Here is a 57369-nt window from a genome sequence, read left to right on the forward strand (position 1 = left end):
TGCTCTTCATAGGCCTGCAGATAGAGGAGTAGCAGAGAGGATCAGCTGAGGGGAGATGGAGACACATGGTGCACCTCCCTGTTCTCCTCCCTGTGCTCTTCATAGGCCTGCAGATAGAGGAGTAGCAGAGAGGAGACACAGACACACGGTGCACCTCCCTGTTCTCCTCCCTGTGCTCTTCATAGGCCTGCAGATAGAGGAGTAGCAGAGAGGATCAGCTGAGGGGAGATGGAGACACATGGTGCACCTCCCTGTTCTCCTCCCTGTGCTCCTCTTCAGCTGCAGGCTAACATGCGGAGCGGTAAATACCGCTGACGCGTCTGCCGCCTCTCCGCCTTCAGTGAGCGGAGCGGCAGAGACACGTGGAGCAGAGAGGACAAAGACAGAGAGAGACAGGTGGGAGACAGACAGACAGACAGACAGACAGGTGAGGGATGTCTCTGTATCTTACCTCCTGGATGCTGTCCGTCCGTCCGTCTGTCTGCTGCTCCACCCTGCTGCCGCTCTCTGAGGGCGGCGCTCGGCTGCTGTTGCATGCCGGGAGCGGAGGCTGCTGTTGCCATGGTAACCTGCTGCACCACTGCCCCGTGACACGGATGATGATGATGGAAATCATTCAGTGAAGAACCAGAGACATTTTTATTAAACTTTATTTACTGATTAAAAATCTGATCAGAGTTTTTTTTTTTTTTTTTTTTTTTTTTATAATAAACTGTATTTATAAAACACAGGTAAAAAGTACATAAAAAAAGTACTTTTTCATTAACGGTACAGAACACTGCTAGGGGGTACACAGTATAAAGAGAGCTACAAAAATATATTTAACATAGTGCAAGCAGTCACAGTTCTAATTGCTTTTAGTTTTTGAGAGTACTGGATTGAATGAATGTATTGTTTGATCTCTTTATGCAAAGTAACAAAGTAAGGTTTTCTGTTTGTGAACTTACATCAATGAATATGAAATTTGGCCTTTATAATAATATAATTAATCATGTATGTGTGTGTTTTTTTCTGTGCATTCTCATTTTTAAGAGACCAAACACTACATTCCTCCAAAGCAAAACAAATTCAGCATCAATATTATCACAAACAAAATCACATAAGCTCTGCCAGAATCTTTTAACAACAGGGCAATACCAAAATAAATGAACAAGAGTCTCGGGATATTCATCACAGAAACTACAACTCACACCAATTTCCTTTTTAAATCTTTTTTTGATATAGATTTTAGCTGGATCGAATTTGTGAATGAGTTTAAAAGAGATTTCCTTAACTTTAGTTGTAACTAAGTATTGATTAGGTAAAAGCCAGGCCTTCCTCCATGTAATATCATCCACAAATTGATTCCAATATGAAATCACATGTGGTAATGCAGTAATATCTTTTTGGAACAGAGCTCTTATGGAACTGTTGTTGTTACGAGAATAACCAGAAAAACAAAGTTTGCCTACGAGTGTCTGCTGGAGATAACAAGGGCATCTGTTGAGCATTAATCCTTGGTTGAGATTTAAACAGCATACAGATTCCAGAGGGAATTGCACCAAAGATTTTGGCATAATCTGCAGGTGTTACAGGGATATTATATTCTGACATAAACTCTTCATAAGTAAAAAGAAGACCATCCCTATTGAATAACTGATTTACCAATACAATATTATAGTGAAACCAATATTCCAAAAAAAGAGATTTGTGTTTGAATAAGATGTCCTTGTTATTTCATATAAAGTAGTTATGAGGTGAAAAATAATGTTTGTAGATGAGACACTATGATAAGAAAGCCTGGCGATGAAAGGCAGAGATTTTAACAGGGATTTTATCAATATTATAGTTACAAACAAGGAAAAAGTTTAAGCCACCCAGCTTAGTCAATATATGGAGCGGTACAGTATACCAAATGGACGTAGGATTTCTGAAAAAAATGTTTCAGCCAATTTATTTTAAATGTATTATTTAATGCAGAGAAATCCAAAATATTAAGTCCACCATTTTCATATGAATTCATAAGAACTGTTTTCCTCAAATGATGTGTCCTATTTTTCCATACGAAATCGAAAAGCATTTTGTCAATCTCTTTTAATAATTTTTTGTCAAGATGAAGAGCCAAAGCTGCATGTGTCAATCGGGAGATTCCCTCTGCTTTAGTAATTAATATTCTGCCTCTTAGCGAGAGGTCCCGCAAGAGCCATTGGTTTAGTTTTCTTTGAGTTTTTTTGTATAATAGAGTTAAAATTCAAAGCACTTCTCCTCTGTTGATCCTTAGTAATTAATATTCCTACCTGATCAGAGTTTGATCAGATCAATAATAATAATTACACACCGTCTGTATCTACTTCCGGTTCTCTGCTCAACCACGCCCATCAATCACTGCCGTCATTCTGGTGTCATCAACACACCTGTAGAGTTCAGAGACTGAAGCTCACTGCTGAGAGCTGTCACATCAGTACAGGCTGCTCATAGGAACCATGTTCATTATTATCAATATTAATAATTATGAATGAACCACCAGCTGATCACAGTAATCACGACAATGTTTATTATTGTTGTTGTTTTTATACCAGCAAACATGACACAGAGTCAGAGGAACAGAGATGACGTCATCTCCAGTCAGAAAAGTAAAGTGTTTATTGGTTCAATCAGAAGAAACAGAAAGTCAGCACTGCTGAACCATCATTAATTAATAACTCATTAATCACATATTGATGATGTTTTAATAATGTAAACAACGCACATCAACACATTATCGAGGAGGAAGAGTTCTGAATCAGATGATATCATTCGGACATGTTCTCTGCTGTGTCTTTACTCTGAGGAATTTCAGTGTGCACCTGCCACCCTCTCATTCATTCATTCATCCAAACCCCTTTGACTCCCGTGAAAACCTGTAAGATCCTGTTAGAACCTGTTAGATCCTGTAAGATCCTGTAAGATCCTGTTAGAACCCGTTAAAACCTGTATGATCCTGTTAAAACCTGTTAGATCCTGTTAGAACCTATTAAAACCTGTTAGAACCTGTAAGATCCTGTGAGAACCTGTTAGAACCTGCGAGAACTTGTTAGAACCTGTTAGAACCTGTAAGATCCTGTGAGAACCTGTGAGAACCTGTTAGATCCTGTAAAATCCTGTTAGAACCCGTTAAAACCTGTTAGAACCGGTAAGATCCTGTGAGAACCTGTTAGAACCTGCGAGAACCTGTTAGAACCTGTTAGACCCTGTTAGAACCCTTTAGAACCTGTTAGAACCTGTAAGATCCTGTGAGAACCTGTTAGAACCTGCGAGAACCTGTAAGATCCTATTAGAACCCTTTAGAACCTGTTAGAACTTGTTAGCACCTGTTAGAACCTGTTAAAACCTGTAAGATCCCGTGAGAACCTGTTAGAACCTGTTAAACCCTGTTAGATCCTGTTAGAACCTGTTAAACCCTGTTAGATCCTGTTAGACCCTGTTAGATCCTGCTAGAACCTGTTAGAACCTGTTAGATCCTGTTAGAACCCTTTAGAACCTGTTAGAACTTGTTAGCACCTGCTAGAACCTGTTAGACCCTGTTAGAACCCTTTAGAACCTGTTAGAACCTGTAAGATCCTGTGAGAACCTGTTAGAACCTGCGAGAACCTGTAAGATCCTATTAGAACCCTTTAGAACCTGTTAGAACTTGTTAGCACCTGTTAGAACCTGTTAAAACCTGTAAGATCCCGTGAGAACCTGTTAGAACCTGCAAGAACTTGTTAGATCCTGTTAGAACCTGTTAAACCCTGTTAGATCCTGCTAGAACCTGTTAGAACCTGTTAGATCCTGTAAAATCCTGTTAGAACCCGTTAAAACCTGTTAGAACCGGTAAGATCCTGTGAGAACCTGTTAGACCCTGTTAGAACCTGTAAGATCCTGTGAGAACCAGTTAGAATCTGTGAGAACCTGTTAGATCCTGTTAGAACCTGCAAGAACCTGTTAGATCCTGTTAGAACCTGTTAAACCCTGTTAGATCCTGTTAGACCTTGTTAGAACCTGTTAGATCCTGCTAGAACCTGTTAGAACGTGTTAGATCCTGTTAGAACCTGTTAGATCCTGTTAGAACCTGTGAGAACCTGTAAGATCCTGTTAGAACCTGTTAGACCCCGTCAGATCCTGTTAGAACCTGTTAGATCCTGCTAGATCATGTTAGATCCTGTTAGAACCTGTGACAACATGTTAGACCCTGCAAGATCCTGTTAGAACCTGTAAGAACCCATTAGATCCTGTTAGAACCTGCTAAAACCTGTAAGATCATGTTAGAACCCATTAGATCCTGTTGGATCCTCTTAGAACCTGTTAGATTATGTTAGAACCTATTAGATCCTCTTAGACCTTGTTAGATCCTGTTAGAACCTGTTGGATCATGTTAGAACCTGTTGGATCATGTTAGAACCTATTAGAACTCATTAGATCCTGTTACATCCTCTTGGATCCTCTTAGAACCTGTTAGATCATGTTAGAATCTATTAGAACCTATTAGATCCTCTTAGAACCTGTCAGATCCTGTTAGAACCTGTCAGATCCTCTTAGACCCTGTCAGAGCCTGTCAGATCCTGTTAGAACCTGTTAGAACTCATCACAGTTCTGTAAAGTAAAAATGTAGTTAATTGATGACAACACACTGATGACATCACATGACCACATCATCAGGTAACATGTTTGTTTTTAAATCCATGACATCATTAATGACATCACTTCTCTCACCTGTGACTGTTGGTTCATGAAGATCGTCCGTCTCTGTCCTGTTGTCTCTGTGTCCTCTGTCTCATGTTGTCCACAGTGGACGTGTGTGTGTGGACCGTTGTGTCAGACATGGACTCACTGCTTCATCTTTAATATTCTTGAAGTGACAACATGATTTAAAGAGCCTGTGATATGACAGAGTGACAAAAATTCCCATGATCCTCAGCTGCAGCAGAGGACGCCTTAGGGGGCGATCACACAGAAATGAGACGCTAGAGACGCTGGAAGTGCTTATTCAATGTGCGCTAGCTACTGGCGTCTGAAGTTCAAAAACTTGAAAATATTTTAACTTTTCAGCATCTACACGCGTCTAAAAAGAAGCATCTACAAAAATGGGCGTCTAAAAAGCCGCCGGAAAAACGTCTGTCTAAAAAGACCCTTGAACGCCGGTCAGACGCGCCGTATCATAGGAAAACAATAGTTTTACTGCCATTGCGATTCTAGTGTGTCTCTTGGTGTGATCGCCCCCTAAAAGGGACAGTTCAGAGGTGAGATGAGGTTGTGTGAGGTCCTGATCCACAGTTTGGTGTCTGACACTGAAACTAAACAATGTCCTGCTGTGGGTGGAGTCAGGGACACCTCAAGAAAGTGCTCATTATGTTGACAGTGTTTTTCTATTTCTGTCAGACAGCGACAGTAAAGTTCTCGTCACAGCCAGACTCAGTGATTTAACATGAGTGAACACAGGAGCTGCTGGTTGACTGCTGCCTCCATCAGTTAGTGTGCTTGTGCTACTGTGTGACTTTGGTGAATCTGAATTAACCCTTTAAACACCACAGCCACGCAGTAACACACTGATGTTAAACCACTGGTTTTATCAATGGAGTCTGGCTGTGATGAGAGCAGAGATATAACAGCTTCATTAACATTCAAGTGAAGCAGTGAAAATATTCTAAATACAGTGTTCAAATAAACTGATGCTGATTCATTTCAAGTGTTTCTGACTCCGCCCACAGCAGGACATCACTGAGCTTCATGTCAGAATCTGATGTGTACAGGTAACACACTGACTGTGGATCAGGACCTCACACAGCTGCAGAACACCTGTACTATCATCATGTCTTTAAAGGTCTAGACATTCCACACTGACAGTCTGCCATCAGTTAGGGTTGATGAAGCCTCTTGGATAAGAGGAGAAACGTCTTCTAAGACAAAACCAAGTCCAGTTGCGTTCGATTTAATTGCCTTGAGATAGTTTCTCTAGATGGCATTGCTCTGGCCTCTAGCACTACCGTAAGAAACCTCGGAGTAACATTTGATCAAGATTTGTCTTTTAATTCTCATTTAAAACAAACCTCACGGACTGCATTTTTTCATCTGCGTAATATTGTGAAAATTAGGCCTATCCTGACCCGAAAAGATGCAGAAAAATTGGTCCACGCTTTTGTTACCTCAAGGCTGGATTACTGTAACTCTCTATTATCAGGTAGCTCTAGTAAGTCCTTTAAAACTCTCCAGCTAATTCAGAATGCAGCAGCACGTGTACTAACAGGAACTAAGAAACGAGATCATATCTCTCCTGTTTTAGCTTCTCTGCACTGGCTCCCTGTAAAATCCAGAATTGAATTTAAAATCCTACTGTTAACTTATAAAGCTCTAAATGGTCAAGCTCCATCATATCTTAGAGAGCTCATAGTGCCATATTATCCCACCAGAACACTTCTGAGAGCACTTGGGGTTGCACAAGTAGTCCCTAAAGTCTCAAAAGTAGATCAGGAGCCAGAGCCTTCAGCTATCAGGCTCCTCTCCTGTGGAATCATCTTCCTGTTACGGTCCGGAGGCAGACACCGTCTCCACATTTAAGACTAGACTTAAGACTTTCCTCTTTGATAAAGCTTATAGTTAGGGCTGGCTCAGGCTTGCCCTGTACCAGCCCCTAGTTAGGCTGACTTAGGCCTAGTCTGCCGGAGGACCCCTCTATAATACACCGGGCACCTTCTCTCTCTCTCTCTCGTATTCTATTACTGCATCTTGCTAACTCGGCCATTCTGGATGTCAGTAACTCGGCTTCTTCTCCGGAGCCTTTGTGCTCCACTGTCTCTCAGATTAACTCATATCACAGCGGTGCCTGGACAGCGTGACGTGTGTGGTTGTGCTGCTGCCGTGGTCCTGCCAGATGCCTCCTGCTGCTGCTGCCATCATTAGTCATTAGTCATACTTCTACTGTTATTATACACATATGACTATTGTCACACATGTATACTGCCAGATATTTATATATACTTTCAACATATTGTACCACAGTAGCCAGAACTATAACTATAATGTTATTACTTTCATTAATGTTGTTGTAAGCTACTGTCATTACCTGCATCTCTCTCTCTCTCTCTCTCTCTGTCTCATTGTGTCATGTGGATTACTGTTAATTTATCATGCTGATCTGTTCTGTACGACATCTATTGCACGTCTGTCCGTCCTGGAAGAGGGATCCCTCCTCAGTTGCTCTTCCTGAGGTTTCTACCGTTTTTTCCCCGTTAAAGGGTTTTTTGGGGAGTTTTTCCTGATCAGCTGTGAGGGTCATAAGGACAGAGGGATGTCGTATGCTGTAAAGCCCTGTGAGGCAAATTGTGATTTGTGATATTGGGCTTTATAAATAAAATTGAATTGAATTGAAAATTGAATTTGTTGCCCTCATCGTCTGGTTCTCAGCCGATTCAGCATGTTGAATCAACATCAGAGCCCGTCAGTGAATGACCTCCCTCTGACTGTCGGCTGAGCTCAGGTGAGGAGCAGAGGAGCGTCAGTGAGTAAAGGAGGAGCTAAAGTCCAAAACCAACTTGTTCTATGAGGTCAGATTATTTTTCTCTTCAGCAGAAACGTTTCCTGATGGTTTGTGTTCTTGTTCACTGGCGCACGGTAAATATGCTCTGATTGTGTTGTTCATGTGCTAACTGGCTAACTAGCATCAAGATGCTCTTCCTGTTGATGAAGACAGACGACCGCTGACCGGAGACTTATTTCCTCTCAGCAGGAGCAGAACGGACGAGCTGATTGGATGACGTCTCTGTGGTGTGTTCAGTTTGGCGGAGACATGGTGATGTGAGGTGACGCAGCAGTTGACCTTCATCACTCTTGTTTCTCTGAGATCAGTTTGACATGTCTGAACCTTAAAGACTTGACTGGACCTGAAATCAAACACCTGAACTCGACCTGAAGCTCAGCTCATCTCAGAGAGTAATGATGTGAAGCTGTGATTGGCTGTCTGTGACCTGTGGTGTAAAGACGACAGTATTCATCCTGTGGACGAGTTTATTAGATACCAGCAGATACAGACGGCAGCCGCCCATCAAATATTTACAAAAACTAAAATCATCAAGATTTCTCCAGCTGGTATTATTAATGCCTTTAATTAATATTCACACACACACACACACACACACACACACACACACACACACAGGCATAACAATAAAGATAAGTTCAGGTAAGAGGAGGAAGAGGAGCAGTGTGTGTTTCATCCTGAGTGTTTTCATCTACAGACCTACACTTCCTACCTATACTATGGTTATTGTGGTAACTATGGTAACTATCGTTACTGTGGTTGCTATGGTTACAGTTAGTTCTACTGTGGGGCCATAAACTGGCCTGTTTACCTCAGGACAGGTGAGGAGTTTACCTGTGCAGAAAATCTACAGCTGTTTGTTCAGTTTGTCTCATCAAAGTGCAAATATTCATATTAAATATACAAAAACACATCGTCAGCATATTAAAGACAACTTCCTGGGTTTCATCATGACGCTCGCAGATCTCCGTCTGAGTTCAGTGATTCACAAAACATTCTGTCAGAATTTAACATGTGTTTAATAATTAGTTGTTACGTGTTGTTGCAGTGCCCCCTGGTGTCATCCTGCTGTTTGTGCTTCAGGGTTTCTGTTGAAATCTCGGTCTGCTTCTTCTTCTTCTGTTGGCTCATCAGTGACGACAGTAACAGGACGTCAGCGGCGACAGTAACAGGACGTAAGTGATGACAGTAACAGAAAGTTAGTGACGACAGTAACAGGACGTCAGCGGCGACAGTAACAGGACGTAAGTGACGACAGTAACAGAAAGTTAGTGACGACAGTAACAGGACGTCAGCGATGACAGTAACAGGACGTAAGTGACGACAGTAACAGAAAGTTAGTGACGACAGGACCAGGACGTCAGCGATGACAGTAACAGGACGTAAGTGACGACAGTAACAGAAAGTTAGTGACGACAGTAACAGGACGTCAGCGATGACAGTAACAGGACGTAAGTGACGACAGTAACAGAAAGTTAGTGACGACAGTAACAGGACGTCAGCGATGACAGTAACAGGACGTTAGTGACGACAATAACAGGACGTCAGTGACGACGGACTGACTTCCTGTTTGGTGACATTTAAAGTTTTATTTTTCATCCTGTTGCTGAGTCGTAGTTTTGACGGCTCAGATGAAACATTCAGACCACAGACTGTAAATAAAAACAATCACATGACAGCAAAAACATCTGGACGGCCCCCTGCTGGCTGACTGTCATACGCCCCGGCCCTCCATGCCAGCTGAGGGTCGGTTCAGGTCGTTCTCATCACGCTGATGTTCAAATGGTTTTAATTTGTTATCTGATGTTAAAAGTTGGAGTGATGTCACGACTGGCAGCTGTGCGAGCCAATCGGTGTGCTCGTCATCAGTGGTGCTGCCCGTTATTGGTTGAATGTGTATGTGGGCATGAACTCGACATGGACTGTATCTAGATATTTTAGCTGAAGGAGGAGACGGAGACACGTCGTCTATCTTTATTTACAGTCTGTGGGTCAGATGGTTACCAAGCAACCAGCAAGCGAACGTTTGTGTGTGTGTTTGTTGTTAGCTCTGTTAAACAGGAGGAAGCTGGTGATCATATTAACAGACAGTTACAGTTCACTGATCAATAAATAAAAAATAAATAAATAAATAAATATTATTAATTATAGACAGGGGCCTGAAACCAGTCCGTCATCCAGTGGAAGTAGCTGATTGGTCAACACATGAAGAGAGGCGGGGCCAGAGTCAAGACTGTCTGATTGACTCCACAAACTGTCCTGCACTGTGATTGGCTGTTGTGACCTGATCGTGGAGTGACATCACAGGTTGAGTGAGTTCAGCGCTGTCAGAGGTTTGAGGACTGTTTGATGCTGTGGAAGGATACTCTGCTTGGTGAGGTGGGCAGTGACGTGGCGCGCACTGTCCGGCTCCGGAAGGAGTGACGGTCCTGCCAACGAATCCAACGCTTCCTGACCGCAGAGCGCACCTGTACACAGACAGACAGATGGACAGACAGGCAGAGACAGACAGAGACACAGACAGACAGGTCATTGGTCTGTGTGTGTAAATATGTTTCATTATCAACAAAAGGTGTCTGAGTTTTGAACCGTGTGAACGACAGGTGACAGAAGATCATTTTACCTCACTGTTGAGAAAACAGTAGAAAACAGAGACAAAGAAACCCTGTGGAGACAAACACAAGGACAGAGTCAGCTGCTAACAGTGCTAACAGTGCTAACAGGACACTGTTAGGATCCTGGTAACACTGTTAGCATATTATTTACTCTATTAGCAGCCCATTAACTCTAATACCAACCTGTTAACATTGGTAGCATCCTGTTAGCATCTTGTTAAGTCTGTTAGCATGCTGTTAGCATCTTATTAACTCTGTTAGCATCTTGTTAACACTGATGACATCTTATTAGCTCTGTTAGCAGCCCATTAGCTCAAATAGCAACCTGTTACAGGATGCTAACAGTGCTATGAGGATGCAAACAGAGTTGAAATGGTGCTAACAGGATGCTAACAGAGTTAATAAGATGATAATAGTGCTAACAGGATGCTAACAGTGCTAACGGGATGCAGAGTTGAAATGATGCTAACAGTGCTAACAGGATGCTAACAGAGATAATAAGATGATAATAGTGCTAACAGGATGCTAACAGTGCAAACAGGATACTAACAAACTTAATAAGACGCTAACAGCGCTAATATGACGTGTGGAGTTAATCGGGCCATTATGAAGTGAGCTGGACTCTGAAGTCAGTTGTCAAAGTGGTCACACAGCGGTACTGCAGTTCAGAGGTCCGTCATGTGACTTCACGGGGCCCAAAAATACTTTTCCCATAAACTTCCATTGTGAGAGAGATGTCTGTAAATCAGTGGAGACATTTTTTGAGTGTGGGGTGTGAGGATTTGATCCATTCAGTCTGAGAACAACTACAAGAGCCACATGATTAAATTATTTTACACCCGTTCATGTTAGCAGAGCGCTAAACAGGAAGTCAGCTGCTCGGTGGGACCGATGATGTGGAGGCATCGTCGATCATCCAGGTAACTTTATACGACAGAAACAGCTTTATCAGCTCCATGCTCACTGAGTGACTTTAATAAAAATGAACAAAGCTCTACTTTCAACGCTGTACGGACGTCTCTGTGGACGTCCAGGGTTACATTTGGCTGGATCAATGTACAACACTGGGACTTCATTATTGTCTCCTGTGAGGACGCTGGGACTTTATGATTGTCTCCTGTGAGGACACTGGGACTTTATTATCGTCTCGTGTGAGGACGCTGGGACTTTATGATTGTCTCCTGTGAGGACACTGGGACTTTATTATTGTCTCGTGTGAGGACGCTGGGACTTTATGATTGTCTCTTGTGAGGACGCTGGGACTTTATTATCGTCTCGTGTGAGGACGCTGGGACTTTATGATTGTCTCTTGTGAGGACGCTGGGACTTTATTATCGTCTCCTGTGAGGACGCTGGGACTTTATGATTGTCTCTTGTGAGGACGCTGGGACTTTATTATCGTCTCGTGTGAGGACGCTGGGACTTTATGATTGTCTCGTGTGAGGACGCTGGGACTTTATTATCGTCTCGTGTGAGGACGCTGGGACTTTATGATTGTCTCCTGTGAGGACACTGGGACTTTATGATTGTCTCGTGTGAGGATGCCGGGACTCTGTCAGACATTGACATAAACTGTTTTATACCTTATTACAAACTTATTGCTATAAAAATGAACCCATTGTCCCCATTTGAGGACATCATATTTGTCCATACTGCTTCCTGTTCAGAGACAAGGTTTAGTCTCTTACAGTCTTCAAGTCTCAGTGATCCCAGATATTTGCGAGACATTAAATCTGCAGACCAAAGACGAGCCACAGTCTCAGGAGGACATGAAGACGATGCAGTGAAACGTGTCTGAGAATCCTTCAGAGGACACTGCAGAGTTTAAACTGTTAGTAAAGTTTACAGTAACAGAGACATTTGTCCTGGTGGAGGACAGACTGGTGTCTCTATTACTGTCCTGGTGGAGGACAGACTGGTGTCTCTTATCACTGTTCTGTTGAAGACAGCAGCCATCGATCAGAATTTAAGACGACCATGTTCCTCCGTGTCACTTCCTCTTTTATCCTCTTGGACGGCGGCCATGATGACAGTCCAAATATATCTGCTAATATCATGTCGCCTGCAGCCCAGAGCCTCTCCGCTGACATCACATCCCATACGCTGGGAAAACAAGTCCACCACAGAACAATACTCATCACTGCTCCACTACACCCACTGTCAGAGTTCCTCCACCTGCAGCTCCACCTGCAGCTCCACCTAGTTGTAGCTCTAACAACACATTTATCTTTCACCACATCTCTTCTTACTTCACCACGTTCACAGCTCGGATCTCTGTGAGACGCAGTGATGGACAAAGACAAAATAACTATGACGTGCTCGTCCATCAGGACGCGGCGCTGGATGTCGTCTACTGTGACACAGAACATGTGGCACAATGATCAGCTGTTGTTCCTGATATGAGCGAACACTCTGTGATGACGGGTCAGACTGTGATGTGTCCGATATCATGTGGTCTGATGGTGGTGGTGTGTGTGTGTGTGTGTGTGTGTGTGTGGGTGTGTGTGGGTGTGTGTCGGGGGGCAATGGGGGGTCAGGGTTACTACAGAGATGAGGTGGACCTGGAAGGACTCCAGGATGGAATTGAAGTAGATGAAGACGATCTGAGCGACCTCATCTTCTCCTCCAGGATTCACAAAGAACAGCATGTAGGTGATACCTAACAGAGGCAGCAGCACTAGAGTCGCCTTCACCGCCTTCCTGCAGAAACAGCACCACAACAGGAGTCATGAATTGGTGATGATGAACACATGATGACACAACACAATGTCATACAATCAATTAGGGCTGGACGATTATGGCAAAAATAATAATCACGATTATTTTGATTGATATTGAAATCACGATTAATAAACACGCTTATTCATTGATTTCAAAACTCCACCAAAACTCAACTTTAATTATAACTTAAAAGAACAGCCAGAAATAAGTTAGTAACAAATAAACAAGTAAAAAAATAAAAATAATAATAGTAAATTAAAATAATAATAGCAATAAAAACAATAAATAAAAATAAATACTAGGGCTGACCCAAATTCGACAGCACGGGATTCGATTGTGAAAAAAAAATCGAACATTTGGCCTTTTTTTTTCTCCCGTTTTTTTGGGGGGACCTTGAACACAACACCATCTCCGACAAGGAAATAGAAAGCCCGACGTGCAATGAATGGAGACCTATTATCCTGCTTGAACACAGACGACTAAATTCTTTCAACAATGTGACTCAAAATAATAATAAAATAGATTTTACTGATGTAAAATAATATGCTGATGGTGACATTTTCCACCAGTCTGGTGTCAGTGACACATGCTGCTCTGAGTCGTGCATCTGTCTGCTTGCGCTGCAGTGCGCCGAGGGTTTTCATTTTTAGTGGTAAATCAAAAGTTAAACACTACTTATCAGCAACCAGAAGTGTTTTTTTGTTTCTGAATATTTTTATCTTAATTCTAGGGTTGCAAGAAACTACGCTTTCGCCAGAATTTGTAAGTTATGAACTTTTTATAAACTAACTTAACTAAATTAACTTTTTTGGACTTTTTTTCCCGCTCGTGTTGCCTTGGAGGGCAGACACGACAGTGCGACAATGACAGATGACTGAAGTTGTCCTACCTTTCTTCTCAACCAAAGGCTGCCTTTCGGCCATGTTCTCAATCGCTCACTCCACATATTATTGATCCACACACGTCACACGCTTGCTGCTGCTGCACATAACACAGGTGCATTCACCTACATACACGCCAATTGTTTTTCTTCGATTATAATGTTTTTATGATCGTGAGAAGCCAAAATCGAAATCATAATTAAAATTCGATTAATCGTCCAGCCCTACAATCAATCCTGTAACTCTAAGGACACAAGTCAGGTTCTCCAGGAAGTCTCCTGATCTGTCTTTGATACTGACACTGACAGTACAAAGTCTTTAGGGTCAGGTAACCTGAGTAACCTGGTTCACCTGAGCGTCTCCACAGAGATTGTGATGTGTCTGACCTTGTACCTGTTCTGGATGGTCTGTGAGGTGTCTGACCTCGTACCTGTTCTGGATGGTCTCTGATGTGTCTGACCTCATACCTGTTCTGGTCTCTGATGTGTCTTGACCTCGTACCTGTTCTGGATGGTCTGTGACGTGTCTGACCTCGTACCTGTTCTGGATGGTCTGTGACGTGTCTGACCTCGTACCTGTTCTGGTTTCTGAGCTGTCTGACCTCGTACCTGTTCTGGTCTCTGATGTGTCTGACCTCGTACCTGTTCTGGATGGTCTGTGATGTGTCTGACCTTGTACCTGTTCTGGTCTCTGATGTGTCTGACCTCGTACCTGTTCTGGATGGTCTGTGATGTGTCTGACCTCGTACCTGTTCTGGATGGTCTGTGACGTGTCTGACCTCGTACCTGTTCTGGATGGTCTGTGATGTGTCTGACCTCGTACCTGTTCTGGATGGTCTGTGATGTGTCTGACCTCGTACCTGTTCTGGTCTCTGATGTGTCTGACCTCATACCTCTTCTGGATGGTCTGTGATGTGTCTGACCTCGTACCTGTTCTGGATGGTCTGTGATGTGTCTGACCTCGTACCTGTTCTGGATGGTGTGTGACGTGTCTGACCTCGTACCTGTACTGGATGGTCTCTGAGGTGGTCGATGCCCTCAGTTTGGTCATGAGGATCCGGACAATGTTGAACAGGAAAACAAAGTTGATCTGAGGAGAAGCAGAGACAGATCAGAGGAACTCAGCAGGTTCACCATCTGAAGATCCTTCACAGGAAGTTACTGAGAACTGGATTCTGACTGACGCTGTTCTCCCACAATGCAACACACAGAACAAGTCACTCTATATCTCTACAGCTCTATATCTCTCCAGCTCTGTATCTCTACAACTATATATCTGTACAGCTCTATATCTATAAAGCTCTGTATCTCTACAACTATAAATCTCTCCAGCTCTGTATCTCTCCAGCTCTGTATCTCTACAACTATATATCTGTACAGCTCTATATCTATAAAGCTCTGTATCTCTACAACTATAAATCTCTCCAGCTCTGTATCTCTACAACTATATATCTCCACAGCTCTGTATCTCTACAACTATATATCTCTACAGCTCTGTATCTCTACAACTATAAATCTCTACAGCTCTCTGTCTCTACAACTATATATCTCCACAGCTCTGTATCTCGACAATTATATATCTGTACAGCTCTATATCTATAAAGCTCTGTATCTCTACAACTATAAATCTCTCCAGCTCTGTATCTCTACAACTATATATCTCCACAGCTCTGTATCTCTACAACTATAAATCTCTCCAGCTCTGTATCTCTACAACTATATATCTCCACAGCTCTGTATCTCTACAACTATATATCTCTACAGCTCTGTATCTCTACAACTATAAATCTCTACAGCTCTCTGTCTCTACAACTATATATCTCCACAGCTCTGTATCTCGACAACTATATATCTGTACAGCTCTATATCTATAAAGCTCTGTATCTCTACAACTATAAATCTCTACAGCTCTGTATCTCTACAACTATATATCTCCACAGCTCTGTATCTCTACAACTATAAATCTCTCCAGCTCTGTATCTCTACAACTATATATCTCCACAGCTCTGTATCTCTACAACTATATATCTCTACAGCTCTGTATCTCTACAACTATAAATCTCTCCAGCTCTCTGTCTCTACAACTATATATCTCCACAGCTCTGTATCAACTATATATCTGTACAGCTCTATATCTATAAAGCTCTGTATCTCTACAACTATAAATCTCTACAGCTCTCTATCTCTACAACTATATATCTCCACAGCTCTGTATCTCTACAACCATATATCTGTACAGCTCTATATCTCTACAACTATAAATCTCTCCAGCTCTGTATCTCTACAACTATATATCTCCACAGCTCTGTATCTCTACAACTATATATCTCTACAGCTCTGTATCTCTACAACTATAAATCTCTCCAGCTCTGTATCTCTACAGCTATATATCTCCACAGCTCTGTATCTCTACAACTATATATCTCTACAGCTCTGTATCTCTACAGCTATATATCTCCACAGCTCTGTATCTCTACAACTATATATCTCTACAGCTCTGTATCTCTACAACTATAAATCTCTACAGCTCTCTATCTCTACAACTATATATCTCCACAGCTCTGTATCTCGACAACTATATATCTGTACAGCTCTATATCTCTACAGCTCTGTATCTCTACAACTATATATCTGTACAGCTCTATATCTCTACAGCTCTGTATCTCGACAACTATATATCTCTACAGCTCTGTATCTCTACAACTATATATCTGTACAGCTCTATATCTCTACAACTATATATCTGTACAGCTCTGTATCTCCACAACTATATATCTCTACAGTTCTGTATCTCTACAACTATATATCTGTACAGCTCTATATCTATAAAGCTCTGTATCTCTACAACTATATATCTCCACAGCTCTATATCTCTACAACTATATATTGCTACATCTCTGTATCTCTACAACTATATATCTCTACAGCTCTGTATCTTGACAAGTCTGTATCTCTACAACTATATATCTCTAATGCTCTGTACTCTACAGCTCTATATCTCAACAAGTCTGTATCTCTAAAGCTCTATATCTCTACACCTCTCTTAAGGGTGGACTGGGTTATATCAAAGTTGGAGTGGGTGTATTTAAGATGGAGTGGATGTGTTTAAGGTGGACTGGTTATATATAGAGGTGGACTAGTTGTATTTAAGGTGGACTTGATGTATTAAAGGTGGAGTGGATGTGTTTAAGGTGGACTAGTTGTATTTAAGGTGGGGTGAATGTATTTAAGGTGGAGTGGATGTGTTTAGGGTGGACTGGTTGTGTTTAAGGTGGACTGGATGTATTAAAGGTTGAGTGGATGTATTTAAGGTGAACTGAGTGTATTTAAGGTGGACTGGATGTATTTAGGGCGGCACGGTGGTGTGGTGGTTAGCACTCTCGCCTCACAGCAAGAGGGTTGCTGGTTCGATCCTGGGCGTGTTCTCCCCGTGTCAGCGTGGGTTTCCTCCAGGTGCTCTGACATGTTCTCCCTGTGTCAGCGTGGGTTTCCTCCAGGTGCTCCAGCTTCCTCCCACAGTCCAAAGACATGCAGGTTAATTGGTGACTCTAAATTGTCCGTAGGTGTGAATGTGAGTGTGAATGGTTGTCTGTCTCTATGTGTCAGCCCTGTGATAGTCTGGTGACCTGTCCAGGGTGAACCCTGCCTCTCACCCAGTGTCCGCTGGGATAGGCTCCAGCCCCCCCGCGACCCTCAAGAGGATGAAGCGGTTAGAAGATGAATGAATGAATGAATGGATGTATTTAAGGTGGAGTGGGTGTATTTAAGGTGGACTGGATGTGTTGGTACCAGTAGGACGAGGATCATGGGACCTTGGTAGATGTAGTCTGTATAAACACCCGCCTTCTTTCCAAACCAGCACCTGTCAATCAAAACACAAACACTAATCACGCCAGCTCTGCTCCTCCATCACCTCCTCCTGTTTCACCTCCTCTCTCCTTGTGTCCTTTCCTTTCCTTTCCTTTCCTTTCCTCCTCTGCTCCACTTCAGGTGTGAGGGACTAGGACACAAGGACAGGAGGGGAGGAAAGGAACATGTTCATGACTCTGATCATGTGACTTACTTCTCGTTGTCGTAGTAAAGTTTCCCGAAAGCCCATGCCACGATGATGGGAAATGGAATACCTGTGAACAGACAAACAAGTGGACAGGTAAAGTGCCAGGAGGACAGACAGGTGGACAGGTAAAGTACCAGGAGGACAGGAGGACAGATAGGTGGACAGGTAAAGTGCCAGGAGGACAGGAGGACAGATAGGTGGACAGGTAAAGTACCAGGAGGACAGGAGGACAGATAGGTGGACAGGTAAAGTGCCAGGAGGACAGGAGGACAGATAGGTGGACAGGTAAAGTGCCAGGAGGACAGGAGGACAGGAGGACAGATAGGTGGACAGGTAAAGTGCCAGGAGGACAGGAGGACAGATAGGTGGACAGGTAAAGTACCAGGAGGACAGGAGGACAGATAGGTGGACAGGTAAAGTGCCAGGAGGACAGGAGGACAGACAGGTGGACAGGTAAAGTACCAGGAGGACAGGAGGACAGATAGGTGGACAGGTGAAGTACCAGGAGGACAGGAGGACAGACAGGTGGACAGGTAAAGTACCAGGAGGACAGGTAGACAGACAGGTGGACAGGTAAAGTACCAGGAGGACAGGAGGACAGACAGGTGGACAGGTAAAGTACCAGGAGGACAGGTAGACAGACAGGTATACAGGTAGACAGACTGAACTGACCCCAGCCGATGCAGATGAACATCCACTTCCTGAGCTTGTCGGTGGAGTAGGTGAGGACGACGGCGGTGTGCAGGTAACACCCTTCACCAAACATCCAGAAGAAGTTCGTCACATGGAAATAATTATAACCTGCTGTCACCAACCTGCACCACACCTGAGGGAGGGGGGAGGGGATCAGACCGGGCTCCTACACACGGTGACGTCACCGTAACATCACTGTGAGCAGCTGGTCTCCATGGCGACAGTGTACCTGGTTGCTCTCGGTGACAGCGGGGTTCATGGTCAGCTGGACGATGAACCAGGTGGCGTTCCTCAGGATGAACGCAGAGATCAGGTTCCAGTGGATGATGTTCCTCAGGCAGCGGATACTCCTGTAACACACACACATACAGGAAGTACACACACTGTAATACACACACTGTGGACACGTCAGTCTGACTTCCTGTCGCGACTCTCTTCTCTTCTGAGAAATGTCTCTGGACAGAATCGACGTCTTCTGGACAGAAGTGTCATGTGTCTCAGTCCTGTCTCACACCTGGAGACCTTGTGATGTCACAGACGTCATCATATGTGATTGGTGGTGTCACTATGGTCACCATGGAGACAGTAAGTTTAAATCCACACCCACTCTGACCTGCAACCAGGAGGACAGAGGACAGAGGACAGGGGACAAGGGACAGAGGACAGAGGACAGGGGACAGTGGACATTGGACAGGGGACAAGGGACAGGAGGACAGAGGACAGGGGACAGGGGACAGTGGACAGTGGACAGGGGACAGAGGACAGGGGACAGGAGGACAGAGGACAGAGGACAGGGGACAGTGGACAGGGGACAGAGGACAGGGGACAGGGGACAAGGGACAGGAGGACAGAGGACAGAGGACAGGGGACATTGGACAGGGGACAGTGGACATTGGACATGGGACAGAGGACAGGAGACAGGGGACAGTGGACATTGGACAGGGGACAGAGGACAGGGGGCAAGGGACAGGAGGACAGAGGAGGAGGACAGGAGGACAGAGGACAGGGGACAGGGGACAGGGGACAGAGGACAGGGGACAGTGGACAGGGGACAGTGGACAAAGGACATTGGACAGGGGACAGTGGACAGGGGACAGTGGACAGTGGAGAGAGGACAGGGGACAGAGGACAGTGGACAGTGGACAGAGGACAGGGGACAGGAGGACAGGGGACAGAGGACAGGGGACAGGGGACAGAGGACAAGGGACAGGAGGACAGGGGACAGGGGACAGTGGACGGGGGACAGTGGACAGAGGACAGGGGACAGAGGACAGTGGACAGGGGACAGTGGACAGAGGACAGGGGACAGTGGACAGGGGACAGTGGACAAAGGACATTGGACAGGGGACAGTGGACAGGGGACAGTGGACAGTGGAGAGAGGACAGGGGACAGAGGACAGTGGACAGAGAACAGGGGACAGGAGGACAGGGGACAGGGGACGGGGGACAGTGGACAGAGGACAGGGGACAGAGGACAAGGGACAGGAGGACAGAGGACAGGGGACAGTGGACATTGGACACGGGACAGAGGACAGGAGACAGGGGACAGTGGACATTGGACAGGGGACAGAGGACAGGGGGCAAGGGACAGGAGGACAGAGGACAGGAGGACAGGAGGACAGAGGACAGGGGACAGGGGACAGAGGACAGGGGACAGTGGACAGGGGACGGTGGACAAAGGACATTGGACAGGGGACAGTGGACAGGGGACAGTGGACAGTGGAGAGAGGACAGGGGACAGAGGACAGTGGACAGGGGACAGGGGACAGTGGACAGAGGACAGGGGACAGGAGGACAGGGGACAGGGGACAGAGGACAAGGGACAGGAGGACAGGGGACAGGGGACAGTGGACAAAGGACATTGGACAGGGGACAGTGGACAGTGGAGAGAGGACAGGGGACAGAGGACAGTGGACAGGGGACAGAGGACAGGGGACAGGAGGACAGGGGACGGGGACAGTGGACAGAGGACAGGGGACAGGGGACGGGGGACAGGGGGACAGGAGGACAGAGGACAAGGGACAGGAGGACAGAGGACGGGGACAGGGGACAGTGGACGGGGGACAGTGGAGAGAGGACAGGGGACAGAGGACAAGGGACAGGAGGACAGAGGACAGGGGACAGTGGACATTGGACAGGGGACAAGGGACAGGAGGACAGAGGACAGGGGACAGGGGACAGTGGACAGTGGACAGGGGACAGAGGACAGGGGACAAGGGACAGGAGGACAGAGGACAGGGGACATTGGACAGGGGACAGTGGACATTGGACATGGGACAGAGGACAGGAGACAGGGGACAGTGGACATTGGACAGGGGACAGAGGACAGGGGGCAAGGGACAGGAGGACAAGGGACAGGAGGACAGAGGACAGGGGACAGAGGACAGGGGACAGTGGACGGGGGACAGTGGAGAGAGGACAGGGGACAGAGGACAAGGGACAGGAGGACAGAGGACAGGGGACAGAGGACACAGGACAGGGGACAGTGGACAGTGGACAGAGGACAGAGGACAGGGGACAGAGGACAGTGGACAGGGGGACAGTGGACAGAGGACAGAGGACAGGACAAAGACAAAGGACAGTGGACAGAGAGACAGTGGACAGAGGACAGTGGACAGAGGACAGTGGACAGAGGACAGGGACAGGGGACAGGGGGACAGTGGACAGAGGACAGAGGACAGTGGACAGAGAGACAGTGGACAGAGGACAGGGGACAGAGGACAGTGGACAGAGGACAGGGGACAGGGGACAGAGGACAGTGGACAGAAGGACAGGACAGTGGACAGAGGACAGAGGACAGGGGACAGAGGACAGTGGACAGGGACAGAGGACAGGGGACAGAGGACAGTGGACAGAGGACAGGGACAGGGGACAGGGGACAGAGGACAGTGGACAGAAGGACAGGAGGATAGAGGAAAGAAGGATAGTGGACAGGGGACAGACAGACAGACAGACAGACAGACAGACACACACACACACACACACACACACACAGACAGGTTACCTGAGTCTCATGAATAGAGTGAAGGCCAGCAGCAGAGCTCCCAGAGAGATACAGTGACCCAGATAATTTATGATCACAGCGACCTGATAATGGACCTTCGTCTTCCTCTGAAAATACACACACACAACCACACACACACACACACACACACAGAGGAAAGTTTCAGATGTAGAATCACAGTTAGTCCTGAAACATAACAACATGTGACAGCGTCCCATCAGAGGACTCGTTCTGCACACGTCACGTCACATAACAGGAAGTGATGACAACAGACACAGAACAGGAAGTGATGACAACAGAAATATATTGGTTACTCTGAGGCCTAGTCCACACGAGCGCGAGTATTTTTAAAACCGAACTTTTCTGGCCTCCAGTTTTTAAAAAATCTGCGTCCATACGAGCGGTGTAATAAGAATACCTCCGTCCACATAACACCGCAAATTCCACTATCAAGCAATGTAATACACATGCCAAAGCAGTATGTGGCGATGTAACTCCTAACTGAAGCCAATCAGAAGGCAGTAAAACGTCATTACCGGAAAAACAACAACAAGCGTACTATTATGCAGCAGGAGCAGTCTCTGTAACAGCACACTCTTGTGCCTCTGTTGCTGGATGTGGTTGAGTAGCGTTAGTTGTATGATACAGCCACAAAGTGCTGATATGCTGCTAAATAGCAGCAGTATTTTGTTTAGGTCCATCCTCAAATCGTCTCTCGCACACACTGGATCGGGTAATAACACAGCTGTTTTCTGTTTACGTCGCACACTGTGACGTCATACAATGGAGACGAGACAAAATAACTGCGGTTATCCTGTCCACACATGACTGCTGACACCAGAGTTTTCCAAAAAGTTCACCCTGGACTCCGGTTACAAATAAGTCCGGTTACAGGGGCCCAAAACTGCGGTTACGTGTTGGCGTCCGCTCAACATGGTACACAAAGGGTTAACAATCATTGGTGTCTACCATACGTCCAGCCTCTAACGTCGTATTGCTCATCGATTGGCTCTACCATTATTTTGGTAACATGTGATTGGTTCTCCCCAGCGCTGATCTCTCCACTGACTTTGTAGGTGCATGTCACCGTACAGTTCACAGCAGTTTGTGAGGGAACGACACATACATGCGCGTCACCGTTAGTGTGAACACGTGCCAGTGATCCGTGACTGTCTATGGTCCTGATATGTCGCGCGCACTGCGTACATTTCAAATTCGCATTCTACAAACAAACACGTGCAGATTTCACGGCTGAAAAATGAAACGCCAGCAGGCCCAGCACCAAAAAGAGTCACTGATGAACTGGATGTAAAGGAAGAAAGCAGATTTTGGTTGGTTCAGTAAAAAAGCTAAAAAAAATCGTATTTTCTGCCAACACCTGTTGATGTTAGGCTAAAAGTTAACTGAATGGCGCTCCGTGGCAACTCTTTGCTAGATAATGAGATGCTAACGAGCTAATACTAGCTGAGCTAAGTTTGGTAACTATTAGATCAATATTATATGCCAGATGACACAGTTCACATTAATGTTTGTAGTAAGATGACATGATAGAAACAGTCTGAATAAATAAAGTGTAAACACTATGAGAACGCAGGATTACTCGTGGTCCCTAAAGTCTCCAAAAGTAGATCAGGAGCCAGAGCCTTCAGCTATCAGTCTCCTCTCCTGTGGAAAGAGTACCTGCCCGCACGGGACACTCTAAAACTAAAGCGAGCGCCACCGCAAGGAGGCAGGGATCATTTCATTGGTCAACAATAAATTTGGCGTTCTATTGGTTGGGGGATTTTGACAGGGCTGTTACTAAAAAAAACACAAACAAGGGCAGGGCAGAAATCTGAGAACAAAAATTCTAGGAGCGCACAGTAGCAGCTTGAGCGCGAGGAGAAGAGCTGAAGCTGGAGCAGGAAATCTGTGCAAGCAACATGGTATCTGAGTGCGAGCACACAGTTTGAGCAGAAACAGAGTTGATCTGTGCGCAAGCAGAGGCTATTTTTTAGTTTTGTTTGTTGTTGTTGCTTTGTTTAAGCACTCTGGGCTGCATTTTTGCATGAATGGTGCTTTATAAATAAAGTTTATAAATAGAATTTATTATTATTATTATTTGAGTGCAAGGCAGGGTTTTGAGGGACAATATTACAAAATCTGAAATTGAAATTAATAAATAATGCTCTCAAATTGATATACCACTCTCTTGAATAAAGATAGGAAAAAAAACAACTGACTATTATCTTAACCCTATGGGCCCTAGGCGTTTTTGGTTTTTTACTGCCTTTACTTTTAAGCTCATATCACAGTCATTATAAAGCCTACATACACATGCTGTATATTTTTTTCAGGACAGTCTGGGCTAACCAGATTTGCCATCATTTCATGTCCTTCTATGTGCCTGTATTTTATATTAATTTTTATATCAATGAAAAAAACAAATCCGTGTGACTAAATTCTTACATTTTTACATGTATCTCACCATAGCAAGTTGGAAAGGGGGGTGGTGCACTTGTCCCCCTCAATGTATATGTGACTACGGCCCTGTCAGCATGCATAATTAGGCTACAGTTGTCTGTGTGCGCAAAGGTGAAGTCAACTGGACAATATGGAGATATTTGCATCTTGAAAGCCGGACTACAAATGTGGATAGACAGGGAGAAACACACACAAGCCTAAGACGTGGTAAGATACGATATTCCTCACTATATGAAGTGACTGATAACAAGATCTGTATAATGGATTGTGAAGAAATTCATCAAGTTTTTATTTTGTAGATAATTAATCTGGATTTATAGTGTGTTGGGATAACAGCACAATGATGTGTGTGGCATCACTGGAAAGCTCTGCTCCTGCGCTTTCATGTGATATGTGTGGCATTTCTGTGCGACCCTGCATTCGTGAGTAATCCATCCAACAGTAATGTGTGTGCAAAGCTGTATGAAAGCTGTTATACATCATTTTAGTGTAAATTTATCATTTTTTTTCGCTGTGAAAACATTGGACTACTGACAAGTGCTTGGTCTTGTCGGAAAGCTATGATTCCGCTGTTTCACGTGATATGCGTGGCTTCTCGCTATGATGCACAGTCACGAAGAAAATCCACAGAGAAGAACAGGTGTGAATTTGGACGCACTATGCGTCGTTCGGGCCCATAGGGTTAAGAACAAATACATCGACTCCTCAGTGCAGAAGGGGAGGAACCCGGCAGTCCCAGTCTGCCTTGAACACAGTGAAGCAACTGAGGCTTAAGATACACACAGGCTTGAGAAGGGAAAGGAGACCTGGCTGTGCTATGACTTGACCTAGCCAATACGTAAGGCTCCATACCACACAAGCTACTGGAGGCAGCACTGGTGCTATATGGTACAGTTCTTCACTGGTTTCACTCCTATATTTCTGATAGGAAATTTCAGGTCAGAATTGGGGAACATATCAGAGACAATTGATGTTGACTATGGTGTGGCCCAAGGCAATGTCCTAGGTCCTTTGCTTTTGTCAATTTACATGTTGCCATTGGGATCTGTCATCCATCATTTTGGTGTGTCATTTCATTTCTAGGCTGATGACACACAGCTGTATGTGTCTGTAAAGCCAGATCACCCAAATACCCTGTCTTATTTTGTTGACTGTTTGTCAGCTGTCAATGATTGGACGAGCCAGAACTTCCTAAAACTAAATGAAGACTAGACTGCGATCCTCCTTGTGGGCCCCAAAAAGTAAGAGGGACCTGGCTCTCACTAAACTGGGTCACACAGACACGACCTCTAGTAAGAAACCTCGGTGTCATTTTTGATTGTGATCTCAATTTTAAAGCTAATTTTAATTCATTAACCAAAACTGCATTTTATCATTTACGTAATATAGCTAAGGTACGACCTCTACTGAGCCAGCAAGATGCTGAGAAGCTTGTTCATGCTTTTGTTTCCAGTTGTCTTGACTATCATGATACTCTATACACTGGCCTACCTAAAACTGCCATTGCAAAACTACGGAGCATTCAGATCACTGCTGCCAGGGTTTTAACAAAAACTAGAAGAGAGACCATATTACTCCTGTTTTACATAACCTTCACTGGCTCCCAGTATCTTTAAGAATTGATTTTAAAATCCTTCTTTTGGTTTTTAAGGCTCTTGATGGCATCGCCCCCTCTTATATAACAGACTCCCTATCACCTTATGCCCCTCCATGAACCTTGAGATTCTCTGCAGCTGCTCTTTTATCTGTCCCTAATGTCACCACAGAAACCTTTGGGGAAGCTTCTTTAGCTGCTTCACCCGAAAAATAAGGAACAGCCTGCCTTTAAATATCAGACCTGCTGCTCAGTGGACAGTTTTAAATGACAACTGAAAGCATACCTTTTTAACATAGCTTATATCTGGCAGCTTTCTGTTTTAATATTCTTAATATGTTCATATATATATATATATATATATATATATATATATATATGTTTTTTTTGTTTGTTTTTTACTTACTCTTCTCTTTTCTCCTTGAATGACTGTTGTATAATTGAATGGATTTATTTCTTTGCTGTTTGTCTCTGCTGTCTGAATTATAAAGCACTTTGTGCTGCATTTTGTGCATGAAAGGTGCTATACAAATAAAGTTCATCCATTCATTCATTCATTCATTCATCATGTCCAATCCCAACATTAAGAACCTCATCATGGATTATTACAACAACTTTAATCTGAGGTTCACATCTGGGACAGTAACATCTGACCAGCATCGGCTCAAGAAAGGTATCATCACTGGATGTACAATTTCAGTGACCCTATTTGCTCTGGCCATGAATGTGCTGGTGAAGTCAGCTGAAACAGAATGTAATGGCCCCAAAACCAGGTCCGGAGTTCAGCAACCCCCCATCAGAGCCTTTATGGATGATCTGACAATAACAACTGTGTCAGTCCCGGGAAGCAGATGGATTCTCCGAGGCTAGGACAAGCTAATCACATGGGCTCGGATGTGCTTCAAGGCAGAAAAATCAAGGTCCTTGGTTCTGAGAAGAGGGAAGGTGACAGACCAGTTTCACTTTTCCATTGGAGGAACTCAAATTCTCCAGAGAAACCTGTGAAGAGCCTCGGGAAAGTCTTTGACTGCACCCTAAAGGACACGGCTTCCTTTAGAGCAGCAAACCAAGGACTGGAGGGATGGCTGGCAGCTACTGACAAATTGGGCCGACCAGGAAAATGCAAAGCCTGAATTTACCAGCATTTTTTAATATATATATTTTTCTTTTTTTATTTAATTTTTATATAGTTTACTTTTATATACTGAGGGGAAATTCAATTGCTGTCAATTACACACAAGTCCAAAAGACACACACATGCACAAACAGCACCTATGCATGCACAAAGTGGAGAGATGTCAGAGTGAGGGGGCTGCCCTTGGTCAGGCACCCTGGGCGGTCCGCGCTCCATATTTGGTCTGGACAGGGACTCGAACAGGCGACCCTCCAGTTCCCAACCCAAGTCCCTATGGACTGAGCTACTGCCGCCCCGGCATGAAATCCTTCCTACGATATTGTGGCCACTGCTGATATATGAATTTTCACTCTCCACTGTCAAAGGGTCTGAGAGCAGGGTTAGCAGCCACCTCCAAGGGTGGTTGGGATTGCCCAAAAGCCTGAGTAGCATTGCCCTCTACAGCAACACGAACATGCTGGTACTCCCCATCAGCAGCCTCTGTGAAGAGTTCAAGGTCAGCCGAACGAGGGAGGTGCTTCAGTACAAGGAATCCAGTGGTCCGAAGGTTTCTCAAGCTGACATTGAGGTGAGGAAGGGGAGGAAGTGGAGGGCACAGGAGGCTGTGGAGCAGGTGGAGTCAAGGCTTTGTCAGCTCTGGTGGGATCTGTGGCAACCGGCTGTGCAGGATTGGGTAGTATTCCAACAACCAGCTACAACAATCTAAAAGGCAAGGAGAGGCGGGACCTGGTCCAAAAGAAGGTGCGAGCAGGGGTCAAGGAGATGCGTGCAAGCCAGATGGTGGGACTGAGGCAACAGGGAAAATGGACTAGATGGGAACAAGCATTAGACAGAAAGATCTTATGGGCCGAGTTGTGGAAGGCTGAACCTTAATCCATCAAGTCCCTCATCCAGTCAGAATACGACATCCTGCCCAGCCCATCTCACCTCTTCTGTTGGGACAAGACAGAAACACCAGCATGCACCTTGTGCCAAGGAAGAGGAACTCTGGAGCACATTCTCAGCAGCTGTCACAAAGCACTTGGTGAAGGCTGCTACCGCTGGCGCCATGATTAGGTGCTGAGGGTGGTTGCTGAGTCCATCTGTGCCCTGGGAGGAGAAGACGGAGGATGCTAGCAGGGGGAAGAAGGAGAAGTATACAGAGCTGGTGGAGGATTGGCGCAGAAGGGGGTTGCGTGCACAGTGTATGTCCACTGAAGTGGGGAGCAGAGGCTTTGCAGCAAGATCATTATGCAAGGCCTACAGCCTCCTGAGCATCACTGGAGCACGCAAAAGGGAAGAGAAGGTCTCGAGTTTCTAAATGCCACAGGGCATTTGAAACCCTCTATGACCCCAGGTACTTGGGAATCCTGTGAGTATTCCAGTTTCTGAGTTTTGTGTCCCTGATGTTTCTCAATGCCACTGGGTTTAAAGAAAACATATAATATAGGCGGATATTGTGAAAAAATTTGTATAATTGACTGTTTAAAGGGTTTCAGTTACCTCAATATTAGTCAGAAAGATTTACAATTGGGCTTGAATGAGAGCCAAGAAGGTCCCCTTTAAAATGACACCAAACACAATATTATAAAACACTGAAAAAAAGTCCTGACCATGAGCCTAAACCAGGATATGCACCAGCGTCTGAAATGCATTTTACTTTAGGGGGGGGTTCACTTCATGAACTGGTTACTGTGACACAGCTGCCACTCACCAAAATATCATCTACAGACATTTTCATTAATTATTACCAGGTTTTACCTCCTTTACCCCTTTTCCACCAAAGCAGTTCCAGTGCTGGTGCTGGTGCTGAGCTGGTGCTGGTTCTCAGTTGGTTCAACTCGCGAACCAGCTGAGAATCAGTTTGCTTTTCCACTGCTCGAGGTGGTTAGGGTGCCACGTCATTGCGTCACTGTATACGTCAGTTACGTCGAACAACAACAACAACAGTGGCGGACCACGTACTGGTGCAGCTGTTACTCCTGGTACTACGAGGCCTCATCGGCATCCAAACACAGCAGATACGTCGTATTTATGCTGCTCGACTAGATTTGTATGGACGGCAATTACGTTCCAGAAGACAGGTAATAACCTAACACGGTTTATTTCTTAGTAACACTGGATGTCAGATTGTTATGTTAGCCTTTGTTGTAAGCTAACGTTAGCTGGTAGAGCACAGCTAATTCACAATGCAAATGTGTAACGTTATGTGCTGTGTACTTATTTAGACAACTGAGGGCTTATTGTAGTTTCAGCTGGACAACAGAGGATGCTTAGCTCTGTGAAATGAACTCTACTATTTGAAATGTATGTAAACAAATTGTATGAAAATACAAGTCAGTGATTTATGTTTAACCTCATTTTCTTAACCCATATGCCTCACTAAGAACATTCTTGGTTTGTCACTTAATTTTCTTGATAGTTTTGGCTGTGTTCATATATATATATATGGCATCAATAGAACGTAATAAACTCAATAGAATGATATATTACACTTCAAATGTGCTGTACATTTCCTTATACATTAAATGTACAGCACATTCACATGCTATGAATGCAGATCTGCAAGACCCTGTATGCAGATCTGCACATACACACATTAATGTACAGACACTCATGTGCATACACATTTATTTTTCAATACAAGCAAAACTTTATTAAATGAGGCATAAGGGTTAAATAGCATGATGGATATTGATTTTAGTCTTGATCACTCTCCACTCAACATGCTTATTTACCTTTTCATTTTTGTCCTACCCCATGCAGAGCTGGCTCATGAAGCACTTTAGGGACACTGGCAGATTGACCCCTGAACAACACACCTATAACTACAGATTAAGCAGTGCACAGTCGGTTGTGGAAATGGCTTTTGGGAGATTGAAAGGACAGCGGTGGCGCCTCCTAAAAACCTGCCATTCAAATGTTTGTTATATTTAGTTCTGGTTGTGTATGCTGCACATGTTTTGGCTGCTACTCTCCATTGTTTTTGCTGTTTTGTTGCTGCTTACCTGACTCCTTTTACCTGTGTTTGCTGGACTACTTCATGTCACCAATACTGTTTCATCCTTCAGTTCAATAAATTCATATAAATGATTGTGACTGTCATGGTCTCATTTCTTTATAAACACAGTGACTGAAGACAACTGTGAAAAGCATCTTCATAAATGGGTAACCTGTTGAGGTCTTGACTTGTTTTTACTAGCTTTACTTGAACTTATTACACAGTTAAATTGTACATCATTAAGTGAAAACATACAGAAGCAGACATGTCTCTTTAGAAAGGAATGTATTTAAATACAAAAAACATGGTAATGATAAAAGTGACAACTGTGCATTGAATGTGCAAAACTAAAGCTTCCCATGAAGAAACACACTGGTGTCAGTCTCCAGCTTCTGCAGCAGGGCATCATTCAGGTCCTTGCTGTGCTGCAAGAACCTCTCGTCTGCCCTCTCCAGGTATTCAACCAGCTCTCTATTGCTTCCTCTTCCCTGTGTACAAGAATAGAAGAATCAGTTTAAAAGTTTGTCATAAGTCATAAGTAGAAAAACACAGGTTCAGCAGTACAATGTAACAAACATGTCAGCTCAACAATCAGCACTAGTCTTACGACACAGTGCACAGACCTCACACTATATCGAAATCAGGATGTGAGTATAAAAGTAACAGTGACAAATGTGCGTAGTATTGCTGATTTGAGCATGTAGCTGCCCTGGTTCAATGGCAGCAGCCATGGGTGGTAGGAGATTGTGTATGAATGATTGTTCATTTATCACAGCACATATTTATATTATCAAGTCATACTTTTAGGTATATCTCCATGTTTGCATGGTGTCTGGTGAGGCAAACTACTGGATAAACAGCACAACAACTCTTACCTGGTCTGGTCTGGTGGCTTTGACCTCAGCTGCTGGATGGTGTTGGCGAGCTGCAGTGGAGTAGCGATGTTAGCTCCAAGTTAGCATCGTCTTGTTCAATGGCAGATAACTCTGGAGACCACATGACAAACAGCGCTTTAAACAGTGACTCGTCCACTACACATTATACAATGTTTAGCCAACTGAAAGTGGAGCTGGTAGGTGAGCCCATGGCTAAGTAACTTGCTAACGTTAGCTAATGTTAGCAAGGCTAACCTGTTGATCAGTTAACATTAACCCGAGCAGACATCACAAACAACAGCTGTGTCCCAATTTTGGACCGCATCCTCCGAGGGACACGGGCCCTAAATTGGGACACAGCTGTTATCTGAAGAAACTGGTAAAACTAAACAACTATGTGCAAGGCGAAAATGTTTGAAAAGAAACTTACCGGGGTCCATTTGCGGCAGCATTACGCTTGCGTCCACCATCGCCTCCAGCATTCATTGCAGCGGCTGAGTGGCTCAATAACCCCGCCCCCTTCCCTGTGACATATGTGGTTCCTTCTTCTAGTCCAGCAAAGAACTGGTGCCACTCTAGAACCAGTTTTTCTGGCCCAGAGCCAGTTCTTTTGTCGGTCAAAACAGGAAAACCGGTTCCAAATTAAGCACTGGCCCAGAACCAGCACTGGAACTGCTTTGGTGTTAAAGGGGTACTTGAGTGGTACTGATATCTGGTCTGGCCCATGGACTACAGGTGTGATGAAGCTGGTGGATGGAACGAGAGTCTGCACCTATCAGACAGAACTCTGGGAAAACATTGCTCACAGGAAACTGACGACAGCCAGGTAAATAAATACCGTCTGCACGCCGTCTGTCCTTCAGCTGAACTTCCTGATCAGCCTAACGCTCACACACTGCTGACACACACACACACACACACACACACACACACACACACACACACACACAGTCTCTGGTCCTACAAGTGTCTCTGGGGACAGATGTGTCTCTGTCTTTGAGGACAAACATGAAGGATTTTCATCTGTGAAGATGAAGGTGAGAAATAGAGTCTGATTCGTCTGTGTCAATAAAGGTTATTGAAACTGTCATCATTATAAAGATGGTCATCATCATCATCACCATCACCATGTTCCATCTTCAGTCTGCCGCCATGGTTACAGGGACAGATGTATTATCAGCTGGAGACAGACAGACTTCTGAAAGGTTCAGGATCAGACGATCAAACAACGACCACACAATCATTTCTCTTCATTCACCAAACACACTGTTCACTTCCTCTGTGATGTCATGTGACTTCCTCTGTGATGTCATCACATGACCTCACACCAGTTTGAGTTAATAAAGTCACACTGATAGATTCTGACCTCAGAGATTAGACATCTTAAATTACTTTGTTCCACTTGAAGATGAGTTGATGTTGATCAGTGTATTGATCAGTGTATTAATCAGAGTATTGATCAGTGTATTGATCAGTGTACTGATGAGTCTCACCAGGATGATGATCTCGGTGCACTGACTGTAGTTTCCTCGAGGAGCCCAGCTGCCGTTAGACTGGCACTCTCTGTACACTCTGTCTGAAAACACACACAGAGACACAAATTAGACTGAAAACGTTCCACATCTGTACAGAAGAGAACCATGAGGAGCACTGGGAGCACTGGGAGCACTGGGGGCAGGTCTGTGTCTCATGTGTCAGGTTGGACTCTGGATGTCGAGGTCATCGATCACAGCTGATCTGTACAAGGCTGCAGAGTGGAGGTGGAGCTCGGTTGTGACGGATTTTGTACAATAGGCAGCAGTTTTTGAAAATGACAAGACTGTTCCAGTTTAGAAACCTATATTTATCGAGTATTGTGCAATGATGAAAGGATCGTGATTTTTTTATCCAGAACTTTGAGAGCTTGTTTTTATAAGGATATGACTGGATTTAGAGTAGTGGAGTTCGCAGTGGCCCAGGTTGATAAAAACAGTAAATAATATGAGATAATATGAGAGAGAACATGTACATTTTTGCAGCTTCTGTAGAAATATGATTTCTGAGATGCCTGAAATTTGCAAGTGTAAATTTGAGAATTTTGCTGATTTTTTTAACATGAAGTTTAAAGGTGAGGTTACTGTCTATCATAATACCAAAATATTTGTATTCGTTTACAATTTGAATTCTCTGTCCTGAAATAAAAACGTCAGGGTCTGTGTATGATTTGTTTGTTTTGGCAAAAAAACATAGCAACAGTTTTAGAGGAGTTGAGTTGTAAATGACAGTTTTTCAACCAGTTTGAAACATTGACCATGACCTCTGTAAGCTGAGCTGCAGCCTCAGAGTGGTCTTTAACTTTTACAGAAACCACAGTGTCATCTGCGTACATAACAACCTCACAGCCTTGGCACACAGACAGTAGCTCATTTATATATAAACTAAAAAGGATTGGACCCAAGATTGAACCTTGGGGGACGCCTGTAGCAAGATCTTTGAAAGTGGATTTTGTATTTTGTATTCTAACACACTGAGATCGGGAAATGAGACATGATTTGAACCAGCTGGAAGCAAACGGAGAGAATATTGCACCAACAACACCCCCTCTGTCCATTAGAGACTTAACCCTTTCAATAAAATACAGGGTTGCTGTTTCTGTTGAATGGTGGGCCCTAAAGCCATGCTTCATGGGATGAAGGAGCTGACTAGAGTTAAGATGAGAAATTAGTTGTTCTGCCGCCAATTTTTCAATAACCTTGGACATGACAGGAAGTATGCTAATTGGTCTATAATTTGATACAGAGTGAGGGTCAGCATTCTTAAAAATGGGAACAACAGCTGCGGGTTTCCAGTATTCAGGGAAACTGCCCTGGCCCTGAGTAAATGAACAGGCATGATCCTTGATCATAGCAGAGTCCACCTCATATACGTCCTTTGACCATTTGGGTTTGAGTGAGTCAGTCACCTTCACTACTTGACTTTCTGACACTCTTTCAAAATTGAAGATGGGCGCAGCAGGATTTGGTGCGTGACACTGTATTGCTGGTGTAAGGGAAAACTGACACTACTAACAATAGTAGCTACAGATTCTACAAAATAACCATTTAGGGCTTCAGCTACATTCGTCGGCTCATTTGTCAAAGTATCATTATTCCTCAGTTCAATCCAGTGTTGGGTAAGGGTTACTTTAAAAGTAATCAAAGTACGTTGCTGCATTACTTTCTAAAAAAAAAAGTAACCAGTTACTTTACTGCGTTACTCCCTGAGTAAAGTAACTCAATTACTTTAAAAGTACTCCCAACATTACTCCCTGAGAAAAGTAACTCAAGCACTTTTAAAGCACTTTTGAGTATTCTACATTTCCTATTGGGCAATGGACCACAGGGCGCTAAGCCTACATTTTTTTTGTCTCCAAAATTAAAGTTATGGACCACTTGCCCTTCACTGAGATCCAGTTCTCCCATCACAGCCGTCACTTTGACCAGTAGAAACACAGAACGATCTGCTGCCGTAGACAACTGTATGACAACAACACCCCAGTGTTTTTAATATTTCCTCTAGGGATGTTACCACACAGAGTAAAAGAGGGAAATGATGGTGTGAAACAGCAGAGGCACTTTGTCAACCCGCTGAGTTAACTTTACTGTCATCAGCATCAAGCTAGCAAACAATGGCACATCCTCACGGTCGGACATAAAGTAATAACATTAACAAATAGCGGCGGGGCTTTTACTCACCACAACTGCAGAGGCTCCCAGCTTCATTTGAAACAGACTACATTATAGACGCTCCCTTATTTATTAATCCCTCTGTGTGTTTATATATTTACTTTTTATCCGCTCCGTTGTCTTTGTAAAGTTAACATATTGCACCATCATTTCAAACTCAACACTTGTTTCAAATTAAAAGCCCCTTATAACCTCGGCTGAGAGAATCCCTCCATTTTCTAAATAGGCTTTTATTCTGAAACATTTGTCAGAACTTCCTGTGGAAGATACAGTAACTTGACAGTTTACATATGGTGCTTCAAATGTAGCTCCTGCCATCTGCTGACGCTTTTAGGTGACTACAACAACATGTCGGCTGGCACATGAACACACACAGTGACTCAAATAATAGTGAAAGTAATAAAAACAGGACAAGAATAACCCGATGACATCACACACACCGTGAAAGACGACCGGGGATAATTGGTGAGTACCAGCATGTAGCGTGTACCAGGCATAATGCAAGTCCTGAGTCTGAAATATGTCTGTCAGCGAGTCCTACTCCACCTGTTTAGACTCCACCGTAGACAACAGCAGGATTTCTCCGACCACGTAGCGAGCCACAAGCTCCGTGGCTTCTTTCAGACTGATAGGTTTAACGTTATCTCCGTTATTAGAACCAAACGACAGCCGTTGCTGTTTCGGAGCTGAAGGACCAGCGTTCTAAAAGTAACGGAAGTAACTGATGTCTTGTTTGAAAATGTACTTAAGTATTTCATTACTCAAACAGCAAACTATCGTGTTAGGTTACTTGTTACTGCAAAAAGTAATCAAAGTACTCTAACGCGTTACTTTGTACCGCGTTATACCCAACTCTGGTTCAATCTGTTTTCTAGCATTATTTTGTCCAGTTAATTTCTTTATTTGCTGCCATATATTTTGGAGTTTCCCTTATTATTTACTGTTATTTAAATAAAGTAGTTTGCCTTGGCTTTCCTAAGTTCTCTTGTTACTTTGTTTCTTAATGATGTAAATTTGTGCCTATCAGTTGTCAGTTTGGACTTCAGTGATGTTTTTAGGGTCTGAACACACAACACTCCCACCTTTTCCATGTTAATTAGAAAAATGTCAAAACCGGACACATTTATAGGAGCGTGCAGCAAGTTTTCGTTCAGCCGTGATTCAGATAATGCTAAAAAATCAAAATTTGACTCTTGTAAGAGATGCTGTACTTGTTCACCTTTAGAGAGAGTACTTCTAATATTTATGTGTCCACCTAACAGTCCTTTGGGTTTGCTACGGGAGTCCCAGATTAACCTAGAGTTGTTTACAGTTTTAAAAACTTTCCATTTCCGATGTTTGATTATCGCTTTATTGATGCGGTGATTATTTGCTCACACTCCAGTTACCACATTCCGGTGATTAACGCTATCCTCCGAGTATCGAGTCGTTTCAGTCACCATCTGTCCAAGATCACCCCACGGACAACCCATCGCTTCAACCACCGCCTCCCTGCCGACACTGCTCCTCAAGCCGAAGCTGACAGCTGCACCAGCCGCCACCTCTTTGGGACCTCTTCCCGAGCACCCAGCCTCTACACCGGTAAGCGGTCTCCGGCAGCCCGCCCACTCCTTTCTCCTCTCCCGGTACCGGCCACCATCAGTATTGCCTCGTCCCCCACAGTCGTGAAACCAGCAGAAATATCCGCGTTCGTTGAAATGGCAGCAACCTCAATGGAAGTACCCCAATCCACCATGCTTACCTGAGGAGTCACAGCGCTGCTCCTGTAGATGTTTTCGGATACACATCCGCGTTGCAAGATGCCAAACTCGCCACTCGCTTCACACGTAGGAGGCGGACCGGGACATTGGTGAATATCCCCTGACATCAGAAGGCAGATGGCAATTATAAATGCCTCAAAACTTTGACATTTGGACGCGGTCTTGACATTTCCCTTTCCGTGACGTCGAGTAGATATGCCAGCTTGGATACTGGAAAGTGGACAGCAGCGTGAAACTGCCATATCCAAAATGTTTGAGGGTGATTTTATTCTGTTCAGTAGAAAAGGACTTATTAAAATAAGGTCCTTTGTCAACAAGTTTAGGCCCTGTATCTAAAAACTTTAAAAGAAGGCGGTAAGCTAAAAGTGTCAGGAGTACAACCTGAGCCTCCTGCTGCAGCCATCTTTCTCAAAAACCTTCTCCCCCAAGCAGAGACAGTTGGCTGAGACAGCCACCACCATCATACAAGGGAAGACAGTGGAGACTGTGGAGGAGTATAAGTACCTGGGCACAATATTTGACAGCACTTTGAGGTTTTCCTCCAACATTGAGGAGATCCTCAAGAAATGCCAGCAGAGACAGCACCTACTCAGGAAACTGAAATCATTCGGCGTCAGCAGAGACATTCTCACCACTTTTTATTACTCCTTCATGGAGAGTGTGATAACTTTCTCCTTCATCTCATGGTTTCACTCCATCACCCTGCAGAACAGGAACCGCTTACTGAACACGGTTAAAGTCTGCACCAAAATCATCGGACATCCTGTCCGAGGTCTCACCACCCTGTGTGAACAGCAGACTGTGAAATCAGCGCGCAAGATCCTTCAGGACCCCTCTGATGTCCTGATCCTGCTGGTTGAGTGGCTCCCCTCAGGACGCAGACTTCGCTGCCCAGGATGCAGGACTCAAAGGAGAAAGACAAGCTTTGTTCCCAGGGCTGTCCAGCTCCTGAACTCCCAACCCCACTGATTCAGTATCCGCACCATTGCCCCCTCCACCTCCACCATGCACTTTATATTGACTCACAGTATTTTTCATGGACTTTAGCACTTCCAGCACTTTAATGCATATCATGTAACATCCTTTTTATTGTCTATGTTGTCTTGTCAGTTGTCTGTATGTGTTGTTGTGCTACTCTGTGTGCCTTTAAATTGCCCCTCAGGGACAAATAAAGTGTTTTGAATTGAATTGAATTGAACTGAATTGAATTGAAACACTGAGTGATCTGAAGATGGCTCCTCCAGCTGATTATCAGAACAGATCAATACACTTGATCAGTTACTGACTGCTGAACAATCAGAGGCTAGACCACTGATGACATCAAAGGAGAGATAGCGAGGGTATTTATCTGTGTGAAGAGATGATGATGATGATGATGAAGGAGTGAGACATGAGCTCCAGCTGGTTCAACACACAACTAAACATCTAATTAAACAGGATATTTACTACCTCCCACACACAGTAACACACACACACACACACACACACACACACACACACACACACACACAGAGGTACTGGGAGTTGCTGTGTCTCCAGTTGGCACGAAGTAAACAGTCTCCAGCTCATCAGCTGTCGTTTCTTCTTCTCACTGAGCTCTTGGACGTCAGTGACACCACACAGGGCTGAGCTGTGATTGGCTAACACTTAACTGGCAGCTCCTGATTGGTGGCGGGCGTCTCAGAGTGTGTGTGTGTGGCGTCTTCTCTGTGGTTAAAGAGATGCTCAGGTCATTATTGTCATGTGATTTGACATCCTGGTATTTACAGTCTGTTCATCACTGGACAGAAACTTCCTGTAAATATAGCTGATTTTATTTTTCCAGGGGCACCTGAACACACCATGAGTCTGTGGAGGGAAACAGGTTTGACTGGTTCCGCCTCAACGGGATGAATGTTTGGCTGAGTCCAGAATCGAGATGCACTAACAGCATTTAATAAACAATAGACAGACAGACAGACAGACAGACAGACAGGTACTTACTGGTGGTATTGTAGTGGATGCCGTTGAACTGTTCAGGACAGGGTCTGGAGATCAGCTCTCCAGCTGCACTGCGAGGCCAACAGGTTCCTATACCGTCCACAGACAGGTCACAGTAAACACCTGCAGACAGACAGACAGACAGTAGATGTTTCACTACAGAAACATGTCTCCTATATATGTGACTGAATCATTTTGATCAGTCGGCCTCAGAATCTAAAATCAGCCATTTGAATGTGATGAAATAAAAACATGAGTCACGGAGGCGTCGCTGGACTGAATCTGTGACACAGAGGAAACATGGTGATGAACAACAGAAGAACGTTCAGTGTGACTCGGAGAACGACATGTGACCAGGTCGGGAAAGATGACTGGTGTCCTCAGAGAATAATAAGTTTAAGTTTTTTTAAGTTTATTTCCTTTATTAATCCCCCTGAGGGGAAATTCAATGTTTTCACTCTTGCTTGTCAGTTACACACAGGTCTGAAAGACACACACATGCACAAAGTGGAGAGATGTCAGAGTGAGGGGGCTGCCCTTTGGTCAGGCGCCCCAAGTGGTTGGGGGGTTCAGTGCCTTGCTCAAGGGCACCTCAGCAGTGCCCAGGAGGTGAACTGGCACCTCTCCAGCCACCAGTACGGGCGGGGACTCGAACAGGCGACCCTCCGGTTCCCAACCCAAGTCCCTATGGACTGAGCTACTGCCGCCCCCAATAATAGAGTACAGGTCAGTGTGCTGCAGCGAGCGTGTCGCTGAGCAACATGCAGAGCATGAAGAAACAAGACAGCGGCAGCACTGACACTGAACAGGTGCTGGAGATCAGAGCAGGAAATAAAACCTACGGTCGTGTGTCGTACTCCCCTCACCCACACTCATGTGTTCACAACTCTTACTGATCGTCCCACAGTGTCTAAACCCAAACTGAAAACAAAATGAAGCGCTTCACACTGCTTTGTTTAGAAAGAGCCAGGAACCAAAGTTTCGTGTTCTTCTACAGGAACATGACACTTTGTCATCAGGTCTAATTTGGACCCAAGTTTCAGTTCCCAACCCAACTAATGTTGGACAGTCAGGGGAGTTCAAGGTGTTTAGGGCTACTCCTGTCTAATCAGGTCAGTCCTGGGGGAGACATGCTGCCCCATTGGACCTGAAGTCCATCTGCCTCACAGCCTGTGATCCTGAACTGATGACAAACCCTTCCTGTGGTTAGAGAGCTAACGTCTGCCATCAGTCGACCCTGCTGATTGTTCTCCTACTTTGACCAAGTCATGACCCCCCGCTCTGCCTCTGATTAAAAAACTATCTGAGAATGGACCCTCAGATCATTTTTGATCACAACAGCTGGACGGACACTGACCCTGGTTTTACTCGTACTTGTACAAACAACATGATCTGTATCAGATACTGGTTTCATCCCAGTATTCAGCTCCACCCTGATCGACCTGTCAGGTGATCATTTTGTGACCCTGTCTGAACCTGATGGTCACCTTCATAAATAATCATCATGCTGCTGTGGATCAATGAGCCGACATATGTAGATCCGTCCAGATGTGATGGAGTCAGCAAGTGTTTTCTGTAAATAACCGACCGGTTTACAGCCAACAGTTTGAGTGACAGTGCTGCAGCAGTCTCTTACTCAGTCTAACGTCCTTCAGCAGGAAGTGTCTCCAGCATCGTTTGATTTACACTGAATATTCATGTTGATGATGTGTCTCAGAGCTCAGTGTGAAAACTTCACTTATTAACACAGTTCATTTTCCTGATGTGACAACGTTCTTTACCCCCAGAAGGGAACAAGCCATCAGCACTAACGATGATGCTGATGATGATGATGTCGCTCTGGTCTGTAGTCTGGAGTCAGAGCTCGTCTGTCCTCTGCAGGACATGACGAAGAGCAAATTAAACATCAGTGTTTGTAGATTATTGGAATCTCTTGTTAATAATCAGCTAAAATCATCTATCTCAACATACTGCATTCTCAGCATGCATCAGTCAGGATTTACCGAAAGACACAGCACTATTACTGCTGCCACTTTTGTTTTAGATGACATCACTACAGCCTTAGATGGGAAAAAACATTGGATTTGATGATTAAGCAATATCACACAAGAGGGAGTGATGTTGTACTGTGATATTGTCATGGCTGTGATTCGGTCGTAGCCGAAGACAATCACAGCTGTGACGATATACGAGTATAACATCACGAGCTCGAGTGTGATATTGCTTTTATACAACAGTTCAACAGTTAATTAAGCAAGGCTGATTAAGAAATGTTGAAAAATGAGGACAAAATAGATAATTTAAGCATTTTATTTGTCTTCCGCCAACAAAAATAGTTCCCTCAGGACTCCGCTGTCACCGTTGCTATGTAACCAGACATGGTGCGCCAGGCACTTACTCTTTATACACATTTATCTGCACGTTTCCATTAATTGTGCAGCCGGTGAAATAAGTCTGTGGTGACGGCATGGTGGACTGTGGCTTCACAGGCACAGCCGACTCTGCCTTCTGATCTGACAGTATGTTGCTTTTCTCCAAGTCATTGAGCTCCGCTGATGAAACACTGACAAACCTGGATGTGTGCTCAGATGGATTCAGCTTCTCCTCTCCCTCATCTTCCTCTGATGACCATTCATAGTTCAATTCAAAACTTATTTTAGGAAATAAATCCATATTTTTGGCTGTTTGACAGTGGATGAATTAATTAGCCTACAACGCAACTGCTGACCTAACTGACACTAACCGTCAGTTTTGATTTGATTGTTGATTGCAATCAGCTGTGAGGCGGAGTGATACATACACAGTGAAATAACCGTGATGTTGTACTCCAATATCGTAACGGTTTTACTGTCTCTCGACCAATCAGATTGCAGGGCCGGAACTAACTGTTGTATAATATGGCTTTTAAATAGTTTCAGAGTTACCTTAGTGACAGGCAGCAGTGTGTTTGTATTGGTGACATTAAATCTGAATTTGTGCAAATACCAGAGGGTGTCCCGCAAGGCTCAATCCTGGGGCCTGTCCTGTTTACACTTCATATCAATGATATTAGCTCAGCTGTCAATGGGTGTAATATTCAGTTTTATGCAGATGACACCATTTTGTACTGTATTTCGAAAGACGCACACTCTGCCTTAAACTCCCTCCAACACTGTTTTTCTGATGTCCAAGTTGCACTCAATAATCATAAACTGGTTCTCAGTGCAGACAAAACAAAATTCATGTTGTTCACCAGATCTAAAAATATTAACCTTGACAGCCTTGTCATCTCTACCAGCGAAGGTACAAGTACTGAAAGGGTGATAGAATAGAAGTACCTTGGTTTTTGGATTGATGAAAATTAACCTTTACGTATCATGTCTCCAAGCTGGTGTCTTCTTTGAGAATGAAAATTGGTTTCTTTTACAGAAATAGACCTTCCTTTCTGCTGCATTGCTGAGGCAACTTTTTTTAAATCAGTTTTAGACTATGGAGATATTTTATACATGCACGCCTCTGCTGCCACTCTGAAGCCCCTGGACTAGAGATAGTTCACCCATCATTGTGACTTAGGTGGCCCGCTCTCAGTGTAAGGCAGGAAAGACTGTGTTTTATTTATCTATAAAGCTCTTACTGGTCTTTCACCTTCTTGCATTAGCTTTTACATTAACGTGGGCTCTTATCAAACTCGGTCCAGTGGTTGGATTATGCTACCAAACTTGTAAAATCCAGTTTTTGGGATGATGGCAAAAATGGCATGTCCTGAGTACTTTCTGTCAGGCGAACAACAACTACAGCCGGCACGATCTCCTTAAGATAGGGGTTTGTTATGAGCGGAGTATTACAGCCAGGTTTCTCCTCTTACACAAGATACTGGCGGACATAGCATGGTGCCCCGGCTCCCCATGGATTACCATCTCCGCAGGGAGGAGGCGAAGGCGGCGCAGAGAGAGGAGGCAAAAGCGGGACTGCAGGGCTGGCGCACTAGCCAGGCTACGGAGGCAGCCACTCAAACCTCCGTTTCCCAGCCTGTTTCTCATGAACGCCAGATCCCTCGCCAATAAGATGGATAAGTTGAGGCTACAGGTAGCAGCCAATAACACCGTGAAGGATAGCTGCATTCTGCTGATCACGGAGACCTGGCTTCATCCACTTATCCCAGACTCTGCGACTGATCTAACAGGCTACACCGCACAGCAATGTGACAGGACAGAGGGCTCCGGTAAGAGCAGAGGAGGGGGGCTGTGTGTGTATGTGAATAACAGCTGGTGTACTAATACAGTGACTGTAGACAGCCAAAGCTCCCCGGACTTGGAGTATGTGAGTGAAATGCAGGCCTATTTACCTCCCTAGAGAGTTTACTGTTGTCATGGTAACAGTTGTTTACATCCCACCGGAAGCTAATGCTAAAGCGGCTTGCAGTCATTTGTATAGCAGCATTAGCAGCCAGCAGAGCACACATCCTGACGCTGTACACATTATAGCAGGGGACTTCAATCATGCGGACTTGAAAGCAGTGCTCCCTAAATTCCACCAACATGTTGAGTGTGCTACTAGAGGAAACAACACACTGGACAAGGTCTACTCCAACATCAAGCTGGGCTACAGGGCTAAGCCACTACCTCACCTGGGCCAGTCTGACCATATGTCTCTGCTGTTAATTCCTGCACATGCCCCCCTCAGGAAAACTGCACCCACCATCACAAAAACTGTAACGACTTGGCCTGATGGAGCCTCTCATCAGCTGCAGGACTGCTTCGACAGGACCAACTAGGATGTGTTTGTACATCAAGACCTGGAGGTGTTCACGGACAGTGTACTGTGTTACATTAAAGGAGGATTGAGAAACATCTGGAAAGTAACAACAGCAGGCAGGTGTGGCAGGGAGTCCAACATCTTACCAACTACAGGTCCACCTTGGGAGCTGCTGAGGGTGATGCCTCGTTGGCACAGGAGCTGAACATTGTCTTTGCAAGCTTTGAGGTAGAACCACCCGAGGCAACAACACCACACCCTACGGTCCACAGCAGCTTCACCCTCACAGAGCATGAGGTGAGGCGCACACTGTGGGCCGTGGACCCGAGAAAGGTTGCTGGACCCGATGACGTCTGTGGACGTGTACTAAAGGACTGTGCGGGTCAGCTGGCTGGAGTCTTCATGAGGATTTGCAACCAGTCCCTGGCCCAGTCCACTGTCCCACCCTGCCTGAAGTCCTCCACCATTGTCCCCCTGCCCATGAAACCTCTCATCTCCAGCCTCAACGACTACCGGCCAGTCGCTCTCACCCCGGTGGTGATGAAATGCTTTGAAAAGCTGATCCGGGGTCACATCACATCACTCCTGCCAAAAAAGTTTGGACTCACACCAGTTTGCATACAGGACTAATAAATACACAGAGGACGCCGTAGCTACAGCCCTCCATGCTGCACTGTACCACCTGTAGCAGCAGGGGAGCTACATACGGATGCTCTTTGTGGACTATAGCTCTGCATTCAATACCATCCTTCCTCACAAACTGGTGAACAAACTGGAGGATCTGGGCATTCCACACCCCACCTGCATGTGGATCAACAGCTTCCTTACTGGTCGCAACCAGAGGGTGAGAGTGGGCCACCACACATCTACAGCCCTCAGCCTCAGCACCGGCTCCCCACAGGGCTGCGTGTTGAGCCCCTTGCTGTACACTCTCTACATGCATGACTGCACCCCTGCTCACCACAACAACGTCCTAGTGAAGTTTGCGGACAACACTACGGTGGTGGGGCCCATCTCTGGGGGGGATGAGTCTGCCTACAGAGACCAGGTTGAACATCTAGCAGCGTGGTGCAGAGAGAGCAACCTGCTCCTCAACACATCAAAGACCAAGGAGCTGGTGATCGAGTACAGGAGGAAAAAAACTGACATCCCACCACTCATCATCAGCGGGGACTGTGTGGAGAGGGTGTCGGACTTCCGCTTCCTGGGTGTCCACATCGAGGACGGTCTGACCTGGAGTGTGAACAGCTCGGAGGTGCTGAAAAAGGCCCAGCAGAGACTACACTTCCTGAGGGTGCTCAGGAAGAATAACATCACACAGAGACTGCTGGTGTCCTTCTACTGGTGTTCCATAGAGAGCATACTAACATACTGTGTATGCGTGTGGTTCACCAGCTGCACAGCAGCCCTGAGGAAAGCGCTCCAGAGGGTCATTAACACGGCCCAGAAAATCGTCGGTTGCCCCCTCCCCTCACTGGACGACCTTCACAGTGCTCGCTGTGTCAAAAGAGTGCAGGACATTGTAAAGGACACTTCTCACCCTGGACATGTTCAAACTGCTGCCATCAGGCAGACAATACAGGACAATCAAATCAAGAACACACAGACTCAAAAACAGTTTCTATCCAACAGCAATAACCACCCTCAATGCCAAAGAAAACAATCTAACACAACACATACAGTGACGGGATCGTGCAATGACACAATGAATGGTGGTGTGTGTTTGTGTTTGTTTTTGTATTTATTACTGTAGTGTTAGCTTCTTTTAATGGTGATGTACTGGCTGTTTGACACTTGTTAATTTCGTTGTACGTCACATGTTACAACGACAATAAAGGACTATTCTATTCTATTCTATTCTATTCTATTTATATTGTGCACCTGCAATGTGGAACAACACGCAGAACCATTTAAAGTTTTCCTCATTTTTACCCTTCGGGCAATTCAAATCTTAATCTTAATCTTGTTGATACAGTTCAATCCCTTAACGAGTTAAAGAGAGTTAAAGAGAGTTAAAGATGAGAGTCAACAGCAGGGTCAGAAACCTTTTGGATATTAATATAATGTCAATCCTTCACTCCCAGGAATAAATCATAGAAACTTTGCCGTCACCTCCTGATGTTGGTCTGATGTTGGTTTTGTCCCTCAGTCAAACACAGAATCTCACTGCGACTGACAAACAACGTATTTTATTATTATTATTATTATTATTATTATTTTCATCATTGAGTCTGATGCTAAATATTGAGGCGTCTTTCAAATCTGCTGCGCTCTGATGTTTTCTGGTATCTCTCCGATGTCATCAAACACCTCTGGCTGATGTCTTCTATTCTTGATTTTATCATTTGGTAAAATATCAAACTAAAGCTCCTGGTCGACAGTCAGCTGTACAAACCTGAGATGTTACTGATGGTGAACGTCTGGTTCAGAAACGCCAACGCTCTCGCTGAAAAACAAACATCAAACAAACATTGGCTCAACGTTTGTCAACGACTTAAAAATCAAACATTTACGCCCAAAGACAGGAAGTCAGACAGGAAGTTACCTGTCAGGTTGGTCGACAGCAGGATCAGTGTTTCGCAGGTTAACTCCGCTGGAGCAACGTGTCCGCTCAGCAGCACACACGCACATATTACCTGAAAAACACAGATTATTACAGCTTTATTCTCTGTGACATCATCATAACCAGGACGCCGCCCACCTTCACCCTTCCACTGGCTCGCAGTTTGTCTGGGCGTTAGGTAACCAGCGCACGTCATGATGTTTCCATGACATCAGCAGTAAATGTTGTGTGAGCGCAGACTGATGGGAGTGAACGAGTCACTGGAGTACAAACATGCACTAATGTGCACGTGTGGCCAAACCATCTCACCACAACATCACACACAGAGGAAGAGTGACATCACTGTGAAACACTGCAAGGGCCAGACAGACAGACAGACAGACAGACAGACAGACAGGTAGAGACAGACAGACAGACAGACAGATAGTGTATCCTAACAGGAAACATAGTGAAACTTTCAAACTAAAAATAAAACGTTGAAACTCGACTGTCTGTCAGACAGTTGGTCTGACAGACAGTCGGTGTGTCACTCAACATGGTCACATGACTACAGCCGCCGTGCTGTCCGGCCTGTTGATCTGACCGCAGGTAGATTAATATGAGAGGCTCAGACAGGAAGTCATCGTATAACAACACTGATTCATTAACTCAACAATCAGAGTCGACGATTGATCAGCTGATGATGTTTGTGTTGATTTACAATTCACTTCATTCAACACACACACACACACACACACACACACACACACACACACACGTATGTGTTACTGTGTGTGTGTGTGTGTGTGTGTGTCTGTGTGGTCCTCAGAGACTTCCTGTTGGCCGCTGTCGTGTTGCAGCAGCAGAGTCTATATTTAGCTCCTCCCTGTCGGCGGCGCTTTCTGGGTTTAAATGTGTGTCTTTGTTGTTTCCACAGGAAGTGGTCATTCTCCCACAGGAACTCTGCTCCTATTGGATGATTCAGCGCTTATATATGTTTAGAACCAGCTCTGACAAATCCTCCGATTGTCAGAGTGTCTGAGTTCTGACTGATGATCAATAAGCAATACTAATATCAATAATCAATACTCTGATATCAATAGTAAACACAATTACCTGACACCAATAATAAACAGACAAACATCAGAAGGAGCTGCAGGGCGTCAGCTGTTCAACGTGAGTCACATGATCGACCATATGGACGATGTGGGCACGCAGCCCGGGGTGCTGGGGGGCAGAGTCTGAGCTGAGCTGTGATTTATTACTGGAGACACTGTCTGTCCTAAGACAGAGACACATCCACCTGCAGGGATGGACGGACAGACAACCTGAACATGTGTCTCCGTCCGCAGCTTCACCAGCGCAGAGGTGTAAAAAAAAAAAAAAAAAAAACAAGGATGTGATGACATGAACCAGAGGATCATGGGTAATGGTGTCTGTTTGAAGAAAAAGAAACTGAAGATAAACTGAGGAGTCCACAACAAACCAGATCCTTTGATCACACTGAAAGACCCGAAGACCTAAACACCTGAAAGACCCGAAGACCTGAAGATCTGAAGACCCGAAGACCTGAAGACCTGAAAGACCCGAAGACCTGAAGATCTGAAAGACCTGAAGACCTGAAAGACCTGAAGACCTAAAGACCTGAAAGACCCAAAGACCTGAAAGACCTGAAAACCTAAAAACCTGAAAGACCTGAAGACCTGAAGATCTGAAGACCCGAAGACCTGAAGACCTGAAAGACCTGAGGACCTGAAGATCTGAAGACCTGAAGACCTGAAAGACCTGAAGACCCGAAAGACCTGAAGACCTGAAAGACCTGAGGACCTGAAGACCCGAAACACCTGAAAGACCTGAAGACCCAAAAGACCTGAAGACCTGAAAGACCTGAAGACCCGAAAGACCTGAAGTCCCGAAGACCTGAAGATCTGAAGACCTGAAGACCCAAAGACCTGAAAGACCCAAAATGACCCGAAAGACCTGAAAGACCACAGAGACTTGTGATGTCGACCAGAGTCCTGCACTGGGTCGGGTACCCGCAAAAACAGCTGATTTGCGGGTGTTTTTTAAAAAAACATTTTTTCCCGGGTTCGGATCTGGGTGGAAAAAATAACATGCGGGTCGGATCGCGGGTTTTACATAAACACATCAGTCATTAGTTCGGTAAACTACACATAACTATCTTGGTCATTATTTACTCTCTGAGGATCGCCTCCGCTATTTCGCAACGGTCATTGGTTCAGCTGTTTACACGCGTTTCACCATCTAATAACACAATTTGTGATTGGACAACAGAATCAACATGGCTGCCACCGTTTAAAGTGCAACACACACTGCCGCCATACGCCGCGCGTCAAAACTCCCGCCTCCATTATATTCTATGAACCAACCCACACTGGCGCCGGCTGACACACCGCGCCGCTCTGCTTCAGCCAACTGCTCTATTTCCAGCACGGCTGGCACTCATGGCGGCGCTTCAAGAAAAGCCTTTTAATATGTCTCGGCCGCCGTAGTATCAACTCCGGTTGTTTCAAAATTTTAATAAGACGACTTTGATAAAAAACTCACCCGTGAAATCCAAGTTGTTGTTGCCTCAAAGTTTTTCCTCTTCTTCTTCCGTTACTAGCAGTTGGCAACCGTTGGCGACTAGTGTAGGTACAGCCACCTAGAGGGCTGGGGTGGGAAATACACGTCAACAGTGCCGCTGCGCACTGCTGCCAGTGTGTGTTGGGGTGCGGCACTTGACTTGATGTTTCTGAAGTGTTTCCCTGATGGATTACTTCTCTCCTTGATGGATTCTAAAAACACGTGACGGCTCGTAACTGCTGAACGTCGCTCTGGACAGAAAGTAAGTCTGTTATTACACATGTAAAGTTCCTTTACATAAATTAAAAGTTTAAAAGCATTAAATGTAACAAAGGAGTGCTTTTACACTCGTATGGAAGAAGAACACAGAGGGTTGATGATGGAGCTGCAGTCAGGTTTTTATTGTGAGAGCTGCTTCATTCAGGTCATTGTTTACTCACTGGCACCTTAACTGTGGCGATATGCTGTTCAATATTCAGCCAATATGACCCAAAATGATTACTTTAAATCCGGGTTACGGGTCGGGCTGCGGGTCGTGGTTCAACGGGTCGGACCGGGTTGCGGTACTAATTGGCCTGATGCGTGGGTTTGCGGTTCGGGTACAGGTGCGGGTTTGTACGTCGCCAGGTTGGGTCAGGGCGAATCTTGAAAACTGGACCTGTGCAGGACTCTGATCTGAGGGGACCTGACCTGGTGCAGGGTCACATATCTGACCCGAGACAGGACTCTGGTAGAGACAGTAAAATCAGACGACGCCATCCTCGCTGAAGATGGCGTTGTCACTGAAGATGCCGTTGTCACTGAACACACCATCCTCACTGAAGACGCCATCCTCACTGAAGACGCCGTTGTCACTGAACACACCATCCTCACTGAAGACGCCATCCTCACTGAAGACGCCGTCCTCACTGAAGACGCCGTTGTCACTGAAGATGCCATCCTCACTGAAGACGCCGTCCTCACTGAACACACCATCCTCACTGAAGACGCCGTCCTCACTGAAGACACCGTCCTCAGCAGGTCCCACTGTCTCATCGTGCAGCGGAGATGTCTCCACCCTTCGGCTCCAAACAGACACAAACTAAAACTTTACTTATAAAAACCTCTGACTCAGTGACCCGAGGCTCTGCTGGCAAGTGATGTCACAGATAAACTATGATATCATAACAAGGGCTGTAAATTTAAATTTGAAATTTACTGACATCACAAACTCTGCCACAATATGATTTAGACTCGATGTGTTTAAGGGACCTGTTGTTTCAACTGTTTTTACTCGTCGCTCATTATCAGTGTTATGTTTACATTATATAAATTAGCCTAGCAGCTAGCAGAGTTGTCTTCTACGCATGACGGAACTAATAACATGCATTATTAGATTTTTCTTTCTCAGGTGAACATTTTTTCCAGTCGAACATTTTTGAAACAGCTGCTGATGTTTCTGTAGTGAGACGTTAGCAGAGTGAGACGTCCCAACAGGCAGCTAACATTACACTGCGTTTTATCGTTTACATACGACATGGGTTTGGTCTGTTGACCCATATTTTCTCCATTACTGAACATATTTCCTGAGTAAATAACGTTATCTTCATCGCCTCTTGGCTAATAAAATGAAGGTGACCTCTCTCCTCGTCTGCTCGAGGTGCATTTAAGTGACTGGAGGATCCTCTGTGATGGTGGAGGATTCACAGGAGGACGTAGGACACGTGACAATAACCTCTCTTTTGAAAAGCACATCAGTCACATCACTAGTACTGCCTTCTTCCACCTAAAGAACATAGCTCGCCTATGCCCATCGGCCTCTCCCACTGCTGCTGAAACTCTCATCCATACCTTCATTACATCCAGATTTGAATAATGTAACTGTAAATTCCCGATCCAGGATCACATCACCCCTGTCCTTCAGAACTTCCACTGGCTCCCTGTCCCACAACGCATCCAATACAAAGTCCTTACAAAGTCCTCCTTAACCACACCCCCTCCTACCTCACTAACCTGCTCCACCGCCAGACTCCTTCCCCCAGCCTCCACTCCTCTGATGCCAGCCTCCTCACTCCACCACTCAGGACAAAGCACCGACCTGGGGTGACAGAGCCTTCTCCACAGTTGGAGGGACACTTGTGTCCAACATCCTGGAGGACAGGAGGGACAGTTGTGCCCAACATCCTAGAAGACAGGAGGGACAACTGTGTCCAACATCCTGGACCTTCACTACGACAAATCAGATCAACATTAATTAAATGCTGTCACAGTAAAAACTGATAGATCAGATTCATTCTTAGAGAGCTCATAGTGCCATATTATCCCACCAGAACACTGCGCTCTGAGAACGCAGGGTTACTCGTGGTCCCTAAAGTCTCCAAAAGTAGATCAGGAGCCAGAGCCTTCAGCTATCAGGCTCCTCTCCTGTGGAGTCATCTTCCTGTTACGGTCCGGGAGGCAGACACCGTCTCCACATTTAAGACTAGACTTAAGACTTTCCTCTTTGATAAAGCTTATAGTTAGGGCTGGCTCAGGCTTGTCCTGTACCAGCCCCTAGTTAGGCTGACTTAGGCCTAGTCTGCCGGAGGACCCCCCTATAATACACCGGGCACCTTCTCTCCTTCTCTCTCTCTCTCTCTCAATTCAATAAGCTTTATTGGCATGACTGTAGATTAACAATATTGCCAAAGACATTAAAAATTTACAAATAAAGTACAATAATAAAAGTAAGTCAGAAAACTATAAAAAAAGATTAAATATATGTTATATAATACAAAATACACCAATCTACAATACAATACACCAATATATAATATAGGGAAAAAAATGAATAAAGAAAAATGTAGATGGTGAGTTACAAGGACTGTAAATATAGACAGGTGTGTCAGGTGTTGTGATGGTTGTCCCTCAGGCTGTGGCATAACCTGACATATGTTGCTGCTGCTAAGCTGCTGACTCTGTTCTCTCCAAGGATGTGTTGCATTTTAGTTTGATCAGGCAGAGAATCAAAGTCAGTGACTTTATGTTTTATTTTTGAGAGGAAGTCGGCTCTGATGTGTTCATACTTGCTGCAGTGCAACAGGAAGTGTGTCTCTGTCTCCACTTGTCTGTGTGGACAGAGCTCACACAACCTGTCCTCTCTCTCTCTCTGCCAGGTATTAATACATACTTTCAACATATTGTACCACAGTAGCCAGAACTATAACTATAATATTATTACTTTCAATAATGTTGTTGTAAGCTACTGTCATTACCTGCATCTCTCTCTCTCTCTCTCTCTCTCTCTCTCTCTCTCTGTCTCTGTCTCTCTCTCTGTCTCTGTCTCTCTCTCTCTCTCTCTCTGTCTCTCTCTGTCTCTGTCTCTGTCTCTCTCTCTCTCTCTGTCTCATTGTGTCATGTGGATTACTGTTAATTTATTATGCTGATCTGTTCTGTACGACATCTATTGCACGTCTGTCCGTCCTGGAAGAGGGATCCCTCCTCAGTTGCTCTTCCTGAGGTTTCTACCGTTTTTTCCCCGTTAAAGGGGTTTTTTTGGGGAGTTTTTCCTGATCAGCTGTGAGGGTCATAAGGACAGAGGGATGTCGTATGCTGTAAAGCCCTGTGAGGCAAATTGTGATTTGTGATATTGGGCTTTATAAATAAAATTGATTGATTGAAATTGATTCATTTACATTCATTCATCACTCACTCATTCATTAGGTTCCTTTTAATCTTCTGACAGTCCTAAAGTTTAAATCAGACACATTAAAGTTCTTGTTCCCAGAAACTGTCTGCAGACACAGTTTCTCTGGATGACCTCTGAGACGGTAAAGAACCCTTGCTGTAATACTTGATCACATAAAACAAACTTAACAGACTGAGTCATGTTACAGAGATGATCATCAACATCTGTTCTCTCTGGACTGGATCAGAACAGGTCTTTAAGAACTTTGATCCAGAACACTGTAGTACAGGTTCTAACTGAGGTACAGGTTTCAGTTACAGGTTCTAACTGAGGTACAGGTTAGAACAGCAACAAAATACCTGCTCACTCACTCACTCGCGCGCTCGCTCGCGCGCGCGCGCGCGCGCGCACACACACACACACACACACACACACACACACACTGACCTGACTCAGTAGGTTTTCCATCTTTATGTTTCATTGAATCTTCACGGACAAGCGTGCCGTGCACGCGGCTGTCCTCTCGTTCACAGCCTCGTCCCACGCGCTCCAGTCTGGTTTAACTCCCGCGTCATGTCGGTCCGACCCGGGACAGGGAGACCGAGCCGAGCCGAGCCGAGCCGGACCACGACGCAGCCTGGGATACAGAGACACAGGTCCGAGTCTATCCAGATCTGTCCTCAGTCCAACGGGACACAGTCACTGCGAGTCCTCACCGGGAACACTGACGGACCGAAGCAGCGCGTGCTGCCGGGAGGAGGAGGAGGCTGCTGCAGAGCGAGAGCCAATCAAAGAGGAGCAGGAGGTGTGTGTGTGTGTGTGTGCGCGCGCGCGCATTGTCATCATCAATTAATCTGCTGATCGATTAAAATCTCCTGTACTTAACAATCAATATCACGACGTCATCAGGTTATCAGCTCATTAACAACACACAAACACACACACCTAAAAATATATTTTCATAAGTAAATAGATTTTATATTTTCAACATTTTATTTTAAAAAGCTTTTTAACAAAAACTGATCATCCTGAAAATGATTTTAAATTGTTTTAAATCCTGATGACCTTTAATAAACATTTAATAAACTTTAATAAACATCAATAAACTTTAATAAACTTAAATAAACGTTAATTAACATCAATAAACTGTAATAAACATTTAATAAACATTTAATAAACTTTAATAAGCATCAATAAATTGTAATAAACTTAAATAAACGTTAATAAACATCAATAAACTTTAATAAACTGTAATAAACTTTAATAAACTTAAATAAGCGTTAATAAACATCAATAAACTTTAATAAATGTTAATAAACATCAATAAACTTTAATAAATGTTAATAAACATTTAATAAACTTTAATAAACATCAATAGACTGTAATAAACGTTAATAAACTTAAATAAACGTTAATTAACATCAATAAACTGTAATAAATGTTAATAAAATTTAAAAAACTTTAATAAACATCAATAAATTGTAATAAACTTAAATAAACGTTAATAAACATCAATAAACTATAAAACTTTAATAAACTTAAATAAACGTCAATAAACATCAATAAACTTTAATAAATGTTAATAAAATTTAATAAACTTTAATAAACTGTAATAAACTTTAATAAACTGTAATAAATGTTAATTCATTCATTCATTCATTCATCTTCTAACCGCTTCATCCTCTTGAGGGTCGCGGGGGGGCTGGAGCCTATCCCAGCTGACACTGGGTGAGAGGCAGGGTTCACCCTGGACAGGTCACCAGACTATCACAGGGCTGACACATAGAGACAGACAACCATTCACACTCACATTCACACCTACGGACAATTTAGAGTCACCAATTAACCTGCATGTCTTTGGACTGTGGGAGGAAGCTGGAGCACCTGGAGGAAACCCACGCTGACATGCAAACTCCACACAGAAGGGCTCGCACGCCCAGGATCGAACCGGCAACCCTCTTGCTGTGAGGCGAGAGTAACCACACCACCGTGCCGCCCAATAAATGTTAATAAACATCAATAAACTTTAATAAATGTTAATAAAATTTAATAAACTTTAATAAACATCAATAAACTTTAATAAATGTTAATAAAATTTAATAAACTTTAAGAAACATCAATAAACTGTAATAAACTTTAATAAACTTAAATAAGCGTTAATAAACATCAATAAACTTTAATAAATGTTAATAAAATTTAATAAACTGTAATAAACTTTAATAAACATCAATAAACTGTAAAACTTTAATAAACTTAAATAAACGTCAATAAACATCAATAAACTGTAATAAACTTAAATAAACGTTAATAAACATCAATAAACTGAAATAATCTTTAATAAACTAATCAACTTTAATAAACTTACATAAACGTTAATAAACATCAATAAACTTTCATAAATGTTAATAAAATTTAATAAACTTTAATAAACGTTAATAAACATAAATAAACTGAAATAATCTTTAATAAACTAATCAACTTTAATAAACTTACATAAACGTTAATAAACATCAATAAACTGAAATAATCTTTAATAAACTAATCAACTTTAATAAACTTACATAAACGTTAATAAACATCAATAAACTTTCATAAATGTTAATAAAATTTAATAAACTTTAATAAACGTTAATAAACATAAATAAACTGAAATAATCTTTAATAAACTAATCAACTTTAATAAACTTACATAAACGTTAATAAACATCAATAAACTTTAATAAATGTTAATAAAATTTAATAAACTTTAATAAAAATCAATCAACTTTAATAAACATTAATAAACATCAATAAACTTTACACTCCTGTGACATGTTGTAATAAACTGTGATATATGTTATATAAACTTTGGGATCTTTGGGTCCTGTCTAGTTCCAGGTGTGTTCCGCTGCAGTATAATTCCTGCTGGGTCTCTATAGAACACAGAGGGACGAATTCACAAAAGGATTGCGTGGCTTTTGCGGCCGCTAAACCGGTAAAAATGGAGCAAACACATACGGTCTAATTCACAAAGCACGCGCAGAGGGTGAAATGCTCCACTAACTGCGCTGCCAAGCAGATTGCGTCTCGGTGCTCCGGTGTTATTTGCACGTATTTAAATGAGGTAATATGCATATATTTGGCGCAAAAATTGCCCATTTCTATGCAAATGAGCCTCATTGATAAACAACGCCTTATTCACTAACACCAGCGCTAACAGCCACACGCAGTTTGAGTGAAGTAAATAACGTCTTTAGAAAGCTGGTGCAAACTGTGGAAGCCTCTCGCCCAGACCTTCCAGTGATGGTGGCAGCAGTGATCGTCTGTTAAATCAGTCTGTAAATAATATTTTGACATTATTATTATAATCTTTATTACTTTAATGGCATCCGAAGATATTGATGCGTTGAACAGGTGACAGTCTGCGGTCGCTCTCAAAACGCACTTCTGTCACGCACTTCAAAAGCAACTTTTAATAATTTATTTTACGAAACGGGGGAAACAAACGTGAACAAAAACGGTTCCATAATTCATATGAAATTCAAAAGATAACGAAAAAACAGCTCCAAGTGAGAGGGAATAGTGATAAAGTGGTCAGACTTGGTCAAATCCACAGCCTCCACCCATCCGACACTGTTAGACTGACTCACCAGCAGACATCACTACATGACGGTATACAGTATTCAGTACTTTGCCAAACAAAGTCTGCCATTGTTCTGCCACGGTGTTCTTGGTGCAAAGCCAGCATTTATACTTTGCCATGTGTGGCTAATTGCAATCAGGGGCAAATCAGGGGCAAACGGCACTCAGCTGCCAAACGTTGTGGGCGTGTTTGCGCTGGTATATCATTCATTCATTCATCTTCTAACCGCTTCATCCTCTTGAGGGTCGCGGGGGGGCTGGAGCCTATCCCAGCTGACACTGGGTGAGAGGCAGGGTTCACCCTGGACAGGTCACCAGACTATCACAGGGCTGACACATAGAGACAGACAACCATTCACACTCACATTCACACCTACGGACAATTTAGAGTCACCAATTAACCTGCATGTCTTTGGACTGTGGGAGGAAGCCGGAGTGCCCGGAGAGAACCCACGCTGACACGGGGAGAACATGCAAACTCCACACAGAAGGGCTCCCACGCCCGGGATCGAACCGGCAACCCTCTTGCTGTGAGGCGAGAGTGCTAACCACCACCCCACCGTGCCGCAGCGCTGGTATATCATTAGCGCAATATCCTTTGTGAATAGGACGTTAAGACGGAGCAAACTGCGGGTGCAAGTGAAGTGCAATTCAAGGTGAGTCTCTATGTCTGTCCTTGTCTCTAAGTCTGTCCCCGTCCCATCTGCAGGACAGAAATTTTAATCTGAAAACGCTGAGACACCTCGTCTGCAACAATGGATCCAGAGTTTTGTCTGAGCCCCAAGGTAACGAGCAGAGAGAAACCTGTCTTCTGTCCTCAGAGGACAGGTGAGTGTCCTTCTTTGTCCCTGTCCTCTGAGACACACAGAGACACTAACCTGTCCTCTGAGGACAGAAAGCGGTCCCACAGTGACACTAAGGACAGACGAGTGTCTCTGGGACACACTAACCTGGTCTCTGTGTCCTGAAGTGGAGCAGGAGGAGGTGGGACTTTGACCTACACACTGACTCACAGCCTGCATTGCATTCTGGGTAAAATGATGACATCACAGCCTCAGTGTCCTCACCTGCTGATCACCTGCGGAGACGACTTCCTCTGAGTGTGTGTGTGTGTGTGTGTGTTTAGTAATTGCCTATTGATCAGTAGACGAGATGGACGAGTCCTGTCCTCAGCTGTCTGTCTGTCCTCATCTGTCTCTGTCTGTCCTCATCTGTCTCTCTGTCCTCTCTTGTCTCTGTCTGTCCTCACCTGACTCTGTCTGTCCTCATCTGTCTGTTCTCATCTGTCTCTCTGTCCTTGGCTGTCTGTTCTGACCTGTCTGTCTGTCTGTCCTCACCTGTCTCTGCCTGTCCTCATCTGTCTCTTTCTGCCCTCACCTGTCTCTGTCTGCCTGTCCTCACCTGTCTCTGTCTGTCCTCATCTGTCTGTCTGTCCTCACTTGTCTGTCTGCCCTCACCTGTCTGTTCTCAGCTGTCTCTCTGTCCTTGGCTGTCTGACCTCACCTGTCTCTGTCTGTCCTCACCTGTCTGTCTGTCCTCACCAGTGTCTGTCTTCCCTCACCTGTCTGTCCTCACTGATTAACTGAATGACTCCTGTATCAGTGTTCAGTGTCTCTCTGCTGCTCTCTGGTGGATAAAATCTGAACTACAGAAAATATTACATCTGTCTGTCCTCACCTGTCTCTGTCTGCCCTCACGCGTCTCTGTCTGTCTTCACTTGTCGGTTTGTCCTCATCTGTCTCTGTCTGTCTGTCCTCACCTGTCTCTGTCTGTCCTCACCTGTCTTTTCTCATCTGTCTGTCTGTTCTCACCTGTCTCTCTGTCCTTGGCTGTCTGCCCTCACCTGTCTCTGTCTGCCCTCACCTGTCTGCCCTCACCTGTCTCTGTCTGTCCTCACTGATTAACTGAATGGCTCCTGTATTAGTGTTCAGTGTCTCTCTGCTGCTCTCTGGTGGATAAAATCTGAACTACAGAAAATATTACATCTGTCTGTCCTCACCTGTCTCTGTCTGCCCTCATGCGTCTCTGTCTTCATGTCTCTGTTTGTCCTCAAATGTCTGTCTGTCCTCACCTGTCTGAGACAGTGATGAGTAAATATAAATATTTACAGAAACAGATGAATCAATAAATGTTCATAAATTATTTAATTAATTAAAACTTTACTTACTTTAAAACACTTAATATTGAAATGATGTCATCGTTTAATAAGCTGATAAAACAAACACATGACCTCATCGCCAACAACAAA

At 44.3% G+C, this 57369-nt stretch overlaps 1 protein-coding gene across 44 annotated transcripts; it reads right to left on the minus strand.

Annotated features, from left to right (window-relative positions):
- Nucleotides 1–7992: 7992 nt before the first annotated feature.
- crhr1 (corticotropin releasing hormone receptor 1) lies at nt 7993–52233 on the minus strand. 44 transcript variants are annotated; one of them, XM_049560913.1, is made up of 15 exons: nt 51948–52233; nt 45272–45362; nt 45122–45172; nt 37996–38115; nt 32042–32124; nt 21502–21608; nt 18727–18847; nt 18477–18630; nt 17811–17871; nt 17537–17609; nt 14708–14837; nt 14453–14526; nt 14383–14419; nt 14216–14316; nt 13807–14178 (listed from the first exon to the last, which is right to left on the minus strand). In XM_049560913.1, the coding sequence occupies exons 1-15, from the start codon at nt 51966–51968 to the stop codon at nt 13993–13995; spliced, it is 1410 nt and encodes a 469-aa protein (XP_049416870.1). In that variant the 5' UTR covers nt 51969–52233; the 3' UTR covers nt 13807–13992. The 44 variants fall into 44 exon arrangements, with proteins under 44 accessions (XP_049416887.1, XP_049416893.1, XP_049416870.1 ...); XM_049560907.1 differs by lacking the exon at nt 14453–14526 and adding an exon at nt 14527–14633; XM_049560906.1 differs by lacking the exon at nt 14383–14419 and adding an exon at nt 14527–14633 and having other exon boundaries at nt 14453–14489.
- Nucleotides 52234–57369: the final 5136 nt, after the last annotated feature.

Source organism: Epinephelus fuscoguttatus, linkage group LG19 (assembly GCF_011397635.1).
Source record: "Epinephelus fuscoguttatus linkage group LG19, E.fuscoguttatus.final_Chr_v1".
In the NCBI taxonomy this organism is placed as follows: Eukaryota; Metazoa; Chordata; class Actinopteri; order Perciformes; family Serranidae; genus Epinephelus; species Epinephelus fuscoguttatus.

Coding starts and splice junctions, on each gene's coding strand:
- crhr1 (XM_049560896.1), bottom strand. CDS start 51,968: ATGGAAAACCTACTGAGTCAG. Junction 17,610..17,810: donor CTTTACTACGACAACGAGAA/GTAAGTCACATG, acceptor TTTGATTGACAG/GTGCTGGTTTGGAAAGAAGG. Junction 14,317..14,452: donor CCATCCAGAACAGGTACGAG/GTCAGACACATC, acceptor AACAGGTACGAG/GTCAGACACGTCACAGACCA.